Genomic DNA, 72,089 nt, shown 5'->3' with positions numbered 1-72,089 from the left:
GACGTCTGAGCGCTGTCCGTGAGCTCATACATTGTACTGATGGCGTCTGTGCGCTGTCCGTGAACTCATACATTGTACTGATGGCGTCCGTGCGCTGTCCGTGAGCTCATACATTGTACTGATGGCGTCCGTGCGCTGTCCGTGAGCTCATACATTGTACTGATGGCATCTGTGCGCTGTTCGTGAGCTCATACATTGTACTGATGGCATCTGTGCGCTGTCCGTGAGCTCATACATTGTACTGACGGCGTCCGTGCGCTGTCCGTGAGCTCATACATTGTACTGATGGCGTCCGTGCGCTGTCCGTGAGCTCATACATTGTACTGATGGCATCTGTGCGCTGTCCGTGAGCTCATACATTGTACTGATGGCGTCCGTGCGCTGTCCGTGAGCTCATACATTGTACTGATGGCGTCTGTGCGCTGTCCGTGAGCTCATACATTGTACTGATGGCGTCTGTGCGCTGTCCGTGAACTCATACATTGTACTGATGGCGTCCGTGCGCTGTCTCTGAGCTCATACATTGTACTGATGGCGTCCGTGCGCTGTCCGTGAGCTCATATATTGTACTGATGGCGTCTGTGCGCTGTCCGGGAGCTCATACATTGTACTGATGACGTCTGAGCGCTGTCCGTGAGCTCATACATTGTACTGATGGCGTCTGTGCGCTGTCCGTGAACTCATACATTGTACTGATGGCGTCCGTGCGCTGTCCGTGAACTCATACATTGTACTGATGGCGTCTGTGCGCTGTCCGTGAGCTCATACATTGTACTGATGGCGTCTGTGCGCTGTCCGTGAACTCATACATTGTACTGATGGCGTCTGTGCGCTGTCCGTGAACTCATACATTGTACTGATGGCGTCTGTGCGCTGTCCGTGAGCTCATACATTGTACTGATGGCGTCTGTGCGCTGTCCGGGAGCTCATACATTGTACTGATGGCGTCCGTGCGCTGTCCGTGAGCTCATACATTGTACTGATGGCGTCCGTGCGCTGTCCGGGAGCTCATACATTGTACTGATGGCGTCCGTGCGCTGTCCGGGAGCTCATACATTGTACTGATGGCGTCTGTGCGCTGTCCGGGAGCTCATACATTGTACTGATGGCGTCTGTGCGCTGTCCGGGAGCTCATACATTGTACTGATGGCGTCCGTGCACTGTCCGTGAGCTCATACATTGTACTGATGGCGTCCGTGCGCTGTCCGTGAGCTCATACATTGTACTGATGGCATCTGTGCTCTGTCCGTGAGCTCATACATTGTACTGATGGCGTCTGTGCGCTGTCCGTGAACTCATACATTGTACTGATGGCGTCCGTGCGCTGTCCGTGAACTCATACATTGTACTGATGGCGTCCGTGCGCTGTCCGTGAGCTCATACATTGTACTGATGGCGTCCGTGCGCTGTCTGTGAGCTCATACATTGTACTGATGGCGTCCGTGCGCTGTCCGTGAGCTCATATATTGTACTGATGGTGTCCGTGCGCTGTCCGTGAACTCATACATTGTACTGATGGCGTCCGTGCGCTGTCCGTGAGCTCATACATTGTACTGATGGCGTCCGTGCGCTGTCTGTGAGCTCATACATTGTACTGATGGCGTCCGTGCGCTGTCCGTGAGCTCATACATTGTACTGATGGCGTCCGTGCGCTGTCCGGGAGCTCATACATTGTACTGATGGCATCTGTGCGCTGTTCGTGAGCTCATACATTGTACTGACGGCGTCCGTGCGCTGTCCGTGAGCTCATACATTGTACTGACGGCGTCCGTGCGCTGTCCGTGAGCTCATACATTGTACTGACGGCGTCCGTGCGCTGTCCGTGAGCTCATACATTGTACTGACGGCGTCCGTGCGCTGTCCGTGAGCTCATACATTGTACTGACGACGTCCGTGCGCTGTCCGTGAGCTCATACATTGTACTGATGGCGTCCGTGCGCTGTCCGTGAGCTCATACATTGTACTGATGGCGTCCGTGCGCTGTCCGTGAGCTCATACATTGTACTGATGGCGTCCGTGCGCTGTCTGTGAGCTCATACATTGTACTGATGGCGTCCGTGCGCTGTCCGTGAGCTCATACATTGTACTGATGGCGTCCGTGCGCTGTCCGGGAGCTCATACATTGTACTGATGGCGTCCGTGCGCTGTCCGTGAGCTCATACATTGTACTGACGGCGTCCGTGCGCTGTCCGTGAGCTCATACATTGTACTGATGGCGTCCGTGCGCTGTCCGTGAGCTCATACATTGTACTGACGGCGTCCGTGCTCTGTCCGTGAGCTCATACATTGTACTGACGGCGTCCGTGCGCTGTCCGTGATTCTTCGGGTCCTATAGACTTTTATGGCAGATTTTCAGCTGTGGCGGAGATCCAGAATGGACACGTGTCTGTGATTTTGTTGTGGACCCCGGTATGCCGTAGGCTTTCGTGGGCACAAGTAATATGATGTATGAAAGCCACAGATTGGTCCCGTAGGTGAGAATCGCACGTCTGGATGACTCCTCGAGACCCCCAATCGCCGGCCACTATATCCCCATACAGCGCTTCAGCCCATGGTAGCCCCTTTCACTTTCTTTGCCCCAAGAGACCCCCAGCGTGCCGGAATGGGGCTCAATGTTTGTTCCTTGATCAGTGGCGTCCTAATGAGCTGCACCTCAGGATGCTGGTGAACCACATATTCCAGCATGCCCCCCCCCCCAGACCGCCCTGTCTTATATACGGTATATTTAGCGCTCTCTGGTCGCATCTGTCTCGGGCAGCAGCTGCTGATCAGCAGGAGGTCGGTCCGCCGGAGCGGCGCGTCTGTCATAGCTGTCAGCTGCCGTCACCTGCAGACAGCGCCGGCTCCTAACAATGGCTGTCACCGGGACAATGGGCTCGCTGTGATGACAGGCGCCATCTGAAGGTTATATTCTTCCATCAGAGGAAAAATGTCCCCCAGTAGCGATAAGTCCATGTCTGCTCCTCCATTAGGGAAGAAACAGTAATCGCCTCGCCGTCTCAGGCGCAGTTCACACAGGCGCATAAAGCATCGTTCAGTTTCTCCTCACTTGTCGCCCACGTAGTATCCGTTTTTTTACCGCAGCAGCTATTAATCATTTACAGTTTCCGGTGTTACAGAATTCCGATGTATCAGTGACCCTCTGACGCTGTAAGCGGCTCCCATAGACTACAATGGACGACGAGTTTGAGCCGGCCACAAGACACCGCTGCAGTCTGCCATATATATATATATGCAAATTCAATCCATCAGTAATATCTGTCATCTGCTCCGCCCCATTGTATAATACTGGTCCTAATGATGGGCAAGCAAAACCATGGTGGTGTGAACCTGCCCCGATCATCCAGTCACTCCCAAAGCTGCATCTTCTGTTCTGGGTGATGGATGTGTATATGCAGCTCTGAGTGTGACTGGAGAACAAGCAGGGAGATGATCCTGAGATATCAATCTCAGCTTCAATCTTACTAATGCAGCAGTCACCTCCAGAGCTGCATTCACCATCCTATTGCCAACTGGGAGCTGCTTCATTTGCCAGTGTAACCTAACAGGAAATCAGTGAAGATGTAAATGCAGCTTCGGATGTGACTGGAGTATAAAGGAAGGCGATAATCTGGCAATCTGTGACAGTCTTCGCTTGTATTCATGAATCATGAGGCTCAGGCTGAACAGATAGGGGCATTGCAGCACCAGTAATGACAAATATGTCCTATGATGATGCTGTGTCTGTGGCTGGAATATCAGTGGGGTCCGGGGAACATTTTGGGGACCCTTGGAGTTGAGATTTATCCTGTACCTGCTTGTAGATATCACCCGTCATTAGAACATGTGGTCTGTCCAGATGGGATGAGGCCCCCTGCTGAGCTGACTTCACCCTACAGAGGGGGCTCCACCTGCAGAGATGAAGGCTTCTCTTATGACCTCGTTCACATTGTCGGCAGCTGACAAACCTCATTAAACATTTCTGTGAAATTCTCACTAATGTCTCATTAGTAGATCAGTCTCATTACTACAGACGAGGAAATTCTCTGCCGCTCTGGGCGACAATCCAGTTCTCCCCTCAGTCCTGCTCTCCCCTCAGTCCAGCTCTCCCCTCAGTTTGGCTCTCCCCTCAGTCCGGCTCTCCGCTCAATCCGGCTCTCTCCTCAGTCCAGTTCTCCCCTCAGTCCGGCTCTCCCCTCAGTCCCGCTCTCCCCTCAGTCCGGCTCTCCCCTCAGTCCGGCTCTCCCCTCAGTCCGGCTCTCCGCTCAATCCGGCTCTCTCCTCAGTCCAGTTCTCCCCTCAGTCCTGCTCTCCCCTCAGTCCCGCTCTCCCCTCAGTCCGGCTCTCTCCTCAGTCCTGCTCTCCGCTAAATCCGGCTCTCCGCTCAATCCGGCTCACTGCTTCATCTGGCTCTCAGCTCAGTCTGGCTCTCAGCTCAATTTGGCTCTCCCCTCTGTCTGGTCTCCCCTCTGTCCGGCTCTCCCCTCAGTCCAGCTCTCATCTCAGTCCAGTTCTCATCTCAGTCCCGCTCTCCCCTCAGTCCCGCTCTCCCCTCAGTCCCGCTCTCCCCTCAGTCCCGCTCTCCCCTCAGTCCGGCTCTCCCCTCAGTCCGGCTCTCCCCTCAGTCCGCCTCTCCCCTCAGTTTGACTCTCTCCTCAGTCCGGCTCTCAGCTCAGTTCGGCTCTCCCCTGAGTCCTGCTCTCTGCTAATTTCGACTCTCCTCTCTGTCTGGCTCTTCGCTCAGTCCGGCTCTCCTCTCTGTCCGGCTTTCCTCTCTGCCTGGCTCTCAGCTCAGTCCGGCTCTCAGCTCAGTCCGACTCTCAGCTCAGTCCGGCTCTCAGCTCAGTCCAGCTCTTCTCTCTGTCCTGCTCGTCGCTCAGTCCGGCTCTCCTCTTTGTTGGGCTCTCCTCTCAGTCTGGCTCTTCGCTCAGTCCAGCTCTCCCCTCTGTCCGGCTCTGCCCTCAGTCCGGCTCTCCGCTCAATCCGACTCTCCGCCTCATCTGGCTCTCAGCTCAGTCTGGCTCTCAGCTCTGTCCGGCTCTCAGCTCAATTCGGCTCTCCCCTTTGTCTGGTCTCCCCTCTGTCTGGCTCTCCCCTCAGTCCAGCTCTCAGCTCAGTCCGGCTCTCCCCTCAGTCCGCCTCTCCCCTCAGTCCGGCTCTCCCCTCAGTCCGCCTCTCCCCTCAGTCCGCCTCTCCCCTCAGTTTGACTCTCCCCTCAGTCTGGCTCTCAGCTCTGTTCGGCTCTCCCGTGAGTCCTGCTCTCTGCTAAGTTTGACTCTCCTCTCTGTTTGGCTCTCCGCTCAGTCTGGCTCTCCTCTCTGTCCGGCTTTTCTCTCTGCCTGGCTCTCAGCTCAGTCCGACTCTCAGCTCAGTCCGGCTGTCAGCTCAGTCCGGCTGTCAGCTCAGTCCGGCTCTCCTCTCTGTCCTGCTCGTCGCTCAGTCCGGCTCTCCTCTCAGTCAGGCTCTCCTCTCAGTCCGGCTCTCAGCTCCATCTGGCTCTCAGCTCCATCCAGCTCTCCCCTCAGTCCGGCTCTCAGCTCAGTCCGGCTTTCCTCTTTGTCTGGCTCTCAGCTCAGTCCGGCTCTCTGCTCAGTCCGGCTCTCTGCTCAGTCCGGCTCTCTACTCAGTCCGGCTCTCTGCTCAGTCCGGCTCTCTGCTCAGTCCGGCTCTCTGCTCAGTCAGGCTCTCTGCTCAGTCTGGCTCTCCTCTCTGTCCAGCTCGTCACTCAGTCCGGCTCTCCTCTCAGTCCGGCTCTCCTCTCAGTCCGGCTCTCTGCTCAGTCCAGCTCTCTGCTCAGTCCAGCTCTCTGCTCAGTCCGGCTCTCTACTCAGTTCGGCTCTCCTCTCTGCCCAGCTCGTCACTCAGTCCGGCTCTCCTCTCAGTCCGCCTCTCCTCTCAGTCCAGCTCTCTGCTCAGTCCGGCTCTCTGCTCAGGCCGGTTCTCTGCTCAGTCCGGCTCTCCTCTCTGTCCAGCTCGTCACTCAGTCCGGCTCTCCGCTCAGTCCGGCTGTCCGCTCAGTCCGACTCTCAGTTCAGTCTGGCTCTCAGCTCAGTCCGGCTATCAGCTCAGTCTGGCTCTCAGCTCAGTCCGGCTATCAGCTCAGTCTGGCTCTCCCCTTTGGCCGGCTCTCAACCTCTGTTCGGCTCTCAGCACAGTCTGGCTCTCCTCTCTGTCTGGCTCTCCTTTCTGTTTGGCCCTCCGCTCAGTCCGGCTCTCCCGTCTTGTCGGCTCTCCTCTCTGTTCGGCTCTCAGCACAGTCTGGCTCTCCTCTCTGTCTGGCTCTCCGCTCATTCCGGCTCTCCTCTCTGTCTGGGTCTCCTCTCTGTCCGGCTCTCCTCTCTGTCCGGCTCTCCTCTCTGTCCGGCTCTCCTCTCTGTCCGGCTCTCCTTTCTGTCTGGCTCTCCTCTCTGTCCGGCTCTCCTCTCTGTCTGGGTCTCCTCTCTGTCCGGCTCTCCTCTCTGTCCGGCTCTCCTCTCTGTCCGGCTCTCCTCTCTGTCCGGCTCTCCTTTCTGTCTGGCTCTCCTCTCTGTCCGGCTCTCCTCTCTGTCCGGCTCTCCTCTCAGTCCGGCTCTCCTCTCAGTCCGTCTCTCTGCTCAGTCCATCTCTCTCCGCTCAATCCGGCTCTCCCCTCTTTCCAGATGTCCGCTCAGTCTGGCTCTCCTGAAAAAATAACATTTTGGTTTACTTAAGTTATTTATTTTTTAAAATCCTTTTTAAATTTGGCATGATATACAAGTCATTATACAGGAAAGAATGTTTCTTAACTTTTTTTTTTCCAGTAAACTCAATTTCTTGTCAGTTTTCAATGTTTTATTGTCAGTCCTTAAAGTGGAGTAAAAGTGTGACACTATTGTTCTTAGAAGCAATCTGGGCATCAGAGATGCTTCCAGGGGTCTTCCCCATGCTGTTCTCCTTCAATTCAGCACTTTTCCCATCCATTTGAACATTTTCACTGCCCCCCAGACCTCCTTGTAGGGTCGGATTTCTCATTGTCTCCCATTATACTCGTTACTCGAAAACGGGCATCTGAGCATAGGAATTGCTCGAGCAACGATCATCCGATCATCTCCAATCTAATCTCTTCTTACATGAAGGGTAATCTTTTCTTCTCGCTGCAGGTGTTTTTTTTCTGTTTTCGTTGCAGATTTTCTGTTTTCTTTTAATTGGTGTTTTGATATTTTTGGTGCTTTTGTCCTGCCGAGTTCCCATTCATTATAATTCCGTGTAGATCATTATATGGTCAATTTGCATTTCTATTTTTGTGAAAATATTTTTAACACAGCTGAAGATATCTATAGATGTATCCGTCATCGTGAGATTTGTAAATTGTCAAGAATAATTAAAATCTCAAAAAACAAGATTCCTGAGTCTGGATAGTGGAGAAGGAGTCATGTATAAAAGACACTTTTCTGTAGTTCTATACAGCAGATTTGGCTTTACATATTGGATACATTATTAAATAGATCTCTTAGACCTAATCACACTGATGTACTTACTATGAAAATCCATGTCAGATTATTAAGATGAGTTGAGTTTTATTAATAGCTGCAGCTTCAGATCAAATGCAAAAACTATTCCCATAAAGAGCTACAACGGACACAGGGTAGATCCGACCATTGATGGCAATGATGACATATACACAGCAGCAGGGTATGCTGGGTAATGGGGTGCAATGGTGACGTCAAAGTGTGTAATCTTCCCATCCCCTAAGTAAAGAAGACTCATGCTGCCGAGAACCATGGCAATGATCTATAGATAACTCACTGCGCATCATTTACTTTCTTCAGGCTGTATAAACAGGAATTGAAACGGATGCAGTCGCATCCTGACAGGCGGTCGCATCCTGACAGGCGGTCGTATTCAGACAGGCGGTCGCATCCTGACAGGCGGTAATATTCAGACAGGCGGTCGCATCCTGACAGGCGGTCGCATCCTGACAGGCGGTCGTATTCTGACAGGCGGTCGTATTCTGACAGGCGGTCGCATCCTGACAGGCGGTCATATTCAGACAGGCGGTCGCATCCTGACAGGCGGTCGTATCCAGATAGGCGGTCGTATTCAGACAGACGGTCGCATTCTGACAGGCGGTCGCATTCTGACAGGCGGTCGTATTCTGGCAGGCGGTCATATCATGCTGTCGACAGGTACAAACAAATGGACTTTAAGTCTCTGAAACCACAGGAGGGTCTTGAAAGTAAAAAAAATACAGAAGCATTCAAACAGAAAAAAATATTATATATTATGTCATCACAGGAACAGGAAAAGAACTACAATAAAATACTAATCCAGGTCTTCATCCATTGACTTCACAAGTTTGGCTGATCGCTGACGCATTTCGATTATTTCATACTATTACTGTAATGGAGCCTGAATACTGTTATTTTGCTCTATGGATTTTTTCAGCCATCGCTTTGAGAGCTAGTCGGTTCTGTGACAAAGTCACTGGTAAAGTGGTGGAGGGAAGATAGATTTTCCCTTACGTTATGGGCATAAGTGAATTGAAACTCTTAAGTTTCCTCCAGCATGTTATGCGCAAAGAGGGGTTAAGTCTCCATTTCCAAAGGACGTGTTTTTATGAGAACAACCATAGAGTGGGTGGGAGGCTGTTCTCCATATCTTCTCCCCAGGGTGTGGTCTGGGGGGGGGATGTTTAAATACTTGGCCAGCTGAGGCATTCAGCGTTCAGTAGGTCTGGAGTGAGGAGCTCCAGATCTGTTTATGTGGAGCTAACTTGAACCACACAGAGTATCTGCACTCTGACCAGGCGGATCCCTGCCTCCATAAAGACTGTGCTTTTGTGTTGCCATCTTTTTCCGTTTTTCCTGTTTGCCCAGCGGGCTGTGTTTTCTTTTATGGACTCAGTGTGGTTTATGCTGCATTTTTTAATAAACCAACCAGAAGTTTTAAAGAGACAGCGTACCTGTGTCTACCTCTGTGTGCAGCTGAATGAGCGATCTACCACAGGTGGTGGAGAATGCGGGCAAGATCCCCAGGAGGCACGTGTAAAGGCTGAGGACAAACCGCATGTCCTGGGTAAAGGCGGCCATAAGCCAGGAAACGAAGACCGACAGTATGGAGAACCTGGTTAAGCATCTTGTGCTAGCTCAGCAGGAGACAAACAAGCTACTATTGCAGCAGATCCACCAACAGCAGCAGCATCAACAGGACCAGCTCAGACAACAGCAGCAGCAGATGGAATTGCTCGCTGAGGCGATTCAGGAAAGGCCGACAGCCCCTCCCCCAACTTCAGGTGATGACTCGAGCATCCGGAAAGCAGTAAGGCGAGCCATGCAAAAAATAACCCCCGGCGATGATGTGGCCTTGCAGGATGCCCAGGAGTAAACTTAAAACGGAGATACTGGCACGTGCTGGAGTGACTATGTCAGTCAGAGCCCAAAGGGTCCACCACTGGGCATATTGTGGTGATAAACCCCCTCGTTCGCAAATGTTCGATCTCCTCCATCTTGTGCAGAAATGGTTGCAGCCAGAGTCCTCCACCCCAGCCCAGATGGTAGAACGGGTCATGATGAACAGATTTGTTCACTCCCTCCCTAGGCCCGTGCAGACCTGGGTGGCCCAGGGAGACCCCCGAAGTGCAGATGACTTGGTCGGCCTCGTAGAAAGATACCAGGTCATCGAGAGGTCCCTAAGGAAGCCGGGTGATGCTGCATCCCCATACTGGGAAAACTCAGAGGGAGCCCGAGTCCCAAAAGAGGGGTGTTAGAGCCACTGGGAGGAGTCCGAGGTCCCAAGGGGTCACTGAGGGTCTACAGAAAGCCACTGGGAAAGACTTGAACTGCTGGAGGTGCCGCGGGCCTAGACACGTAGCCGCCCATTGTCCTATGACCTCTGAGCAGATGGATTGCAGTGTTGGGAGGCGCTGTTCCTACTACGCATACCCTGCCTGCAGTGTGGACTATCAGCCCGGTGCGGGGCCACAGTCATGCCCAGTGACCATAAATGGGGTACTGGTGTCGGGACTTTTGGACTCGGGGAGTTTGGTGAATCTGGTAAGGGCCACACTTCCCCACCAGTTGATCCCTGGTAAACACGTGGGCGTCCGCTGTATCCACGGAGACGCCAAGGACTACCGCGTTGCCCAAGTGACTATAAAAACAAGCCGTGGTACTGAGTCCCATGAGGTCGGGGTAGTCAGACACTTGTTACACCCAGTTATAGTCGGGCGGGACTTCCGGCTGTTCTGGGACTTGTGGGGAAAGGCGGGGGGTACCCACTTGCTCAGATCAGAGTCGGTTCGTCCACGAAGAATCCCCATTACAGCCAGAGGAGGAGGAGTTCCCCCTGTGTGTACTTGGTGGTGACGAGGACGAGACAGGGACCCATGAGGATGAGATTCCTGAACTGGGGGTTTCTGGGGGGAATTTTGGTACTGCACAAATGCAGGATCTTACTTTGAAAGTGGCATGGGACAATGTGACGGTGATTAATGGGGTTGCCCAGGAGCCGGCGCCTGACACCAGGTTTCCTTACTTTTCAGTCAATGAGGATTTGCTTTATTGCGTCACTAAACAGAGAGGGGAAGTGTTAGAGCAGCTGTTGGTACCAGGACCCTATAGGATGCCCCCCCTAGGTCATTCTCATGTCTTGGGGGGGCATCTGGGCATAGACAAAACCCAAGAGCGGGTCCATCAAAGGTTTTACTGGCCTGGGTGTCACCGGGAGGTCAATTATTGTCGGTCCTGTCTTATGTGCCAGCTAACTGCTCCCGTTTCCCACTTCCGGAGTCCCCTGGTCCCATTGCCCATTATAGAGGTTCAGTTTGACCGCATTGGTATGGACCTGGTAGGCCCCTTAGTTAAGTCCGCCAGGGGTCACCAATACATCCTAGTGGTGTTGGACTACGCAACACGTTATGCCGAGGCAGTACCATTGATAAACTCCTCAGCCAGGAGTATAGCCCGAGAGCTGGTACATATCTTCTCCCGGCCGGCCTGCTAAAGGAGATCCTGACAGACCAAGGAACTCCTTTCATGTCGAACGTGATGAGAGAGTTTTGTAAGGCTCTCCAGATTACACAACTCAGGACAACAGATGGACGGCCTGGTGGAGAGGTTCAATAAGACCCTGAAGGCCATGCTTAAAAAGGTCGTGGAGAAGGATGGTTGAGACTGGGATTGTTTACTCCCCTACCTGCTATTCTCGGTTAGGGAAGTTCCCCAGGCCTCTATGGGGTTCTCACCCTTCGAGCTGCTTTATGGACTGCACCCTCGAGGACTTCTGGATGTTGCGAAGGAGACCTGGGAAGCCGAGGTAACACCCCACTGGAGTGTCATCGAATATGTGGCCCAGATGCAAGACCGGATCGCGAGGGTAATGCCGATTGTAAGAGAGAGCCTCCTTCAAGCCTGTGAGGCCCAGGCAAGGGTCTACAATCGGTCAGCAAGACTAAGGCAGTTTAGTCCTGGAGACCGGGTATTGGTGTTGATCCCTACAGTAGAAAGTAAATTCCTGGCTAAGTGGCAAGGGCCATATGAGGTGGTCGAAAAGTTGAGTGACGTCAACTACAAGGTCCACCAACCAGGAAGAAGGAAGCCGTATCAGGTGTACCACGTTAACCTGTTCAAACCTTGGCGAGACAGGGAGCCGGTGGTAGCTATGTGTATGGGGGCACAACCTGAAGCCCATATAGAGGATGTCACCGTGGCCAAGACACTGTCACCGGCCCAGAAGCAACAGTGCCGAGAGCTGCTCCAGCGGAACCGGGACCTGTTTTCAGAGCTGCCAGGTTGTAGGCGGGTGGTCGAACTCGAAATATTGACAGAGCCGCATGTGAGGGTGAATCAAAGGCCGTATCGGATTCTGGAAGCCCACCATGAGGTGATCTCCAAAGAGGTGAAGAGAATGTTGAGTCTGGGCGTCATCGAGGAGTCAAAAAGCGGCTGGTCCAGCCCCATTGTCCTGATGCCGAAGCCGGATGGAGAGTGGCGGTTTTGTAATGGCTACTGGAAGCTGAATGAGATGTCAAAATTTGACGCGTATCCAAATGCCCCTCATCGATGAGCTTATTGAGAGGCTAGGGTCAGCCAGATATATCACCACCCTGGACCTAATGAAAGGGTACTGGCAGATTCTTTTGTCCCCAAGTGCCAAGGCGAAGATGGCCTTCTCTACTCCTGACGGGTGCTTCCAGTACACCAGGATGCCGTTCGGTCTGCAGGGAGCACCAGCTACCTTCCAGAGGGCCATGGACCGGATCCTAGTCTCTCATAAGAAGTATGCCACAGCCTGGATGACATTGTAATCTTCAGCCCGGATTGGGGAAGTCACTAGATGGGGATGAACATTCAGTCCCCTTCCTGAGTAGGAAACTCTCCTCCTGTGAAAAGAACTATGCCATTGTAGAGAAGGAGTGGCTGGCCATCAAATGGGCCATTGAAACCCTAAGATACTACCTGTTCGGCCAAAAGTTCAGGCTAGTGTCAGACCTTGCACCCCTGAGATGGATGAGGGAAAGGAAAGGGAACAATGTCCGGGTAACTAGGTGGTTCCTAGCACTCCAAGATTTTAATTTTCATGGAAACGCAAATGCCCTGTCCAGACTTCCCTTTTTAGCGAGTGAAGGTGCCAAAAGCCCCCGGCTTTGGGCAGGGGAGGGGGATATGTGACAAAGTCACTGGTAAAGTGGTGGAGGAGAGATATGTTTCCCTTAGGCTATGGGCGTAAGTGAATTGAAACTGTTAAGTTTCCTCCAGCATGTTATGTGCAAGGAGGGGATAAGTCTCCATTTCCAAAGGGCGTGTTGTTATGAGAACAACCATAGAGTGGGTGGGAGGTTGTTCTCCATATCTCCTCTCCAGGGTGTGGTCTGGGGAGGTTTAAATACTTGGCCAGCTGAGGCATTCAGGTTCAGTAGGTCTGGAGTGAGGAGCTCCAGATCTGTTTATGTGGAGTTAACCTGAACCACACAGAGTATCTGCACTCTGACCAGGCGGATCCCTGCCTCCACAAAGACTGTGCTTTTGTGTTGCCATTTTGTTCTGTTTTTCCTGTTTGCCCAGCGGGCTGTGCTTTCTTTTATAGACTCAGTGTTGGTTTATGCTACATTTTTTAATAAACCAACCAGAAGTTTTAAAGAGACAGCGTACCTGTGTCTACCTCCGTGTGCAGCTGAGTGAGTGATCTACCACAGTTTCTTCTGGACTATGATTGTTCAATCCTCAAAAATTATGTTGCAAAATCATGGAAATAAGGAAATCACAGGATGGACAAACATGTTACTGATCCACAAGTGAGGAAAAATGAACACTAAATTTGTGCAGTAGCCGGACCCCTCTGGTCTTCATTCCTGATCTCTAACAGCTCGGTGTTACATTGATTTGGTGGTGGAACCAGTGGTCCGGCTGTTTCTCCAACGTGTGCCAAGAGCTGTTTTTCCACATGACACTACCAGGCCACATGTTCCTCACAATACGGCGAGCGCATGTGTGGCTTAAACCTGCTCCTGTGGCTGCAGCATCTCTGGACTTGTCTCCATTGAGCACATTGGGGACGTCATTGGTCGATGATTACACAGGAGCTGCCGGCAGCGTCTCCGGACTTGTCTCCATCGAGCATATCAGGGACGTCATTGGTCGGTGATTACAGAGGAGCTTCCAGCAACGTCTCCAGACTAGTCTCCATCGAGCACATTGGGGATGACACTGGTCAGTGATTACACAGGAGCTGCAGGCAGCGTCTCCGGACTTGTCTCCATCGAGAACATCGGGGACGACACTGATCAGTGATTACACAGGAGCTGCCGGCAGCGTCTCCGGACTTGTCTCCATCGAGAACATCGGGGACGACACTGGTCAGTGATTACACAGGAGCTGCCGGCAGCGTCTCCGGACTTGTCTTCATCGAGCACATCGGGGACGACACTGGTCAGTGATTACACAGGAGCTGCCGGCAGCGTCTCCGGACTTGTCTCCATCGAGAACATCGGGGACAACATTGGTCAGTGATTACACAGAGCTGCCGGCAGCGTCTCCAGACTTGTCTCCATCGAGCACATTGGGGACGTCATTGGTCGGTGATTACACAGGAGCGGCAGAAGCTTCCTCAGACGACCATTAATGACCTCAGTGACGGCAGCCGAGGCCGGAGGGTGCTGGGATTTCTGCACGAGGCTCAGACTCCGGACTGAAGAATCCAGATATAAGGAAACTGTTGTTTCTATTATTTCATAATTTGCAGATCAGAGACATCTCCGTACTGGCACTGCCAGAATTCCAAGACTTTTCCTTTTTGCTGCTTTAATGTAAGTGTTGAGCAGTGTACATATATATGTATATACGGTATATACAGTATATATATATATATATATATATATATATATATAATTTTCACAATATAAACCTTATATATGAGCGACAACCTCTTGATGAAGAGACAACGGTCTGATCCTCCTCACAGCAGCCTCTGATCTCAGGGGTCATGTGCTGATTGTCCAGTAATGTCGTGTCAATTAATGGAGTCCATCACTTCAGTCATATGAGCCCTGCAAATAGAAGGTGTTAGTGGTGTGGATGATAGGATCTGTCCAAACTCCACACATGGGACTCGCTAATGAACAATCCCCGGCCAGCGACACATTCCAGGAACGCTGCCTCACGCCTCTCTGGAAAGCCGCTAATCTGGGGGGATTGGCGCTGCCCGCCTGGATGCAATCAATAGGCGCAGGCCTTCCACCTTTACTGCACATTCTTTCCTCCACCTTAAATTCAACCCTAAATGTCTATGCACAAATGTATCACATCATGTTCTGATACAAGTAGGATGTAGAAACTGTCTCCCAGACCAAAGCCATTGGTTACACGGGATGTCTATTGATTTCAGAGAAAGATCAATTCTGCCTCCTGAAAACGGAATATTTCCATTTTGCCCGTTACCAGTAGAGATGAGCAGAAGACTTGAAATTCAAATTCACCAAATTTTCCCCAAAAATTTGATTCTCCACTAATAAATTTGCGCAAATCTCAAATATTGGAAATCTTGTAATTGCTTGGAAAATACATGTGGGGGAGATAAGAGAGAGAAATAGGACCCCGCTGACCATAAGAGCTTACACTCTACAGGAGAGAGAGAGGACCCCACTGACCATAAGAGCTTACACTCTACAGGAGAGAGAGAGGACCACACTCATCATAAGAGCTTACACTCTACAGGAGAGAGAGGACACCACTGACCATAAGAGCTTACACTCTACAGGAGAGAGAGAGGACCCCACTGACCATAAGAGCTTACACTCTACAGGAGGGAGAAGACTCCACTGACCATAAGAGCTTACACTCTACAGGAGAGAGAGGACCCTGCTGACCATAAGAGCTTACACTCTACAGAAGAGAGAGGAAACCGCTGACCATTAGAGCTTATACTCTACAGGAGAAAGAGAGGACCCCACTGACCATAAGAGCTTACACTCTACAGGATAGAGAGAGGACCCCACTGACCATAAGAGCTTACACTCTACAGGAGAGAGAGAAGACTCCACTGACCATAAGAGCTTACACTCTACAGGAGAGAGAGGACCCCACTGACCATAAGAGCTTACACTCTACAGGAGAGGACCCCACTGACCATAAGAGCTTACACTCTACAGGAGAGAGAGAGGACCCCGCTGACCATAAGAGCTTACACTCTACAGGAGAGAGAGAGGACCCCACTGACCATAAGAGCTTACACTCTACAGGAGAGAGAGAGGACCCCACTGACCATAAGAGCTTACACTCTACAGGAGAGAGAGAGGACCCCACTGACTATAAGAGCTTACAATCTACATGAGAGGACCCCACTGACCATAGGAGCTTACACTCTACAGGAGGGAGAGGACCCCACTGACCATAAGAGCTTACACTCTACAGGAGAGAGAGGACCTCACTGACCATAAGAGCTTACACTCTACAGGAGGGAGAGGACCCCACTGACCATAAGAGCTTACACTCTACAGGAGGGAGAGGACCCCACTGACCATAAGAGCTTACACTCTACAGGAGAGAGAGAAGACCCCACTGACCATAAGAGCTTACACTCTATAGGAGAGAGAAAGAGGACCCCACTTACCATAAGAGCTTAAACTCTACAGGAGAGAGAGAGAGGACCCCACTGACCATAAGAGCTTACACTCTGCAGGAGAGGACCCCGCTGACCATAAGAGCTTACACTCTACAGGAGAGGACCCCACCGACCATAAGAGCTTACACTCTGCAGGAGAGGACCCCGCTGACCATAAGAGCTTACAATCTACAGGAGAGAGAGAGGACCCCGCTGACCATAAGAGCTTACACTCTACAGGAGAGAGAGAGGACCCCACTGACCATAAGAGCTTACACTCTACAGGAGAGAGAGGACTCCACTGACCATAAGAGCTTTCACTCTACAGGAGAGGGAGAGGACCACGCTGACCATAAGAGCTTACACTCTACAGGAGAGAGAGAGAGAGGACCCCGCTGACCATAAGAGCTTACACTCTACAGGAGAGAGAGAGGACCCCACTGACCATAAGAGCTTACACTCTACAGGAGAGAGAGAGGACCCCACTGACCATAAAAGCTTACACTCTACAGGAGAGAGAGAGAGAGAGGACCCCGCTGACCATAAGAGCTTACACTCTACAGGAGAGAGAGGACCCCACTGACCATAAGAGCTGACACTCTCCAGGAGAGAGAGAGGACCCCACTGACCATAAGAGCTCACACTCTACAGGATAGAGAGAGGACCCCACTGACCATAAGAGCTTACACAATACAGGAGAGAGAGGACCCCACTGACCATAAGAGCCTACACTCTACAGAAGAGAGAGAGGACCCCACTGACCATAAGAGCTTACACTCTACAGAAGGGAGAGAGAGGACCCCACTGACCATAAGAGCTTACACTCTACAGGAGAGAGAGAGGATCCCACTGACCATAAAAGCTTACAATCTACAGGAGGGAGAGGACCCCACTGCCCATAAGAGCTTACACTCTACAGGAGAGAGAGAGGACCCCACTGACCATAAGAGCTTACACTCTACAGGAGAGAGAGAGGACCCCACTGACCATAAAAGCTTACAATCTACAGGAGGGAGAGGACCCCACTGCCCATAAGAGCTTGCACTCTACAGGATAGAGAGAGGACCCCACTGACCATAAGAGCTTACACTCTACAGGAGAGAGAGAGGACCCCACTGACCATAAGAGCTTACACTCTACAGGAGAGAGAGAGGACCCCACTGACCATAAAAGCTTACAATCTACAGGAGGGAGAGGACCCCACTGCCCATAAGAGCTTGCACTCTACAGGATAGAGAGAGGACCCCACTGACCATAAGAGCTTACACTCTACAGAAGAGAGAGAGAGAGAGGACCCCACTGACCATAAGAGCTTACACTCAACAGGAGAGAGAGGACCCCACTGACCATAAGAGCTTACACTCTACAGGAGGGAGAGGACCCCACTGACCATAAGAGCTTACACTCTACAAGAGAGATAGGACCCCGCTGACCATAAGAGCTTACACTCTACAGGAGAGAGAGGACCCCACTGACCATAAGAGCTTACACTCTACAGAAGAGAGAGAGGACCCCACTGACCATAAGAGCTTACACTGTACAGGAGAGAGAGGACCCCACTGACCATAAGAGCTTACACTCTACAGGAGAGAGAGAGGACCTCACTGACCATAAAAGCTTACACTCTACAGGAGGGAGAGGACCCCACTGACCATAAGAGCTTACACTCTACAGGAGAGATATACAGGACCCGACTGCCCATAAGAGCTTACACTCTACAGGATAGAGAGAGGACCCCACTGACCATAAGAGCTTACACTCTACAGAAGAGAGAGAGAGAGAGAGGGCCCCACTGACCATAAGAGCTTGCACTCTACAGGAGGGGAGAGAGGACCCCACTGACCGTAAGAGGTTACACTCTACAGGAGAGAGAGGACCCCGCTGACCATAAGAGCTTACACTCTACAGAAGAGAGAGAGAGAGAGGGCCCCACTGACCATAAGAGCTTGCACTCTGCAGGAGGGGAGAGAGGACCCCACTGACCGTAAGAGGTTACACTCTACAGGAGAGAGAGGACCCCGCTGACCATAAGAGCTTTCACTCTACAGGAGGAAGAGGACCCCACTGACCATAAGAGCTTACACTCTACAGGAGAGAGAGGACCCCACTGATCATAAGAGCTTACACTCTACAAGAGAGATAGGACCCCGCTGACCGTAAGAGCTTGCACTCTACAGGAGAGAGAGAGGACCCCGCAGACCATAAGAGCTTACACTCCACATGAGAGAGAGGACCCCACTGACCATAAGAGCTTACACTCTACAGGAGAGAGACAGGACTCCGCTGAATATAAGAACTTACACTCTACAGGAGAGAGAGGACCCCACTGACCATAAGAGCTTACACTCTACAGGAGAGAGAGAGGACCCCACTGACCATAGGAGCTTACACTCTACAGGTGAGAGAGAGGACCACACTGATCATAAGAGCTTACACTCTACAGGAGAGAGAGAGGACCCCACTGATCATAGGAGCTTACACTCTACAGGAAAGAAAGGACCCCGCTGACCATAAGAGCTTACACTCTACAGGAGAGAGAGGATCCCACTGATCATAAGAGCTTACACTCTACAGGAGAGAGAGAGAGGACCCCACTGATCATAAGAGCTTACACTCTACAGGAGAGAGAGAGGACCCCACTGACTATAAGAGCTTACACTCTACAGGAGAGAGAGAGAGAGAGAGAGAGGACCTCACTGACCATAGGAGCTTACACTCCACCGGAAAGAAAGGACCCCGCTGACCATAAGAGCTTACACTCTACAGGAGAGGACCCCACTGACCATTAGAGCTTACACTCTACAGGAGAGAGAGAATCCCACCGACCATAAGAGCTTATTCTCTACAGGAGAGGACCCCGCTGACCATAAGAGCTTACACTCTACAGGAGAGAGAGGACTCCACTGATCATAAGAGCTTACACTCTACAGGAGAGAGAGAGGACCCCGCTGACCATAAGAGCTTACACTCTACAGGAGAGAGAGGACTCCACTGACCATAAGAGCTTACACTCTACAGGAGAGAGAGGACTCCACTGACCATAAGAGCTTACACTCTACAGGAGAGAGAGAGGACCCCACTGACCATAAGAGCTTACACTCTACAGGAGAGAGAGGACTCCACTGACCATAAGAGCTTACACTCTACAGGAGAGAGAGGACTCCACTGACCATAAGAGCTTTCACTCTACAGGAGAGAGAGAGGACCCCGCTGACCATAAGAGCTTACACTCTACAGGAGAGAGAGAGAGAGGACCCCGCTGACCATAAGAGCTTACACTCTACAGGAGAGAGAGAGGACCCCACTGACCATAAGAACTTACACTCTACAGGAGAGAGAGAGGACCCCACTGACCATAGAAGCTTACACTCTACAGGAGAGAGAGAGTGAGGACCCCGCTGACCATAAGAGCTTACACTCTACAGGAGAGAGAGGACCCCACTGACCATAAGAGCTGACAATCTACAGGAGAGAGAGAGGACCCCACTGACCATAAGAGCTCACACTCTACAGGATAGAGAGAGGACCCCACTGACCATAAGAGCTAACACTCTACAGGAGAGAGAGGACCCCACTGACCATAAGAGCCTACACTCTACAGAAGAGAGAGAGGACCCCACTGACCATAAGAGCTTACACTCTACAGGAGAGAGAGAGGACCCCACTGACCAGAGGAGATTACACTGTACAGGAGAGAGAGAGGACCCCACTGACCATAAGAGATTACACTCTACAGGAGAGAGAGATGACCCCACTGACCATAAGAGCTTACACTCTACAGAAGAGAGAGAGAGAGAGGGCCCCACTGACCATAAGAGCTTGCACTCTACAGGAGGGGAGAGAGGACCCCACTGACCGTAAGAGGTTACACTCTACAGGAGAGAGAGGACCCCGCTGACCATAAGAGCTTACACTCTACAGGAGGGAGAGGACCCCACTGACCATAAGAGATTACACTCTACAGGAGAGATAGACCCCACTGATCATAAGAGCTTACACTCTACAAGAGAGATAGGACCCCGCTGACCATAAGAGCTTGCACTCTACAGGAGAGAGAGAGGACCCCGCTGACCATAAGAGCTTACAATCCACAGGAGAGAGAGGACCCCACTGACCATAAGAGCTTACACTGTACAGGAGAGAGAGAGGACCCCACTGACCATAAGAGCTTACACTCTACAGGAGAGAGAGAGGACCCCACTGACCATAAAAGCTTACAATCTACAGGAGGGAGAGGACCCCACTGCCCATAAGAGCTTACACTCTACAGGATAGAGAGAGGACCCCACTGACCATAAGAGCTTACACTCTACAGAAGAGAGAGAGAGGACCCCACTGACCATAAGAGCTTGCACTCTACAGGAGGGGAGAGAGGACCCCACTGACCGTAAGAGGTTACACTCTACAGGAGAGAGAGGACCCCACTGACCATAAGAGCTTACACTCTACAGGAGGGAGAGGACCCCACTGACCATAAGAGCTTACACTCTACAAGAGAGATAGGACCCCACTGACCATAAGAGCTTACACTCTACAAGAGAGATAGGACCCCGCTGACCATAAGAGCTTACACTCAACAGGAGAGAGAGGACCCCACTGACCATAAGAGCTTACACTCTACAGAAGAGAGAGAGGACCCCACTGACCATAAGAGCTTACACTGTACAGGAGAGAGAGGACCCCACTGACCATAAGAGCTTACACTCTACAGGAGAGAGAGAGGACCCCACTGACCATAAAAGCTTACACTCTACAGGAGGGAGAGGACCCCACTGACCATAAGAGCTTACACTCTACAGGAGAGATATACAGGACCCCACTGCCCTTAAGAGCTTACACTCTACAGGATAGAGAGAGGACCCCACTGACCATAAGAGCTTACACTCTACAGAAGAGAGAGAGAGAGAGGGCCCCACTGACCATAAGAGCTTGCACTCTACAGGAGGGGAGAGAGGACCCCACTGACCGTAAGAGGTTACACTCTACAGGAGAGAGAGGACCCCGCTGACCATAAGAGCTTACACTCTACAGGAGGGAGAGGACCCCACTGACCATAAGAGCTTACACTCTACAGGAGAGATAGGACCCCACTGATCATAAGAGCTTACACTCTACAAGAGAGATAGGACCCCGCTGACCATAAGAGCTTGCACTCTACAGGAGAGAGAGAGGACCCCGCTGACCATAAGAGCTTACACTCCACAGGAGAGAGAGGACCCCACTGACCATAAGAGCTTACACTCTACAGGAGAGAGAGAGAGGACCCCACTGACCATAAGAGCTAACACTCTACAGGAGAGAGAGATGACCCCGCTGAATATAAGAACTTACACTCAACAGGAGAGAGAGGACCCCACTGACCATAAGAGCTTACACTCTACAGGAGAGAGAGAGGACACCACTGACCATAAGAGCTTACACTCTACAGGAGAGAGAGAGGACCACACTGATCATAAGAGCTTACACTCTACAGGAGAGAGAGAGGACCCCACTGATCATAGGAGCTTACACTCTACAGGAAAGAAAGGACCCCGCTGACCATAAGAGCTTACACTCTACAGGAGAGAGAGGATCCCACTGATCATAAGAGCTTACACTCTACAGGAGAGAGAGAGAGGACCCCACTGATCATAAGAGCTTACACTCTACAGGAGAGAGAGAGGACCCCACTGACCATAAGAGCTTACACTCTACAGGAGAGAGAGAGAGAGAGAGAGGACCCCACTGACCATAGGAGCTTACACTCTACAGGAAAGAGAGAGAGGACCCCACTGACCATAGGAGCTTACACTCCACCGGAAAGAAAGGACCCCGCTGACCATAAGAGCTTACACTCTACAGGAGAGAGAGGACCCCACTGATCATAAGAACTTACACTCTACAGGAGAGAGAGATGACCCCGCTGACCATAAGAGCTTACACTCTATAGGAGACAGGACACCACTGACCATAACAGCTTTCACTCTACAGAAGAGAGAGAGGACCCCACTGACCATAAGAGCTTACACTCTACAGGAGGGAGAGGACCCCACTGACCATAAGAGCTTACACTCTACAAGAGAGATCGGACCCCGCTGACCATAAGAGCTTACACTCTACAAGAGAGATAGGACCCCGCTGACCATAAGAGCTTACACTCTACAGGAGAGAGAGGACCCCACTGACCATAAGAGCTTACACTCTACAGAAGAGAGAGAGAACCCCACTGACCATAAGAGCTTACACTGTACAGGAGAGAGAGGACCCCACTGACCATAAGAGCTTACACTCTACAGGAGAGAGATAGGACCCCACTGACCATAAAAGCTTACACTCTACAGGAGGGAGAGGACCCCACTGACCATAAGAGCTTACACTCTACAGGAGAGATATACAGGACCCCACTGCCCATAAGAGCTTACACTCTACAGGATAGAGAGAGGACTCCACTGACCATAAGAGCTTACACTCTACAGAAGAGAGAGAGAGAGAGGGCCCCACTGACCATAAGAGCTTACACTCTACAGAAGAGAGAGAGAGAGAGGGCCCCACTGACCGTAAGAGGTTACACTCTACAGGAGAGAGAGGACCCCGCTGACCATAAGAGCTTACACTCTACAGGAGGGAGAGGACCCCACTGACCATAAGAGCTTACACTCTACAGAAGAGAGAGAGAGAGAGGGCCCCACTGACCATAAGAGCTTGCATTCTGCAGGAGGGGAGAGAGGACCCCACTGACCGTAAGAGGTTACACTCTACAGGAGAGATAGGACCCCGCTGACCATAAGAGCTTGCACTCTACAGGAGAGAGAGAGGACCCCGCTGACCATAAGAGCTTACACTCCACAGGAGAGGGAGGACCCCACTGACCATAAGAGCTTACACTCTACAGGAGAGAGACAGGACTCCGCTGAATATAAGAACTTACACTCTACAGGAGAGAGAGGACCCCACTGATCATAAGAACTTACACTCTACAGGAGAGAGAGGACCCCACTGATCATAATAACTTACACTCTACAGGAGAGAGAGATGACCCCGCTGACCATAAGAGCTTACACTCTATAGGAGACAGAGGACACCACTGACCATAACAGCTTACACTCTACAGAAGAGAGAGAGGACCCCACTAACCATAGGAGCTTACAATCTACAGGAGAGAGAGAGGACCCTACTGACCATAAAAGCTTACACTCTACAGGAGAGAGAGGACCCCACTGATCAAAAGAGCTTACACTCTACAGGAGAGAGAGAACCCCACTGACCATAAGAGCTTACACTCTACAGGAGAGAGAGGACCCCACTGACCATAAGAGCTTACATTCTACTGGAGAGAGAGGACCCCGCTGACCATAAGAGCTTACACTCTACAGGAGAGAGAGAGGACTCTGCTGAATATAAGAACTTACACTCTACAGGAGAGAGAGGACCCCACTGACCATAAGAGCTTACACTCTACAGGAGAGAGAGAGGACCCCACTGACCATAGGAGCTTACACTCTACAGGAGAGAGAGAGGGCCCCATTGATCATAAGAGCTTACACGCTACAGGAGAGAGAGAGATGACCCCGCTGACCATAAGAGCTTACACTGTACACGAGAGAGAGAGGACCCCGCTGACCAAAAGAGCTTACACTCTACAGGAGAGAGAGGACCCCGCTGACCATAAGAGCTTACGCTCTACAGGAGAGAGAGGACCACATTGACCATAGGAGCTTACACTCTACAGGAAAGAAAGGACCCCGCTGACCATAAGAGCTTACACTCTACAGGAGAGAACCCCACTGACCATAAGAGCTTACACTCTACAGGAGAGAGAGGACCCCACTGATCATAAGAGCTTACACTCTACAGGAGAGCACCCCACTGACCATAAGAGCTTACACTCTACAGGAGAGAGAAGACCCTGCTGACCATAAGAGCTTACACGCTACAGGAGAGAGAGAGGACCCCACTGACCATAGGAGCTTACACTCTACAGGAGAGAGAGACGACCCCACTGACCATAGGAGCTTACACTCTACAGGAGAGAGAGAGGACCCCACTGACCATAGGAGCTTACACTCTACAGGAGAGAGAGAGGACCCCACTGATCATAAGAGCTTACACTCTACAGGAGAGAGAGAGGATCCCGCTGACCATAAGAGCTTACACTCTACAGGAGAGAGAGGACCCCACTGACCATAAGAGCTTGCACTCTGCAGGAGAGAGAGAGGACCCCACTGACCATAGAAGCTTACACTCTACAGGAAAGAAAGGACCTCGCTGACCATAAGAGCTTACACTCTACAGGAGAGAGAGGACCCCACTGACCATAAGAGCTAACACTCTACAGGAGAGAGAGAGAGGACCCCACTGACCATAAGAGCTTACACTCTACAGGAGAGAGAGGACCCCACTGATCATAAGAGCTTACACTCTACAGGAGAGAGAGGACCCCACTGATCATAAGAGCTTACACTCTACAGGAGAGAAAGATGACCCCGCTGACCATAAGAGCTTACACTCTATAGGAGACAGAGGACCCCACTGACCATAAGAGCTTACACTCTACAGAAGAGAGAGATGACCCCACTGACCATAGGAGCTTACACTCTACAGGAGAGAGAGAGGACCCTACTGACCATAAGAGCTTACACTCTACAGGAGAGAGAGGACCCCAATGATCAAAAGAGCTTACACTCTACAGGAGAGAGAGAACCCCACTGACCATAAGAGCTTACACTCTGCAGGAGAGACAGATAGAGGAACCCGCTGACCATAAGAGCTTACACTCTACAGGAGAGAGAGGACCCCACTGACCATAAGAGCTTACATTCTACAGGAGAGAGAGGAACCCGCTGACCATAAGAGCTTACACTCTACAGGAGAGAGAGAGGACTCCGCTGAATATAAGAACTTACACTCTACAGGAGAGAGAGGATCCCACTGACCATAAGAGCTTACCTTCTACAGGAGAGAGAGAGGACCCCACTGACCATAGGAGCTTACACTCCACAGGAGAGAGAGAGGACCCCACTGATCTGATCATAAGAACTTACACTCTACAGGAGAGAGAGATGACCCCGCTGACCATAAGAGCTTACACTCTACAGGAGAGAGAGAGGAGCCCGCTGACCATAAGAGCATACACTCTACAGGAGAGAGAGAGGACCCCACTGACCATATGAGCTTACACTCTACAGGAGAGAGAGAGAGAGGACCCCATTGACCATAGAAGCTTACACTCTACAGGAAAGAAAGGACCCCGCTGACCATAAGAGCTTACACTCTACAGGAGAGAGAGGAACCCACTGATCATAAGAGCTTACACTCTACAGGAGAGAGAGATGACCCCGCTGACCATAAGAGCTTACACTCTATAGGAGACAGAGGACCCCACTGACCATAAGAGCTTACAATCTACAGAAGAGATAGAGGACCCCACTGACCATAGGAGCTTACACTCTACAGGAGAGAGAGAGGACCCCACTGATCAAAAGAGCTTACACTCTACAGGAGAGAGAGAACCCCACTGACCAAAAGAGCTTACACTCTGCAGGAGAGACAAATAGAGGAACCCGCTGACCATAAGAGCTTACACTCTACAGGAGAGAGAGGACCCCACTGACCATAAGAGATTACACTCTACAGAAGAGAGAGAGGACCCCACTGACCATAAGAGCTTAGACTCTACAGGAGAGAGAGCGAACCCCACTGACCATAAGAGCTTACACTCTACAGGAGAGAGAGGACAACACTGATCATAAGAGCTTACACTCTACAGGAGAGAGAGAGGACCCCGCTGACCATAATTGCTTACACTCTACAGGAGAGAGAGAACCCCACTGACCATAAGAGCTTACACTCTACAGGAGAGAGAGGACCCCACTGACCATAAGAACTTATACTCTACAGGAGAGAGAGGACCCCGCTGACCATAAGAGCTTACACTCTACAGGAGAGAGAGAGGACCCCACTGACCATAAGAGCTTACACTCTACAGGAGAGAGAGAGGACCCCACTGACCATAAAAGCTTACAATCTACAGGAGGGAGAGGACCCCACTGCCCATAAGAGCTTACACTCTACAGGATAGAGAGAGGACCCCACTGACCATAAGAGCTTACACTCTACAGAAGAGAGAGAGAGGACCCCACTGACCATAAGAGCTTGCACTCTACAGGAGGGGAGAGAGGACCCCACTGACCGTAAGAGGTTACACTCTACAGGAGAGAGAGGACCCCACTGACCATAAGAGCTTACACTCTACAGGAGGGAGAGGACCCCACTGACCATAAGAGCTTACACTCTACAAGAGAGATAGGACCCCACTGACCATAAGAGCTTACACTCTACAAGAGAGATAGGACCCCGCTGACCATAAGAGCTTACACTCAACAGGAGAGAGAGGACCCCACTGACCATAAGAGCTTACACTCTACAGAAGAGAGAGAGGACCCCACTGACCATAAGAGCTTACACTGTACAGGAGAGAGAGGACCCCACTGACCATAAGAGCTTACACTCTACAGGAGAGAGAGAGGACCCCACTGACCATAAAAGCTTACACTCTACAGGAGGGGGAGGACCCCACTGACCATAAGAGCTTACACTCTACAGGAGAGATATACAGGACCCCACTGCCCTTAAGAGCTTACACTCTACAGGATAGAGAGAGGACCCCACTGACCATAAGAGCTTACACTCTACAGAAGAGAGAGAGAGAGAGGGCCCCACTGACCATAAGAGCTTGCATTCTACAGGAGGGGAGAGAGGACCCCACTGACCGTAAGAGGTTACACTCTACAGGAGAGAGAGGACCCCGCTGACCATAAGAGCTTACACTCTACAGGAGGGAGAGGACCCCACTGACCATAAGAGCTTACACTCTACAGGAGAGATAGGACCCCACTGATCATAAGAGCTTACACTCTACAAGAGAGATAGGACCCCGCTGACCATAAGAGCTTGCACTCTACAGGAGAGAGAGAGGACCCCGCTGACCATAAGAGCTTACACTCCACAGGAGAGAGAGGACCCCACTGACCATAAGAGCTTACACTCTACAGGAGAGAGAGAGAGGACCCCACTGACCATAAGAGCTAACACTCTACAGGAGAGAGAGATGACCCCGCTGAATATAAGAACTTACACTCAACAGGAGAGAGAGGACCCCACTGACCATAAGAGCTTACACTCTACAGGAGAGAGAGAGGACCCCACTGACCATAAGAGCTTACACTCTACAGGAGAGAGAGAGGACCACACTGATCATAAGAGCTTACACTCTACAGGAGAGAGAGAGGACCCCACTGATCATAGGAGCTTACACTCTACAGGAAAGAAAGGACCCCGCTGACCATAAGAGCTTACACTCTACAGGAGAGAGAGGATCCCACTGATCATAAGAGCTTACACTCTACAGGAGAGAGAGAGAGGACCCCACTGATCATAAGAGCTTACACTCTACAGGAGAGAGAGAGGACCCCACTGACCATAAGAGCTTACACTCTACAGGAGAGAGAGAGAGAGAGAGAGGACCCCACTGACCATAGGAGCTTACACTCTACAGGAAAGAGAGAGAGGACCCCACTGACCATAGGAGCTTACACTCCACCGGAAAGAAAGGACCCCGCTGACCATAAGAGCTTACACTCTACAGGAGAGAGAGGACCCCACTGATCATAAGAACTTACACTCTACAGGAGAGAGAGATGACCCCGCTGACCATAAGAGCTTACACTCTATAGGAGAGAGGACACCACTGACCATAACAGCTTACACTCTACAGAAGAGAGAGAGGACCCCACTGACCATAAGAGCTTACACTCTACAGGAGGGAGAGGACCCCACTGACCATAAGAGCTTACACTCTACAAGAGAGATCGGACCCCGCTGACCATAAGAGCTTACACTCTACAAGAGAGATAGGACCCCGCTGACCATAAGAGCTTACACTCTACAGGAGAGAGAGGACCCCACTGACCATAAGAGCTTACACTCTACAGAAGACAGAGAGAACCCCACTGACCATAAGAGCTTACACTGTACAGGAGAGAGAGGACCCCACTGACCATAAGAGCTTACACTCTACAGGAGAGAGATAGGACCCCACTGACCATAAAAGCTTACACTCTACAGGAGGGAGAGGACCCCACTGACCATAAGAGCTTACACTCTACAGGAGAGATATACAGGACCCCACTGCCCATAAGAGCTTACACTCTACAGGATAGAGAGAGGACCCCACTGACCATAAGAGCTTACACTCTACAGAAGAGAGAGAGAGAGAGGGCCCCACTGACCATAAGAGCTTACACTCTACAGAAGAGAGAGAGAGAGAGGGCCCCACTGACCGTAAGAGGTTACACTCTACAGGAGAGAGAGGACCCCGCTGACCATAAGAGCTTACACTCTACAGGAGGGAGAGGACCCCACTGACCATAAGAGCTTACACTCTACAGAAGAGAGAGAGAGAGAGGGCCCCACTGACCATAAGAGCTTGCATTCTGCAGGAGGGGAGAGAGGACCCCACTGACCGTAAGAGGTTACACTCTACAGGAGAGATAGGACCCCGCTGACCATAAGAGCTTGCACTCTACAGGAGAGAGAGAGGACCCCGCTGACCATAAGAGCTTACACTCCACAGGAGAGGGAGGACCCCACTGACCATAAGAGCTTACACTCTACAGGAGAGAGACAGGACTCCGCTGAATATAAGAACTTACACTCTACAGGAGAGAGAGGACCCCACTGATCATAAGAACTTACACTCTACAGGAGAGAGAGGACCCCACTGATCATAATAACTTACACTCTACAGGAGAGAGAGATGACCCCGCTGACCATAAGAGCTTACACTCTATAGGAGACAGAGGACACCACTGACCATAACAGCTTACACTCTACAGAAGAGAGAGAGGACCCCACTAACCATAGGAGCTTACAATCTACAGGAGAGAGAGAGGACCCTACTGACCATAAAAGCTTACACTCTACAGGAGAGAGAGGACCCCACTGATCAAAAGAGCTTACACTCTACAGGAGAGAGAGAACCCCACTGACCATAAGAGCTTACACTCTACAGGAGAGAGAGGACCCCACTGACCATAAGAGCTTACATTCTACTGGAGAGAGAGGACCCCGCTGACCATAAGAGCTTACACTCTACAGGAGAGAGAGAGGACTCTGCTGAATATAAGAACTTACACTCTACAGGAGAGAGAGGACCCCACTGACCATAAGAGCTTACACTCTACAGGAGAGAGAGAGGACCCCACTGACCATAGGAGCTTACACTCTACAGGAGAGAGAGAGGGCCCCATTGATCATAAGAGCTTACACGCTACAGGAGAGAGAGAGATGACCCCACTGACCATAAGAGCTTACACTCTACACGAGAGAGAGAGGACCCCGCTGACCAAAAGAGCTTACACTCTACAGGAGAGAGAGGACCCCGCTGACCATAAGAGCTTACGCTCTACAGGAGAGAGAGGACCACATTGACCATAGGAGCTTACACTCTACAGGAAAGAAAGGACCCCGCTGACCATAAGAGCTTACACTCTACAGGAGAGAACCCCACTGACCATAAGAGCTTACACTCTACAGGAGAGAGAGGACCCCACTGATCATAAGAGCTTACACTCTACAGGAGAGCACCCCACTGACCATAAGAGCTTACACTCTACAGGAGAGAGAAGACCCTGCTGACCATAAGAGCTTACACGCTACAGGAGAGAGAGAGGACCCCACTGACCATAGGAGCTTACACTCTACAGGAGAGAGAGACGACCCCACTGACCATAGGAGCTTACACTCTACAGGAGAGAGAGAGGACCCCACTGACCATAGGAGCTTACACTCTACAGGAGAGAGAGAGGACCCTACTGATCATAAGAGCTTACACTCTACAGGAGAGAGAGAGGATCCCGCTGACCATAAGAGCTTACACTCTACAGGAGAGAGAGGACCCCACTGACCATAAGAGCTTGCACTCTGCAGGAGAGAGAGAGGACCCCACTGACCATAGAAGCTTACACTCTACAGGAAAGAAAGGACCTCGCTGACCATAAGAGCTTACACTCTACAGGAGAGAGAGGACCCCACTGACCATAAGAGCTAACACTCTACAGGAGAGAGAGAGAGGACCCCACTGACCATAAGAGCTTACACTCTACAGGAGAGAGAGGACCCCACTGATCATAAGAGCTTACACTCTACAGGAGAGAGAGGACCCCACTGATCATAAGAGCTTACACTCTACAGGAGAGAAAGATGACCCCGCTGACCATAAGAGCTTACACTCTATAGGAGACAGAGGACCCCACTGACCATAAGAGCTTACACTCTACAGAAGAGAGAGATGACCCCACTGACCATAGGAGCTTACACTCTACAGGAGAGAGAGAGGACCCTACTGACCATAAGAGCTTACACTCTACAGGAGAGAGAGGACCCCAATGATCAAAAGAGCTTACACTCTACAGGAGAGAGAGAACCCCACTGACCATAAGAGCTTACACTCTGCAGGAGAGACAGATAGAGGAACCCGCTGACCATAAGAGCTTACACTCTACAGGAGAGAGAGGACCCCACTGACCATAAGAGCTTACATTCTACAGGAGAGAGAGGAACCCGCTGACCATAAGAGCTTACACTCTACAGGAGAGAGAGAGGACTCCGCTGAATATAAGAACTTACACTCTACAGGAGAGAGAGGATCCCACTGACCATAAGAGCTTACCTTCTACAGGAGAGAGAGAGGACCCCACTGACCATAGGAGCTTACACTCCACAGGAGAGAGAGAGGACCCCACTGATCTGATCATAAGAACTTACACTCTACAGGAGAGAGAGATGACCCTGCTGACCATAAGAGCTTACACTCTACAGGAGAGAGAGAGGAGCCCGCTGACCATAAGAGCATACACTCTACAGGAGAGAGAGAGGACCCCACTGACCATATGAGCTTACACTCTACAGGAGAGAGAGAGAGAGGACCCCATTGACCATAGAAGCTTATACTCTACAGGAAAGAAAGGACCCCGCTGACCATAAGAGCTTACACTCTACAGGAGAGAGAGGACCCCACTGATCATAAGAGCTTACACTCTACAGGAGAGAGAGATGACCCCGCTGACCATAAGAGCTTACACTCTATAGGAGACAGAGGACCCCACTGACCATAAGAGCTTACAATCTACAGAAGAGATAGAGGACCCCACTGACCATAGGAGCTTACACTCTACAGGAGAGAGAGAGGACCCCACTGATCAAAAGAGCTTACACTCTACAGGAGAGAGAGAACCCCACTGACCAAAAGAGCTTACACTCTGCAGGAGAGACAAATAGAGGAACCCGCTGACCATAAGAGCTTACACTCTACAGGAGAGAGAGGACCCCACTGACCATAAGAGATTACACTCTACAGAAGAGAGAGAGGACCCCACTGACCATAAGAGCTTAGACTCTACAGGAGAGAGAGCGAACCCCACTGACCATAAGAGCTTACACTCTACAGGAGAGAGAGGACAACACTGATCATAAGAACTTACACTCTACAGGAGAGAGAGAGGACCCCGCTGACCATAATTGCTTACACTCTACAGGAGAGAGAGAACCCCACTGACCATAAGAGCTTACACTCTACAGGAGAGAGAGGACCCCACTGACCATAAGAACTTATACTCTACAGGAGAGAGAGGACCCCGCTGACCATAAGAGCTTACACTCTACAGGAGAGAGAGGACCCCACTGACCATAAGAGCTTACACTCTACAGGTGAGAGAGAGGACTCCGCTGAATATAAGAACTTACACTCTACAGGAGAGAGAGAGGACCCCACTGACCATAAGAGCTTACACTCTACAGGAGACAGAGAGGACCCCACTGATCATAGGAGCTTACACTCTACAGGAAAGAAAGGACCCCGCTGACCATAAGAGCTTACACTCTACAGGAGAGAGAGGACCCCACTGATCATAAGAGCTTACACTCTACCGGAGAGAGAGAGAGGACCCCACTGATCATAAGAACTTACACTCTACAGTAGAGAGAGAGGACCCCACTGACCATAAGAGCTTACACTCTACAGGAGAGAGAGAAAGAGGACCCCACTGACAATAGGAGCTTACACTCTACAGGAAAGAAAGGACCCCGCTGACCATAAGAGCTTTCACTCTACAGGAGAGAGAGGACCCCACTGATCATAAGAATTTACACTCTTCAGGAGAGAGAGATGACCCCGCTGACCATAAGAGCTTACACTCTATAGGAGACAGAGGACCCCACTGACCATAACAGCTTACACTCTACAGAAGAGAGAGAGGACCCCACTGACCATAGGAGCTTATACTCTACAGGAGAGAGAGGACCCCACTGATCAAGAGAGCTTACACTCTACAGGAGAGAGAGAACCCCACTGACAATAAGAGCTTACACTCTGCAGGAGAGACAGATAGAGGAACCCGCTGACCATAAGAGCTTACACTCTACAGGAGAAAGAGGACCCCACTGACCATAAGAGCTTACATTCTACAGGAGAGAGAGGACCCCGCTGACCATAAGAGCTTACACTCTACTGGAGAGAGAGAGGACTCCGGTGAATATAAGAACTTACACTCTACAGGAGAGAGAGGACCCCACTGACCATAAGAGCTTACACTATACAGGAGAGAGAGATGACCCCGCTGACCATAAAAGCTTACACTCTACAGGAGAGAGAGAGGACCCCTCTGACCATAAGAGCTTACACTCTACAGGAGAGAGAGGACCCCGCTGACCAGAAGAGCTTACGCTCTACAGGAGAGAGAGGACCCCACTGACCATAAGAGCTTACACTCTGCAGGAGAGACAGATAGAGGAACCCGCTGACCATAAGAGCTTACACTCTACAGGAGAGAGAGGACCCCACTGACAATAAGAGCTTACATTCTACAGGAGAGAGAGAGGACCCCGCTGACCATAAGAGCTTACACTCTACAGGAGAGAGAGAGGACCCCACTGACCATAGGAGCTTACACTCTACAGGAGAGAGAAAGGACCCCACTGACCATAGGAGCTTACACTCTACAGGAGAGAGAAAGGACCCTACTGATCATAGCAGCTTACACTCTACAGGAGAGAGAGAACCCCACTGACAATAAGAGCTTACACTCTGCAGGAGAGTCAGATAGAGGAACCCGCTGACCATAAGAGCTTACACTCTACAGGAGAGAGAGGACCCCACTGACCATAAGAGCTTACACTCTACAGACGAGAGAGAGGACCCCACTGACCATAAGAGCTTACACTCTACAGGAGAGAGAGAGGACCCCACTGACCATAAGAGCTTACACTCTACAGGAGAGAGAGAGAGAACCCTGCTGACCATAAGAGCTTACACTCTACAGGAGAGAGAGGACCCCACTGACCATAAGAGATTACACTCTACAGGAGAGAGAGGACCCCGCTGACCATAAGAGCTTACACTCTACAGTAGAGAGAGGACTCCACTGACCATAAGAGCTTACACTCTACAGGAGAGAGAGAGGACGCCACTGACCATAAGAGCTTACACTCTACACGAGAGAGGGAGAGGACCCCACTGACCGTAAGAGCTTGCATTCTACAGGAGAGAGAGAGGACCCCCCTGACCATAAGAGCTTACACTCTACAGGAGAGAGAGAACCCCACTGACCATAAGAGCTTACACTCTACAGACGAGAGAGAGGACCCCACTGACCATAGGAGCTTACACTCTACAGGAGAGAGAGAGGATCCCACTGACCATAAGAGCTTAAACTCTACAGGAGAGAGAGAGGACCCAGCTGACCATAAGAGCATACACTCTACATGAGAGAGAGGACCCTACTAACCATAAGAGCTCACACTCTACAGGAGAGAGAGGGAGGACCCCGCTGACCATAAGAGCTTACACTCTACAGGAGAGAGAGGGAGGACCCCGCTGACCATAAGAGGTTACAATCTACAGGAGAGAGAGGACCCCACTCACCATAAGAGCTTAAACTCTACAGGAGAGAGAGGACCCCACTAACCATAAGAGCTTACACTCTACTGGAGAGAGAGGACCCCACTAACCATAAGAGCTTACATTCTACAGGAGAGAGAGGGCCCCGCTGACCATAAGAGCTTACACTCTACAGGAGAGAGATAGGACCCCGCTGACTTTAAGAACTTACACTCTACAGTAGAGAGAGGACCCCACTGTTCATAAGAGCTTACACTCTACAGGAGAGAGAGGACCCCACTGATCATAAGAGCTTACACTCTACAGGAGAGAGAGAGGACCCCGCTGACCATAATAGCTTACACTCTACAGGAGAGAGAGAGGACGCCACTGACCATAAGAGCTTACACTCTACATGAGAGAGAGAGAGGACCCCACTGACCGCAAAAGCTTACATTCTACAGGAGAGAGAGAGGACCCCACTGACCATAAGAGCTTACACTCTACAGGAGAGAGAGAACCTCACTGACCATAAGAGCTTACACTCTACAGACTAGAGAGAGGACCCCACTGACCATAAGAGCTTACACTCTACAGGAGAGAGAGAGGACCCCACTGACCATAAGAGCTTACACTCTACAGAAGAGAGAGAGAGGACCCTGCTGACCATAAGAGCTTACACTCTACAGGAGAGAGAGGACCCCACTGACCATAAGAGCTTACACTCTACAGGAGAGAGAGGACCCCGCTGACCATAAGAGCTTACACTCTACAGGAGAGAGAGGACCCCACTGACCATAAGAGCTTACACTCTACAAGAGAGAGAGACAGGACCCCACTGATCATAAGAGCTTACACTCTACAGGAGAGAGAGAGGACACCACTGACCATAAGAGCTTACACTCTACACGAGAGAGAGAGAGGACCCCACTGACCCTAAGAGCTTACATTCTACAGGAGAGAGAGAGGACCCCACTGACCATAAGAGCTTACACTCTACAGGAGAGAGAGAACCCCACTGACCATAAGAGCTTACACTCTACAGACGAGAGAGAGGACCCCACTGACCATAAGAGCTTATACTCTACAGGAGAGAGAGAGGACCCCACTGACCATAAGAGCTTGCACTCTACAGGAGAGAGAGAGAGGACCCTGCTGACCATAAGAGCTTACACTCTACAGGAGAGAGAGGACCCCACTGACCATAAGAGCTTACATTCTACAGGAGAGAGAGGACCCCGCTGACCATGAGAGCTTACACTCTACAGGAGAGAGAGAGGACTCCGCTGAATATAAGAACTTACACTCTACAGGAGAGAGAGAGGACCCCACTGACCATAAGAGCTTACACTCTACAGGAGAGAGAGAGAGGACCCCACTGATCATAAGAGCTTACACTCTACAGGAGAGAGAGAGAGGACCCCACTGACCATAAGAGCTTACACTCTACAGGAGAGAGAGAGAGGACCCTGCTGATCATAAGAGCTTACACTCTACACGAGAGAGAGAGAGGACCCCACTGACCGTAAGAGCTTACATTCTACAGGAGAGAGAGAGGACCCCACTGACCATAAGAGCTTACACTCTACAGGAGAGAGAGAACCCTACTGACCATAAGAGCTTACACTCTACAGACTAGAGAGAGAACCCCACTGACCATAAGAGCTTACACTCTACAGGAGAGAGAGAGGACCCCACTGACCATAAGAGCTTACACTCTACAGGAGAGAGAGAGAGGACCCTGCTGACCGTAAGAGCTTACACTCTACAGGAGAGAGAGGGCCCCACTGACCATAAGAGCTTACACTCTACAGGAGAGAGAGGACCCCGCTGACCATAAGAGCTTACACTCTACAGGAGAGAGAGGACCCCACTGACCATAAGAGCTTACACTCTACAAGAGAGAGAGACAGGACCCCACTGATCATAAGAGCTTACACTCTACAGGAGAAAGAGAGGACCCCACTGACCATAAGAGCTTACACTCTACAGGAGAGAGAGGACCCCGCTGACCATAAGAGCTTACACTCTACAGGAGAGAGAGAGGACACCACTGACCATAAGAGCTTACACTCTACACGAGAGAGAGAGAGGACCCCACTGACCCAAAGAGCTTATATTCTACAGGAGAGAGAGAGGACCCCACTGACCATAAGAGCTTACACTCTACAGGAGAGAGAGAACCCCACTGACCATAAGAGCTTACACTCTACAGATGAGAGAGAGGACCCCACTGACCATAAGAGCTTACACTCTACAGGAGAGAGAGAGGACCCCACTGACCATAAGAGCTTGCACTCTACAGGAGAGAGAGAGAGGACCCTGCTGACCATAAGAGCTTACACTCTACAGGAGAGAGAGGACCCCACTGACCATAAGAGCTTACATTCTACAGGAGAGAGAGGACCCCGCTGACCATAAGAGCTTACACTCTACACGAGAGAGAGAGGACTCCGCTGAATATAAGAACTTACACTCTACCGGAGAGAGAGAGGACCCCACTGACCATAAGAGCTTACACTCTACAGGAGAGAGAGAGAGGACCCCACTGATCATAAGAGCTTACACTCTACAGGAGAGAGAGAGAGGACCCCACTGACCATAAGAGCTTACACTCTACAGGAGAGAGAGAGAGGACCCTGCTGATCATAAGAGCTTGCACTCTACAGGAGAGAGAGGACCCCACTGACCATAAGAGCTTACACTCTACAGGAGAGAGAGGACCCCACTAACCATAAGAGCTTACACTCTACAGGAGAGAGAGGACCCCACTGACCCTAAGAGCTTACAATCTACATGAGAGAGAGAGAAGACTCCAATGACCATAAGAGCTTACACTCTACAGGAGAGAGAGGACCCCACTGACCATAAGAGCTTACACTCTACAGGAGAGAGAGGACCCTACTGACCATAGGAGCTTACGATCTACAGGAGAGAGATTTACCCAGTGGCTCTTCCTTACAATCTGCTGGGAGCTGCTAATCTGTGATGACCCTGGTCCTGACCACCACTGTAGAAGGTGTGATAATGCTCTAGATGTCCACTATAAATTTATGTTAAAAACCTATAACTCTGCCCTTCAACTAGTCAAACAGTCCTACTGCACCTCCCTGATCTCCTCACTATCCAACAACTCAAAAAAACTCTTAGACACCTTTTACTCCTTCCTCAGTCCTAAAGCTCAGGCTCCTATCACGGACATTTGTGCCGAGGACTTGGCCTCCTACTTCACAGAGAAAATAGACACCATCCATCAGGAAATCAGCTTCCAGCCACCAAGTGCCGTGACTCCCATCACCCTCCTCATCTCATCTGGATCACTCTCCACATTTGACCAAGTGACAGAAGACGAAGTCTCCAGGGTCCTCTCTTCTTCTCATCCCACCACATGCACCACTGACCCCATCCCCTCACATCTACTCCAGTCTCTCTCTTCAGTCGTCACTACTCACCTAACTAAAATCTTCAACCTCTCCCTCTCTTCGGGTATCTTCCCCTCCTCCTTCAAACACTCCATCATCACTCCATTATTAAAAACGCCCTCTCTTGACCCTTCCTGCACAAACAACTACAGACCAGTCTCCAATCTTCCCTTCATGTCTAAACTCTTGGACACTCCCGCCTTACCCGTTACCTCTCCACTCACTCTCTTCTAGACCCATCACAGTCCGGCTTCCGCCCCCTACATTCTACAGAAACTGCACTCATCAAAGTAACCAATGACCTTCTGACAGCAAAACGTAATGGTGACCACTCTCTGCTCATTCTTCTTGACCTCTCTGCAGCTTTCGACACCGTTGACCACCACCTCCTACTCTCTGTGCTCCACTCAATCGGCATTAAGGACACTGCTATCTCCTGGTTCTCCTCCTACCTATCTGACCGCTCTTTCAGTGTATCGTTCGCTGGCTCCACTTCTTCCCCTCTTCCTCTCGCTATTGGGGTCCCTCAGTGGTCAGTCCTTGGCCCTCTTCTTTTCCTTTCACTATTGTGGTTCCTCAGGGTTCAGTCCTTGGCCCTCTTCTTTTCCTCTCACTATTGTGGTCCCTCAGTGGTCAGTCCTTGGCCCTCTTCTTTTCCTCTCACTATTGTGGTTCCTCAGGGTTCAGTCCTTGGCCCTCTTCTTTTCCTCTCACTATTGTGGTCCCTCAGGGGTCAGTCCTTGGCCCTCTTCTCTTCTCTCTCTATACAGCCCCAATTGGACAGACCATCAGCACATTTGGCTTTCAGTTCCATCTTTATGCTGATGACACACAACTATACACCTCATCCCCTGACCTTACCCCCGCTGTACTACAGAACACCAGTGACTGTCTGGCCGCTGTTTCTAACATCATGTCGGCTCTCAACCTGAAACTCAATCTTTCCTTTCCCGCCGTCTACTCACCTCTCTAAATCTGACATCTCTCTCTCCGTGTGTGGCACCACAATGATGCAGAGCCAGCAGGTGCGCTGTCTGGGCGTTGTGTTTGACACCAATCTCTCCTTCACCTTCCATATACAATCTCTTGCCCGCTCTTGTCGCTTGCACCTGAAGAACATCTCTAGAATCCGCCCCGTTCTCACCTTGGAAACAACAAAAACCCCTGACTGTAGCCCTGATCCACTCCCGCCTGGACTACTGTAACTCTCTATTAATTGGCCTCCCCCTCCCCTGACTTTCCCCCCTCCAGTCCATCCTTAATGCTACAGCCAGGGTCATCTATCTGGCTGATCGTTACTCGGACGCTTCCGCTCTGTGCCAGTCATTGCACTGGCTGCCCATGAATTATAGGATCCAATTTAATTGCTTATTCTGGCCCACAAAGCTCTCCACAGTGCGGCGCCCCCTACATCTCCTCCCTCATTTCTGTTTATCGGCCTACCCGTTCTCTACGCTCCACAGCGACTTTCGACTAACATCCGCACTAATCTGTACCTCCCACTCCCGGGTCCAAGACTTCTCCCGAGCTGCACCTATTCTCTGGAATGCTCTACCACAAGAAATTAGGATGAACCACAACTTACACAGTTTTAGGCGCTCCCTAAAAACACACCTGTTTAGGGCGGCCTATCACCTTCCCTAGTCGAAGTCCTTACATATATATATAGCCCATCTCTTATTTCTCCAATCATAAGTCTCCACCAAACTCCACCGCACCCAAAAGCACTACAGATACTGGCTGGTGATGAGCTCATGTAGCCTTTATCTATCCCTCATCCCCTCAAGATGGCTGGACCATCATTGTAAATAAGACCCTGTACTTTGTGTCACCCCCACCTCATTGTAGATTGTAAGCTCTTACGAGCAGGGTCGGCATTGTTGTTGCTTTAATACTTGTACTATGATAGTGTTGACCCCCTTAAAAATAGTCTGGGCAAAATGGTGGATGAGGATGAGGAAAAAGCCAATATGCTAAATGATTTTTTTTCAACAGTATTTACACAAGAAAATCGCATGACAGAAAATATGATCAGTGATGACAAAAATTCTCCATTAAATGTCACTTACTTCACCCAGCAGGAAGTACAGGGGGGTCTAAAAATCACTAAAGTGGACAAATCCCCGGGGACCGTTCCTGTCAAACTAATCTGATCAGTTTTTATGAGGAGGCAAGTTCCGGACTGGACCAAGGAAATGCAGTGGATGTTGTGTATATGGACTTTTCAAAAGCTTTTGATACGGTTCCACACAAAAGGTTGATACATAAAATGAGAACAATGGGGATAGGGGAAAATATATGTATGTGGGTTAAGAATTGGCTCAGTGATAGGAAACAAAGGATGGTTATTAATGGCAAACACTCAGACTGGGTCTCAGTTAACAGTGGGGTACCACAGGGATCAGTATTGGGCCCCCTTCTTTTTAACATATTCATTAATTACCTTGTAAGGGGCATACAGAGTAGTATTTCAGATGACACTAAACTCTGCAGGGTAATCAGTACAGAGGAGGACAATTTTATATTACAGGGGGATCTATGTAAACTAGAAGCTTGGGCTGATAAATGGCAAATGAGCTTTAATGGGGATAAATGTAAGGTAATGCACTTGGGCTGAGGAAATGAAATGTATAATTATATGCTTAATTGTAAAACACTGGGCAAAACTGTCACTGAAAAAGACCTGGGTGTATTGGTGGACGACAAGCTCACGTTTAGTGGCCAGTGTCAGGCAGCTGCTGCAAAGGCAAATAAAATAATGGGATGCATTAAAAGAGGCATAGATGCTGATGAGGAGAAGATAATTTTACCTCTATACAAGTCACTAGTGCGACCACACTTAGAATACTGTGTACAGCTCTGGTCTCCGGTGTATAAGAAAGACATAGCTGAACTAGAGCGGGTGCAGAGAAGAGCGACCAAGGTTATTAGAGGACTGGGGGGTCTGCAATACCAAGACAGGTTATTAGAGGACTGGGGGGTCTGCAATACCAAGACAGGTTATTAGAGGACTGGGGGGTCTGCAATACCAAGACAGGTTATTAGAGGACTGGGGGGTCTGCAATACCAAGACAGGTTATTAGAGGACTGGGGGGGTCTGCAATACCAAGACAGGTTATTAGAGGACTGGGGGTCTGCAATACCAAGACAGGTTATTAGAGGACTGGGGGTCTGCAATACCAAGACAGGTTATTAGTGGACTGGGGGGTCTGCAATACCAAGACAGGTTATTAGAGGACTGGGGGGTCTGCAATACCAAGACAGGTTATTAGAGGACTGGGGGGTCTCCAATACCAAGACAGGTTATTAGAGGACTGGGGGGTCTGCAATACCAAGACAGGTTATTAGAGGACTGGGGGGTCTGCAATACCAAGACAGGTTATTAGAGGACTGGGGGGTCTCCAATACCAAGACAGGTTATTAGAGGACTGGGGGGTTTGCAATACCAAGACAGGTTATTAGAGGACTGGGGGGTCTGCAATACCAAGACAGGTTATTAGAGGACTGGGGGGTCTGCAATACCAAGACAGGTTATTAGAGGACTGGGGGGTCTGCAATACCAAGACAGGTTATTAGAGGACTGGGGGGTCTGCAATACCAAGACAGGTTATTAGAGGACTGGGGGGTCTGCAATACCAAGACAGGTTATTAGAGGACTGGGGGTCTGCAATACCAAGACAGGTTATTAGAGGACTGGGGGGTCTGTAATACCAAGACAGGTTATTAGAGGACTGGGGGGTCCGCAATACCAAGACAGGTTATTAGAGGACTGGGGGGTCCGCAATACCAAGACAGGTTATTAGAGGACTGGGGGGTCCGCAATACCAAGACAGGTTATTAGAGGACTGGGGGGTCTGCAATACCAAGACAGGTTATTAGAGGACTGGGGGGTCTGCAATACCAAGACAGGTTATTAGAGGACTGGGGGGTCTGCAATACCAAGACAGGTTATTAGAGGACTGGGGGGTCCGCAATACCAAGACAGGTTATTAGAGGACTGGGGGGTCTGCAATACCAAGACAGGTTATTAGAGGACTGGGGGGTCCGCAATACCAAGACAAGTTATTAGAGGACTGGGGGTCTGCATTACCAAGACAGGTTATTAGAAGACTGGGGGGTCTGCAATACCAAGACAGGTTATTAGAGGACTGGGGGGGGTCTGCAATACCAAGACAGGTTACTAGAGGACTGGGGGGTCTGCAATACCAAGACAGGTTATTAGAGGACTGGGGGGTCTGCAATTCCAAGACAGGTTATTAGAGGACTGGGGGGTCTGCAATACCAAGACAGGTTATTAGAGGACTGGGGGGTCTGCAATACCAAGACAGGTTATTAGAGGACTGAGGGGTCTGCAATACCAAGACAGGTTATTAGAGGACTGGGGGGTCTGCAATACCAATACAGGTTATTAGAGGACTGGGGGGTCTGCAATACCAAGACAGGTTATTAGAGGACTGGGGGGTCTGCAATACCAAGACAGGTTATTAGAGGACTGGGGGGTCTGCAATACCAAGACAGGTTATTAGAGGACTGGGGGTCTGCAATACCAAGACAGGTTATTAGAGGACTGGGGGGTCTGTAATACCAAGACAGGTTATTAGAGGACTGGGGGTCTGCAATACCAAGACAGGTTATTAGAGGACTGGGGGGTCTGTAATACCAAGACAGGTTATTAGAGGACTGGGGGGTCCGCAATACCAAGACAGGTTATTAGAGGACTGGGGGGTCCGCAATACCAAGACAGGTTATTAGAGGACTGGGGGGTCCGCAATACCAAGACAGGTTATTAGAGGACTGGGGGGTCTGCAATACCAAGACAGGTTATTAGAGGACTGGGGGGTCTGCAATACCAAGACAGGTTATTAGAGGACTGGGGGGTCTGCAATACCAAGACAGGTTATTAGAGGACTGGGGGTCTGCAATACCAAGACAGGTTATTAGAGGACTGGGGGGTCTGCAATACCAAGACAGGTTATTAGAGGACTGGGGGTCTGCAATACCAAGACAGGTTATTAGAGGACTGGGGGGTCTGTAATACCAAGACAGGATATTAGAGGACTGGGGGGTCCGCAATACCAAGACAGGTTATTAGAGGACTGGGGGGTCCGCAATACCAAGACAGGTTATTAGAGGACTGGGGGGTCCGCAATACCAAGACAGGTTATTAGAGGACTGGGGGGTCTGCAATACCAAGACAGGTTATTAGAGGACTGGGGGTCCGCAATACCAAGACAGGTTATTAGAGGACTGGGGGGTCTGCAATACCAAGACAGGTTATTAGAGGACTGGGGGGTCTGCAATACCAAGACAGGTTATTAGAGGACTGGGGGGTCTGCAATACCAAGACAGGTTATTAGAGGACTGGGGGGTCTGCAATACCAAGACAGGTTATTAGAGGACTGGGGGGTCTCCAATACCAAGACAAGTTATTAGAGGACTGGGGGGTCTGCAATACCAAGACAGGTTATTAGAGGACTGGGGGGTCTGCAATACCAAGACAGGTTATTAGAGGACTGGGGGGTCTGCAATACCAAGACAGGTTATTAGAGGACTGGGGGGGTCTGCAATACCAAGACAGGTTATTAGAGGACTGGGGGGTCTGCAATACCAAGACAGGTTATTAGAGGACTGGGGGGTCTGCAATACCAAGACAGGTTATTAGAGGACTGGGGGTCTGCAATACCAAGACAGGTTATTAGAGGACTGGGGGGTCTGTAATACCAAGACAGGTTATTAGAGGACTGGGGGGTCCGCAATACCAAGACAGGTTATTAGAGGACTGGGGGGTCCGCAATACCAAGACAGGTTATTAGAGGACTGGGGGGTCCGCAATACCAAGACAGGTTATTAGAGGACTGGGGGGTCTGCAATACCAAGACAGGTTATTAGAGGACTGGGGGGTCTGCAATACCAAGACAGGTTATTAGAGGACTGGGGGGTCTGCAATACCAAGACAGGTTATTAGAGGACTGGGGGGTCCGCAATACCAAGACAGGTTATTAGAGGACTGGGGGGTCTGCAATACCAAGACAGGTTATTAGAGGACTGGGGGGTCCGCAATACCAAGACAAGTTATTAGAGGACTGGGGGTCTGCATTACCAAGACAGGTTATTAGAAGACTGGGGGGTCTGCAATACCAAGACAGGTTATTAGAGGACTGGGGGGGGGGTCTGCAATACCAAGACAGGTTATTAGAGGACTGGGGGGTCTGCAATACCAAGACAGGTTATTAGAGGACTGGGGGGTCTGCAATACCAAGACAGGTTATTAGAGGACTGGGGGGTCTGCAATACCAAGACAGGTTATTAGAGGACTGGGGGGTCTGCAATACCAAGACAGGTTATTAGAGGACTGGGGGGTCTGCAATACCAAGACAGGTTATTAGAGGACTGGGGGGTCTGCAATACCAAGACAGGTTATTAGAGGACTGGGGGTCTGCAATACCAAGACAGGTTATTAGAGGACTGGGGGGTCTGTAATACCAAGACAGGTTATTAGAGGACTGGGGGTTCCGCAATACCAAGACAGGTTATTAGAGGACTGGGGGGTCCGCAATACCAAGACAGGTTATTAGAGGACTGGGGGGTCTGCAATACCAAGACAGGTTATTAGAGGACTGGGGGGTCTGCAATACCAAGACAGGTTATTAGAGGACTGGGGGGTCCGCAATACCAAGACAGGTTATTAGAGGACTGGGGGGTCTGCAATACCAAGACAGGTTATTAGAGGACTGGGGGGTCCGCAATACCAAGACAAGTTATTAGAGGACTGGGGGTCTGCATTACCAAGACAGGTTATTAGAAGACTGGGGGGTCTGCAATACCAAGACAGGTTATTAGAGGACTGGGGGGGGGTCTGCAATACCAAGACAGGTTATTAGAGGACTGGGGGGTCTGCAATACCAAGACAGGTTATTAGAGGACTGGGGGGTCTGCAATACCAAGACAGGTTATTAGAGGACTGGGGGGTCTGCAATACCAAGACAGGTTATTAGAGGACTGGGGGGTCTGCAATACCAAGACAGGTTATTAGAGGACTGAGGGGTCTGCAATACCAAGACAGGTTATTAGAGGACTGGGGGGTCTGCAATACCAAGACAGGTTATTAGAGGACTGGGGGGTCTGCAATACCAAGACAGGTTATTAGAGGACTGGGGGGTCTGCAATACCAAGACAGGTTATTAGAGGACTGGGGGGTCTGCAATACCAAGACAGGTTATTAGAGGACTGGGGGTCTGCAATACCAAGACAGGTTATTAGAGGACTGGGGGGTCTGTAATACCAAGACAGGTTATTAGAGGACTGGGGGGTCCGCAATACCAAGACAGGTTATTAGAGGACTGGGGGGTCCGCAATACCAAGACAGGTTATTAGAGGACTGGGGGGTCCGCAATACCAAGACAGGTTATTAGAGGACTGGGGGGTCTGCAATACCAAGACAGGTTATTAGAGGACTGGGGGATCCGCAATACCAAGACAGGTTATTAGAGGACTGGGGGGTCCGCAATACCAAGACAGGTTATTAGAGGACTGGGGGGTCTGCAATACCAAGACAGGTTATTAGAGGACTGGGGGATCCGCAATACCAAGACAGGTTATTAGAGGACTGGGGGGTCTGCAATACCAAGACAGGTTATTAGAGGACTGGGGGGTCTGCAATACCAAGACAGGTTATTAGAGGACTGGGGGGTCTGCAATACCAAGACAGGTTATTAGAGGACTGAGGGGTCTGCAATACCAAGACAGGTTATTAGAGGACTGGGGGGTCTGCAATACCAAGACAGGTTATTAGAGGACTGGGGGGTCTGCAATACCAAGACAGGTTATTAGAGGACTGGGGGGTCCGCAATACCAAGACAAGTTATTAGAGGACTGGGGGGTCTGCAGTACCAAGACAGGTTATTAGAGGACTGAGGGGTCTGCAATACCAAGACAGGTTATTAGAGGACTGGGGGGTCTGCAATACCAAGACAGGTTATTAGAGGACTGGGGGGTCTGCAATACCAAGACAGGTTATTAGAGGACTGGGGGGTCTGCAATACCAAGACAGGTTATTAGAGGACTGGGGGGTCTGCAATACCAAGACAGGTTATTAGAGGACTGGGGGGTCTGCAATACCAAGACAGGTTATTAGAGGACTGGGGGGTCTGCAATACCAAGACAGGTTATTAGAGGACTGGGGGGTCTGCAATACCAAGACAGGTTATTAGAGGACTGGGGGGTCTGCAATACCAAGACAGGTTATTAGAGGACTGGGGGGTCTGCAATACCAAGACAGGTTATTAGAGGACTGGGGGGTCTGCAATACCAAGACAGGTTATTAGAGGACTGGGGGGTCTGCAATACCAAGACAGGTTAGTACACTTAGGGTTATTTACTGTGGAAAAAAGAATGCTTCGGGGTGATCTTATTACTATGTACCAGTATATGAGGGGACAGTACAAAGACCTGTCTACTGATCTTTTTACTCTGAGGCCTGAGACGGGGACAAGGAGGCATCTTCTACGTCTGGAGGAAAGAAGGTTTAATCATAATCACAGACGCAGATTCTTTACTGTAAGAGCAGTGAGACTATGGAGCTCTCTGCCGCATGATGTGTAATGAGGGATTCACTACTAACATTTAAGAAGGGCCTGGATGTATAATATTACAGGTTATATATACTAGATTCCTTGATAGGGCGTTGATCCAGGGAACTAGTCTGATTGTCGTATGGAGTCGGGAAGGAGTTTTTCTCCCCAATGTGGAGCTTAGTGTTTGCCACATGGGTTTTTTTCCCTTCCTCTGGACCTACATGTTATGCTATGAGGTGATCTAGATGGACTTAGTCTTCCTTCAACCTTAAAAACTATGTTACTATGAATCTGCTTGAAGCCACAAAATTCGATTTGAGCTCGATTCTCTCATCTCTAATTATTGGGTTTTTGTAAAGTATTTAGTTACTCGGCCGGATGATCTTCCCCCACCTGTGTGATGACTTGTTTAGCTTCTAATGACCCATTTAACATCAGAATGCGACCAGGATTATGTAGGGCCCCCCTTTATCACACAGCTCAGCGGAGACAGAGCACCCCTTTAGGAGGGCAGGTGACAAGGTTTGCAGCCTTGGCTTTGGTTGGGCAGGATCTTGTCACTTATCATATAGAATAGAAATGTGATAAATATTCTATGGAGGTGAGCAGAGCAGCGTCAGAGATAAGAGCAGCGTCAGCAGAAGTGACAGCAGGTGGATACAAAGTAACAAGCAATCTGCAAGATAAGTGCAGCCTCATCCATGGTTCAAACTGAGGAGAAGTGTCCATCACCTCATCAGATATTTATATGCAGGGAGATTGCTGCTGTCTCCTGGAAAAAAGAAGTGATGGAGGCCGCAGTGATGGAGGCCGCGGTGATGGAGGCCGCAGTGATGGAGGCCGCGGTGATGGACGCCACAGTGATGGATGCCACAGTGATGGAGGCTGCAGTGATAGACGCCGCAGTGATGGAGGCCGCGGTGATGGAGGCTGCAGTGATGGACGCCGCAGTGATGGAGGCCGCGGTGATGGAGGCTGCAGTGATAGACGCCGCAGTGATGGAGGCCGCGGTGATGGAGGCTGCAGTGATGGAGGCTGCAGTGATAGACGCCGCAGTGATGGAGGCCGCGGTGATGGACGCCACAGTGATGGATGCCACAGTGATGGAGGCTGCAGTGATAGACGCCGCAGTGATGGAGGCCGCGGTGATGGAGGCTGCAGTGATGGACGCCGCAGTGATGGAGGCCGCAGTGATGGAGGCCGCGGTGATGGAGGCCGCAGTGATGGACGCCGCGGTGATGGAGGCCGCGGTGATGGAGGCCGCAGTGATGGAGGCCGCGGTGATGGAGGCCGCAGTGATGGACGCCGCAGTGATGGAGGCCGCAGTGATGGACGCCGCAGTGATGGAGGCCGCGGTGATGGACGCCACAGTGATGGATGCCACAGTGATGGAGGCTGCAGTGATAGACGCCGCAGTGATGGAGGCCGCGGTGATGGAGGCCGCGGTGATGGAGGCTGCAGTGATGGAGGCCGCAGTGATGGAGGCTGCAGTGATGGACACCGCAGTGATGGAGGCTGCAGTGATGGAGGCCGCAGTGATGGAGGCTGCAGTGATGGACACCGCAGTGATGGAGGCCGCAGTGATGGAGGCCGCAGTGATGGAGGCCGCAGTGATGGACGCCGCGGTGATGAAGGCCGCGGTGATGGAGGCCGCGGTGATGGAGGCCGCAGTGATTGAGGCCGCAGTGATGGACGCCGCAGTGATGGACGCAACAGTAATGGATGCCACAGTGATGGAGGCTGCAGTGATAGACGCCGCAGTGATGGAGGCCACGGTGATGGAGGCTGAAGTGATGGACGAAGCAGTGATGGAGGCCGCGGTGATAGAGGCCGCAGTGATGGACGCCGCAGTGATGGAGGCCGCAGTGATGGACGCCGCGGTGATGGACGCCGCAGTGATGGAGGCCGCAGTGATGGAGGCCGCGGTGATGGACGCCGCAGTGATGGAGGCTGCAGTGATAGACGCCGCGGTGATGGATGCCGCAGTGATGGAGGCTGCAGTGATGGACGCCGCAGTAATGGAGGCTGCAGTGATGGACGCCACAGTGATGGAGGCCGCGGTGATGGACGCCGCAGTGATGGGGGCTGCGTTGATGGAGGCCGCAGTTGTGGACGCCGCAGTGATGGAGGCCGCGGTGATGGACGCCGCAGTGATGGAGGCCACGGTGATGGACGCCGCAGTGATGGAGGCTGCGTTGATGGAGGCCGCAGTGGTGGAAGCCGCGGTGATGGAGGCCGCGGTGATGGACGCCGCAGTGATGGAGGCCGCGGTGATGGACGCCGCAGTAATGGACGCCGCAGTGATGGAGGCCGCGGTGATGGACGCCGCAGTAATGGACGCCGCAGTGATGGAGGCCGCAGTGATGGAGGCCATAGTGATGGACGCCGCAGTGATGGAGGCCGCGGTGATGGAGGCCGCGGTGATGGAGGCCGCGGTGATGGAGCCTGCGGTGATGGAGGCCGCGGTGATGGAGCCTGCGGTGATGGACGCCGCGGTGATGGAGGCCGCGGTGATGAACGTCGCGGTGATGGAGGCCGCGGTGATGGAAGTCGCGGTGATGGAGGCCGCGGTGATGAACGTCGCGGTGATGGAGGCCGCAGTGATGGACGCCCCGGTGATGGAGGCCGCAGTGATGGAGGCCGCAGTGATGGACGCCCCGGTGATGGAGGCCGCAGTGATGGAGGCCGCAGTGATGGACGCCCCGGTGATGGAGGCCGCGGTGATGGAGGCCGTGGTCATGGAGGCTGCAGTGATGGAGGCCGCAGTGATGAACGTCGCGGTGATGGAGGCTGCGGTGATGGACGCCCCGGTGATGGAGGCCGCGGCGATTGAGGCCGCAGTGATGGACGCCCCGGTGATGGAGGCCGCGGTGATGGAGGCCGCAGTGATGGACGCCCCGGTGATGGAGGCCGCGGTGATGGAGGCTGCAGTGATGGACACCACAGTGATGGAGGCTGCAGTGATGGAGGCCGCGGCGATTGAGGCCGCAGTGATGGAAGCTGTGGTGCGGGACGATAGCGGATCTCAGCATTGTCCACAGAATGATAATCAGGGGAGCAGCGGGGTCCGGACGCACAATGTGTCAGTGCACTGTGCTCGTATACAGGGTGCAGACCAGGGACCGAGCTGGATAAGTGGGGGCCCCTGATGAAATTAAAAGTGGGCCCCACATGCTGACCTGCCGCCCCGTCACACAGAGGCGTTTATGGTTCATTTACATGCGCTGAGTTCAGGCCGTTAATCGAGTGCGAGCGGCCTCTGTGCACCGAACAATGGCTGGAGATCAGTCTGTCACCGCACAGCACCGTGTGATCAGCTGCGGATCCGCAGGCTACACCGCGATGTGCTGCAGAGAAGAAGGATTACATCCCACCATAGACCATCCAATCACACCATGACCAGCAGCGGATTACTGCTTTGTTGGGTGATTGCCGACATAATTACACCTAGAACTGCTGGTGTTATATATGTGGATGCTGCACACACTGTATGCTACACACTCCACACACTGCACACTACACACTACACACACTGCACACTACACACACTGTATGCTACACACTCCACACACTGCACGCTGCACACACTGCACACTACACACACTGTATGCTACACACTCCACACACTGCACACTACACACTACACACACTGCACACTACACACACTGTATGCTACACACTCCACACACTGCACACTACACACACTGCACACTACACACACTGTATGCTACACACTCCACACACTGCACGCTGCACACACTGTATGCTACACACTCCACACACTGCACACACTGTATGCTACACACTCCACACACTGCACACACTGTATGCTACACACTCCACACACTGCACACTACACACTACACACACTGCACACTACACACACTGCACACTACACACACTGTATGCTACACACTACACACACTGTATGCTACACACTCCACACACTGCACACACTGTATGCTACACACTCCACACACTGCACACACTGTATGCTACACACTCCACACACTGCACACAGTGTATGCTACACACTACACACACTGCACACTACACACACTGCACACTACACACACTGTATGCTACACACTACACACACTGTATGCTACACACACTGTATGCTACACACTCCACACACTGCACACACTGTATGCTACACACTCCACACGCTGCACACACTGTATGCTACACACTACACACACTCCACACACTGTATGCTACACACTCCACACTGCACACACTGTATGCTACACACTCCACACGCTGCACACACTGTATGCTACACACTCCACACACTCCACACACTGTATGCTACACACTCCACACACTGCACACACTGTATGCTACACACTCCACACGCTGCACACACTGTATGCTACACACTCCACACTACACACACTGTATGCTGCACACTCCACACTGCACACACTGTATGCTACACACTCCACACTACACACACTGTATGCTACACACTCCACACTACACACACTGTATGCTACACACACTACACACTGTATGCTGCACACTCCACACACTGCACGCTGCACACACTGTATGCTACACACTCCACACACTGCACACTACACACACTGTATGCTACACACACTGCACACTGCACACACTGTATGCTACACACTCCACACACTGCACACTACACACACTGTATGCTGCACACTCCACACACTGCACACTCCACACACTGCACGCTGCACACACTGTATGCTAAACACTCCACACTACACACACTGTATGCTACACACTCCACACTACACACACTGTATGCTACACACACTACACACTGTATGCTGCACACTCCACACACTGCACACTGCACACACTGTATGCTACACACTCCACACTACACACACTGTATGCTACACACACTACACACTGTATGCTACACACTCCACACACTGTATGCTACACACTCCACACTACACACACTGTATGCTACACACTCCACACACTCCACACACTGTATGCTACACACTCCACACTACACACACTGTATGCTACACACTGTACACACTGTATGCTACACACTCCACACTACACACACTGTATGCTACACACTACACGCTGCACACACTGTATGCTACACACTACACACACTCCACACACTGTATGCTACACACTCCACACTACACACACTGTATGCTACACACTACACACTACACACACTGTATGCTACACACTCCACACTACACACACTGTATGCTACACACTCCACACACTGCACGCTGCACACACTGTATGCTACACACTACACACACTGTATGCTACACACTCCACACACTGCACGCTGCACACACTGTATGCTACACACTACACACACTGTATGCTACACACTCTGTATGCTACACACTCCACACACTGCACGCTGCACACACTGTATGCTACACACTACACACACTGTATGCTACACACTACACACACTGTATGCTACACACACTGCACACTACACACACTGTATGCTACACACACTACACACTGTATGCTGCACACTCCACACACTGCACGCTGCACACACTGTATGCTACACACTCCACACTACACACACTGTATGCTACACACACTACACACTGTATGCTGCACACTCCACACACTGTATGCTACACACTCCACACTACACACACTGTATGCTACACACTCCACACACTGCACGCTGCACACACTGTATGCTACACACTCCACACTACACACACTGTATGCTACACACTCCACACTACACACACTGTATGCTACACACTCCACACTACACACACTGTATGCTACACACTCCACACTACACACACTGTATGCTACACACTCCACACACTGCACGCTGCACACACTGTATGCTACACACTACACACACTGTATGCTACACACTCCACACACTGCACGCTGCACACACTGTATGCTACACACTACACCCACTATGCTACACACACTGTATGCTACACACTCCACACACTGCACGCTGCACACACTGTATGCTACACACTACACACACTGTATGCTACACACTACACACACTGTATGCTACACACACTGCACACTACACACACTGTATGCTACACACACTACACACTGTATGCTGCACACTCCACACACTGCACGCTGCACACACTGTATGCTACACACTCCACACACTGCACGCTGCACACACTGTATGCTACACACTCCACACACTGCACGCTGCACACACTGTATGCTACACACACTGCACACTACACACACTGTATGCTACACACTCCACACACTGCACGCTACACACGCTGTATGCTACACACACTGCACACTACACACACTGTATGCTACACACACTACACACTGTATGCTGCACACTCCACACACTGCACGCTGCACACACTGTATGCTACACACTCCACACACTGCACGCTGCACACACTGTATGCTACACACTCCACACACTGCACGCTACACACACTGTATGCTACACACTCCACACACTGCACGCTGCACACACTGTATGCTACACACTCCACACACTGCACGCTGCACACACTGTATGCTACACACTACACACACTGTATGCTACACACTACATGCTGCACACTCCACACTACACGCTACACACTACACACACTGTATGCTACACACTACACACACTGTATGCTACACACTACATGCTGCACACTCCACACTACACGCTACACACTACACACACTGTATGCTACACACTACATGCTGCACACTCCACACTACACGCTACACACTACACACACTGTATGCTACACACTACACACACTGTATGCTACACACTACATGCTGCACACTCCACACTACACGCTACACACTACACACACTGTATGCTACACACTGCACACTGCACACACTGTATGCTACACACTACATACACTGCACGCTGCACACACTGTATGCTACACACTACACACACTGCACACACTCTATGCTACACACTCCACACACTGCACGCTGCACACACTGTATGCTACACACTCCACACACTGCACGCTGCACACACTGTATGCTACACACTCCACACACTGCACGCTGCACACACTGTATGCTACACACTACACACACTGTATGCTACACACTACACACACTGTATGCTACACACACTGTATGCTACACACTCCACACACTGCACGCTGCACACACTGTATGCTACACACTACACACACTGTATGCTACACACTACACACACTGCACGCTACACACACTGTATGCTACACACTCCACACACTGTATGCTACACACACTGTATGCTACACACTCCACACACTGCACGCTGCACACACTGTATGCTACACACTACACACACTGTATGCTACACACTACACACACTGCACGCTACACACACTGTATGCTACACACTCCACACACTCCACACTACACACACTGTATGCTACACACTCCACACACTGCACGCTGCACACACTGTATGCTACACACTACACACACTGTATGCTACACACTACACACACTGTATGCTACACACACTGTATGCTACACACTCCACACACTGCACGCTGCACACACTGTATGCTACACACTACACACACTGTATGCTACACACTACATGCTGCACACTCCACACTACACGCTACACACACTGTATGCTACACACTGCACGCTGCACACACTGTATGCTACACACTACATACACTGTATGTTACACACTACACACTACACACACTGTATGCTACACTTTGCACACTACACACACTGTATGCTACACTTTGCACACTACACACATTGCATGCTGCACACTATGCTAAATCTACACACACTGTATGCTACACACTACACACACTGTATGCTACACACTACACACTGTATGCTACACACACTGTACGCTGCACACACTATGCTATACACACTCCACACTTCACACACTGTATGCTATACACACTGTATGCTACACACTGCACACACTGTATGCTACACACTGCACACACTGTATGCTACACACTCCACACTACACACACTGCACGCTGCACACACTGTATGCTACACACACTGCACACACTCTATGCTACACACTCCACACACTGCACGCTGCACACACTGTATGCTACACACTACACACACTGTATGCTACACACGCTGCACACACTGTATGCTACACACTACACACACTGTATGCTACACACTACACACACTGTATGCTACACACTACATGCACACTCCACACTACACGCTACACACTACACACACTGTATGCTACACACTGCACGCTGCACACACTGTATGCTACACACTACATACACTGTATGCTACACACTACACACATTGCATGCTGCACACTATGCTAAATCTACACACACTGTATGCTACACACTACACACACTGTATGCTACACACACTGTACGCTGCACACACTATGCTATACACACTCCACACTGCACACACTGTATGCTATACACACTGTATGCTACACACTGCACACACTGTATGCTACACACTGCACACACTGTATGCTACACACTCCACACACTGCACGCTGCACACACTGTATGCTACACACTCCACACTACACACACTGTATGCTACACACTACACACACTGTACGCTGCACACACTATGCTATACACACTCCACACTGCACACACTGTATGCTACACACTACACACTGCACCCACTGTATGCTATACACACTGTATGCTACACACACTGCACACACTATATGCTACACACTCCACACTACACACACTCCACACCGCACACCCTGTATGCTACACACTCCACAATATACACACTTCACACACTGTATGGTACACACTCCATACTACACACACTGTATGCTACACACACTCCACACTGTATGCTACACACACTCCACACTGTATGCTACACACACTCCACACTGCACACACTGTATGCTACACACTGCACACACTGTATGCTACACACTCCACACACTGCACGCTGCACACACTGTATGCTACACACTCCACACTCCACACACTGTATGCTACACACTACACACACTGTACGCTGCACACACTATGCTATACACACTCCACACTGCACACACTGTATGCTACACACTACACACTGCACCCACTGTATGCTATACACACTGTATGCTACACACTGCACACACTGTATGCTACACACACTGCACACACTGTATGCTACACACTCCACACTACACACACTCCATACTGCACACACTGTATGCTACACACTCCACAATATACACACTTCACACACTGTATGCTACACACTCCATACTACACACACTGTATGCTACACACACTCCACACTGTATGCTACACACACTCCACACTGCACACACTGTATGCTACACACATTGTATGCTACACACACCGAATGCGACACACACTCCACACTACACACTGTATGCTACACACATTCCACACTGCACACACTGATGCTACACACACTCCACACTGCACACACTGTATGCTACACACACTGTATGCTACATACACTCCACACTGTACACACTGTATGCTACACACTCCACACTGTACACACTGTATGCTGCACACTACACACACTCCACACTACACACACTGTAAGCTACACACACTATATGCTACACACTCCACACACTGTATGCTACACACATTGTTTGCTACACACTCCACACACTGTATTCTACACACTCCACACACTGTATGCTACACACTCCACACACTGTATGCTACACACACTGTATGCTACATACACTACACACACTGCACACTACACACACTGTATGCTACACACTCCACACACTGTATGCTACACACTCCACACACTGTATTCTACACACTCCACACACTGTATTCTACACACTCCACACACTGTATGCTACACACACTGTATGCTACACACTCCACACACTGTATGCTACACACTACACACACTCCACACTGTACACACTGCATGCTACACACACTGTATGCTGCATACACTCCACACTGTACACACTGTATGCTACACACATTGTATGCTACACACACTGTATGCTACACACTACACACACTCCACACTGTACACACTGTATGCTACACACTCCACATTACACACAATGTATGCTACACACTGTCCACACTCCACACACTGTATGCTACACACACTGCACACTGTATGCTGCACACACTGTATGTGACATACTGTATATATCTATGCCACTCACTATGTTACAAACATTCAATACTGCACACACTGTATGCTACAGACACGCACACTATATGTTACACACTCTATACTACACGCTCTCCATACATATGAAATATCAACATTTTGTATATTTTGTAGCACACTGTCGCCCTGTAGATTTGTGTTGTGTCAGCGATTGCTGCAGCAGGGTAGCTGATGATGGGCACAGTGGTGCGCGGACCCCATCACTCTGTATCCCGCTGTATACGGCCGTGCATTAGCTGTACCTGTCTGCTGTGTGATTTGGGTCTCAGATCACAGATCACTAATGATCTTCAGAGCCTTTAACAGAAAAACAAATTATGATTGGCGTAAGTTACACTTTAACCATTGCATCACCGAGGGCAGTTCTGTTGCCTTTGGACTCTATCATTGCGCCAAAAGAAAACTGATACAAAATAACGAATTAGTTCACATTTGACATTTTTGTTGCAATTTTTTTTATAATGTTTTTGATATTTTTATTACATTTTAAAATAACTAAATAAATAATGTAATAAATGATGAAAACCATCACATAACAGTATTCAAGAGCAGCACATACGGTGTGTCTAGGGAAAAAGAGAAGGGGTACAGGATGGCACGGGCTAGAAATACCTGTATTAAATGGAATCTGTCAGCAGGTTTTAGCTATGTGATCTGAGAGCAGCACAGTGTAAAGACAGAGACCCTGATTCCAGTGATGTCACTTACTGGGCTACTTGCTGTAGTTCTGAAAAAAATCACAGTTTTATCAGCAGGAGATTATTGCTAGAGGACTAGTAACCTGCTGCCATGTAGTCCTCCATATTCACGACCCGTGTATAACCCCATCCCCACCACTGATTGGCAGCTTTCCGTGTATACTGTGCATAGGCAGAAAGCCGCCAATCAGTGGTGTGGGCGGGGTTATTCAGTAGCTCAGCACTCAGACAAGTGGTAGATCTGTAGCAGAGAAAACCGTGATTATATCAAAATGTCAGCAAGCAGCCCAGTAAGTGACACAATCACTGGCATCAGGGTCTCTGCCCCTACATCAGGCTGCTCTCAGATGGGATAGCAAAAACCTGCTGACAGATTCTGCTTCAAAGCTGAAATTTAATATGATTTTGTGCTGAAATGATCTTATAGAAAAGAAAAATAAAAATATTCATTGAAATTTCCCTTCAATAAAAAAAAACTAATAAAACTGTAATATTCTGAATATAATATTAAAAATATTTAATTATAAAAAATGTCTTCCCAAATATATATTGGCATTTTGCCTTTGTTGCTTTTTTGCATTTAGTGACTTCTATCATTTATTTATTTTTTTTTTAGATTTCTTTTGATTATAGCGGAAGATGACAATGTTCATCCTGCAGTTTCGCTCTTTCACAGGAGATATTTCCATGGTTGGGGAAGGTCCATGTTCCCTTTGGAGCAGATAAGGTGACTTTGGAGAACCACAATCCTTTGTAGGACCTGATGTTCATCCAGATCTTTCTGGTTCAGGATGAGCTGATTCCATTCTTCTCAATATCTGCAGTACACGCTGAGGGAGAAGGGGGTCATTGTCTTTTTCCAAGGTGGCCGCGGACTCTCAGCTGTAACAAAGGCCACTCCACCTGCTCCAAATAGCAGTGAGCGAGTTTTCTCCATATATAGCTGCCACCCTTCTCACCAGGAGGAGGGGGGAGCTCCATAAAGACCCCTGCGGCCACCACCGTCCTCACAGCCCATTGTCACCTCCATCCAGACCCAGGTCACCTCACAGCCATCATGCCGCCCAAGAAACCAGAGCCCAAGAAAGAGGAACCCAAGGCCGCTCCAATGCCACCGCCAGAACCTCCCAAGGAGCCCGAGCTGGACCTTTCATCCATCACAGTAAGTCCCTTCATCTTCCAGGACCCCCATACACACAGCATTTATTCTGCTTTATGACCATTTATAGTCTTTGTCCTCCCACAATTCCATGCTCTTCTAGGGATTTGTTCCTCTGTTCATCCTGAGCTTTCTGGTTCATGAATAGAATGCCAGATCACAGTGAATACTGACACCTACACTGAAGCTAAAGCATGGTGCATCCCTATTTAATGTCTCCCCAGGTTTTATGGGATTACAACTCCCAGAATATATTCAGGTCATGCTTGGAGTTGTAGTTCTGAAACTGTTGAAGAGCAATGGGTTAGCGATCAGTGGTGTATAAGAGGCAGCTTTTATACTAATCAAGGTCATAACATGTGGATAAAGTAATGGCACCCATCCATAAGAGATAATAGCACGGACGACTGTATGGATGAGGACCAGTGATGGGGCGCAGTGGTATTTCCGGGGGCAGCAGTGGACAACCTTGGGGTGAGAAACATTCTCATGCAGAAAGCCATTGACCTCTATGGAGAGGAGACAATGGTTTCTGAGCATCCATGTGTGTCCCGGAGGTCAGTGGTGCAGCCTCAGGTGGTCCGGCCCGATGGGTGTACGCCCAGACTGAAGACCGGATGGGGGTCCACAAAATGTGATAACACTAATCATTAGAACAGGTCTGACAAAAAAAAGGGGGATTACCCGGAAAATCTCCGGAGTGCCCCCATCTGTAAATCACACCGCCTCTCCCCATCCCTGCACTCCCCTCCATCCGGGTGTCAGAGCAGATAATGTTGTTAGGGCTCGGAGAGGAGACGACAGATGTGCCCTTCTTTATAGGGATTGCACCATATATGTAAGTAAAAAACACTATTAACCTGCAGATATGGGGTTAATCTGTACATTAGAATTGCTCTGAAGCCGTGCGGCCATCGCACTGAGGGCCGGGACTACCAGGAAGAAATGCACTATTCTCCTCCTGGCAGGCTCTCAGTTATAGAGATGCGGCCAGCACTTCTCAGTCATAGAGGTGCGGCTGACTTGGCTATCAGTCATAAAGGTGTGGCTGACGCGGCTATCAGTCAGAGAGGTGCGGCCGGCACAGCTTTCAGTCATAGAGGTGCGACTGATGCCGCTTTCAGTCATAGAGGTGCGGCCAGCACAGCTTACAGTCATAAAGGTGCTTCTGACGTGGCTATCAGTCATAGAGGTGTGGCCGGCACAGCTTTCAGTCATAGAGGTGCGGTTGGTGCGGCTTCAGTCATAGAGGTGCGGTTGGTGCGGCTTCAGTCATAGAGGTGCGGTTGGTGCGGCTTCAGTCATAGAGGTGCGGCCAGCACAGCTTTCAGTCATAGAGGTGCGGTTGGTGCGGCTTCAGTCACAGAGGTGCAGTTGGTGCGGCTTCAGTCATAGAGGTGCGGTTGGTGCGGCTTCAGTCATAGAGGTGCGGCTGGCACAGCTTTCAGTCATAGAGGTGCGACTGATGCCGCTTTCAGTCATAGAGGTGCGGCCAGCACAGCTTACAGTCATAAAGGTGCTTCTGACGTGGCTATCAGTCATAGAGGTGTGGCCGGCACAGCTTTCAGTCATAGAGGTGCGGTTGGTGCGGCTTCAGTCATAGAGGTGCGGTTGGTGCGGCTTCAGTCATAGAGGTGCGGTTGGTGCGGCTTCAGTCATAGAGGTGCGGCCAGCACAGCTTTCAGTCATAGAGGTGCGGTTGGTGCGGCTTCAGTCACAGAGGTGCAGTTGGTGCGGCTTCAGTCATAGAGGTGCGGTTGGTGCGGCTTCAGTCATAGAGGTGCGGCTGGCACAGCTTCAGTCATAGAGGTGCGGCTGGCACAGCTTCAGTCATAGAGGTGCGGCCGGTGCGGCTTCAGTCATAGAGGTGCGGCCGGCACAGCTTTCAGTCATAAAGGTGCGGCCGGTGCGGCTTCAGTCATAGAGGTGCGGCTGGCACAGCTTCAGTCATAGAGGTGCGGCCGGTGCGGCTTCAGTCATAGAGGTGCGGCCGGCACAGCTTTCAGTCATAAAGGTGCGGCTGACACGGCTATCAGACATAGAGGTGTGGCCGGTGCGGCTTCAGTCATAGAGGTGCGTTTGGTGCGGCTTCAGTCATAGAGGTGCGGCCAGCACAGCTTTCAGTCATAGAGGTGCGGTTGGTGCGGCTTCAGTCATAGAGGTGCGGCCGGTGCAGCTTCAGTCATAGAGGTGCGGCCGGCACAGCTTTCAGTCATAGAGGTGCAGCCGGCACAGCTTTCAGTCATAAAGGTGCGGCTGACGTGGCTATCAGTCATAGAGGTGTGGCTGGCACAGCTTTCAGTCATAGAGGTGCGGTTGGTGCGGCTTCAGTCATAGAGGTGTGGCCAGCACAGCTTTCAGTCATAGAGGTGCGGTTAGTGCGGCTTCAGTCACAGAGGTGCAGTTGGTGCGGCTTCAGTCATAGAGGTGCGGTTGGTGCGGCTTCAGTCATAGAGGTGCGGCTGGCACAGCTTCAGTCATAGAGGTGCGTTTGGTGCGGCTTCAGTCATAGAGGTGCGGTTGGTGCGGCTTCAGTCATAGAGGTGCGGCCGGTGCGGCTTCAGTCATAGAGGTGCGTTTGGTGCGGCTTCAGGCATAGAGGTGCGGCCGGTGCGGCTTCAGTCATAGAGGTGCGGCCGGTGCGGCTTCAGGCATAGAGGTGCGGCCGGTGCGGCTTCAGGCATAGAGGTGCGGCTTCAGTCATAGAGGTGCGGCTGGTGCGGCTTCAGTCATAGAGGTGCGGCCGGTGCGGCTTCAGGCATAGAGGTGCGGCCGGTGCGGCTTCAGTCATAGAGGTGCGGCCGGTGCGGCTTCACTCGTAGAGGTGCGGTTGGTGCGGCTTCAGTCATAGAGGTGCGGCCGGTGCGGCTTCAGTCATAAAGGTGCGGCTGACGCGCCTATCAGTCATAGAGGTGCGGCTGGCACAGCTTCAGTCATAGAGGTGCAGCCGGTGCGGCTTCAGTCAAAGAGGTGCGGCTGACGCGGCTATCAGTCATAGAGGTGCGGTTGGTGCGGCTTCAGTCATAGAGGTGTGGCCAGCACAGCTTTCAGTCATAGAGGTGCGGTTGGTGCGGCTTCAGTCACAGAGGTGCAGTTGGTGGGGCTTCAGTCATAGAGGTGCGGTTGGTGCGGCTTCAGTCATAGAGGTGCGGCTGGCACAGCTACAGTCATAGAGGTGCGTTTGGTGCGGCTTCAGTCATAGAGGTGCGGTTGGTGCGGCTTCAGTCATAGAGGTGCGGCCGGTGCGGCTTCAGTCATAGAGGTGCGTTTGGTGCGGCTTCAGGCATAGAGGTGCGGCCGGTGCGGCTTCAGTCATAGAGGTGCGGCCGGTGCGGCTTCAGGCATAGAGGTGCGGCCGGTGCGGCTTCAGGCATAGAGGTGCGGCTTCAGTCATAGAGGTGCGGCTGGTGCGGCTTCAGTCATAGAGGTGCGGCCGGTGCGGCTTCAGGCATAGAGGTGCGGCCGGTGCGGCTTCAGTCATAGAGGTGCGGCCGGTGCGGCTTCACTCGTAGAGGTGCGGTTGGTGCGGCTTCAGTCATAGAGGTGCGGCCGGTGCGGCTTCAGTCATAAAGGTGCGGCTGACGCGCCTATCAGTCATAGAGGTGCGGCTGGCACAGCTTCAGTCATAGAGGTGCAGCCGGTGCGGCTTCAGTCATAGAGGTGCGGCTGACGCGGCTATCAGTCATAGAGGTGCGGCCAGCACAGCTTTCAGTCATAGAGGTGCGGTTGGTGCGTCTTCAGTCATAAAGGTGCGGCCGGTGCAGCTTCAGTCATAGAGGTGCGGCTGACGTGGCTATCAGTCATAGAGGTGTGGCTGGCACAGCTTTCAGTCATAGAGGTGCGGTTGATGCGGCTTCAGTCATAGAGGTGTGGCCAGCACAGCTTTCAGTCATAGAGGTGCGGTTGGTGCGGCTTCAGTCACAGAGGTGCAGTTGGTGCGGCTTCAGTCATAGAGGTGCGGTTGGTGCGGCTTCAGTCATAGAGGTGCGGCTGGCACAGCTTCAGTCATAGAGGTGCGGCCGGCACAGCTTTCAGTCATAAAGGTGCGGCTGACGTGGCTATCAGTCATAGAGGTGTGGCTGGCACAGCTTTCAGTCATAGAGGTGCGGTTGATGCGGCTTCAGTCATAGAGGTGTGGCCAGCACAGCTTTCAGTCATAGAGGTGCGGTTGGTGCGGCTTCAGTCACAGAGGTGCAGTTGGTGCGGCTTCAGTCATAGAGGTGCGGTTGGTGCGGCTTCAGTCATAGAGGTGCGGCTGGCACAGCTTCAGTCATAGAGGTGCGGCCGGTGCGGCTTCAGTCATAGAGGTGCGGCCGGCACAGCTTTCAGTCATAAAGGTGCGGCTGACACGGCTATCAGACATAGAGGTGTGGCCGGTGCGGCTACAGTCATAGAGGTGCGGTTGGTGCGGCTTCAGTCTTAGAGGTGCGGCCAGGACAGCTTTCAGTCATAGAGGTGCGGTTGGTGCGGCTTCAGTCATAGAGGTGCGGCCGGTGCAGCTTCAGTCATAGAGGTGCGGCCGCCACAGCTTTCAGTCATAGAGGTGCAGCCGGCACAGCTTTCAGTCATAAAGGTGCGGCTGACGCGGCTATCAGTCATAGAGGTGCGGCTGGCACAGCTTCAGTCATAGAGGTGCGGTTGGTGCGGCTTCAGTCATAGAGGTGCGGCCGGTGCGGTTTCAGGCATAGAGGTGCGGTTGGTGCGGCTTCAGTCATAGAGGTGTGGTTGGTGCGGCTTCAGTCATAGAGGTGCGGCTGGCACAGCTTCAGTCATAGAGGTGCGGCCGGTGCGGCTTCAGTCATAGAGGTGCGGCCGGCACAGCTTTCAGTCATAAAGGTGCGGCTGACACGGCTATCAGACATAGAGGTGTGGCCGGTGCGGCTTCAGTCATAGAGGTGCGTTTGGTGCGGCTTCAGTCATAGAGGTGCGGCCAGCACAGCTTTCAGTCATAGAGGTGCGGTTGGTGCGGCTTCAGTCATAGAGGTGCGGCCGGTGCAGCTTCAGTCATAGAGGTGCGGCCGGCACAGCTTTCAGTCATAGAGGTGCAGCCGGCACAGCTTTCAGTCATAAAGGTGCGGCTGACGTGGCTATCAGTCATAGAGGTGTGGCTGGCACAGCTTTCAGTCATAGAGGTGCGGTTGGTGCGGCTTCAGTCATAGAGGTGTGGCCAGCACAGCTTTCAGTCATAGAGGTGCGGTTAGTGCGGCTTCAGTCACAGAGGTGCAGTTGGTGCGGCTTCAGTCATAGAGGTGCGGTTGGTGCGTCTTCAGTCATAGAGGTGCGGCTGGCACAGCTTCAGTCATAGAGGTGCGTTTGGTGCGGCTTCAGTCATAGAGGTGCGGTTGGTGCGGCTTCAGTCATAGAGGTGCGGCCGGTGCGGCTTCAGTCATAGAGGTGCGTTTGGTGCGGCTTCAGGCATAGAGGTGCGGCCGGTGCGGCTTCAGTCATAGAGGTGCGGCCGGTGCGGCTTCAGGCATAGAGGTGCGGCCGGTGCGGCTTCAGGCATAGAGGTGCGGCTTCAGTCATAGAGGTGCAGCTGGTGCGGCTTCAGTCATAGAGGTGCGGCCGGTGCGGCTTCAGGCATAGAGGTGCGGCCGGTGCGGCTTCAGTCATAGAGGTGCGGCCGGTGCGGCTTCACTCGTAGAGGTGCGGTTGGTGCGGCTTCAGTCATAGAGGTGCGGCCGGTGCGGCTTCAGTCATAAAGGTGCGGCTGACGCGCCTATCAGTCATAGAGGTGCGGCTGGCACAGCTTCAGTCATAGAGGTGCAGCCGGTGCAGCTTCAGTCATAGAGGTGCGGCTGACGCGGCTATCAGTCATAGTGGTGCGGTTGGTGCGGCTTCAGTCATAGAGGTGTGGCCAGCACAGCTTTCAGTCATAGAGGTGCGGTTGGTGCGGCTTCAGTCACAGAGGTGCAGTTGGTGCGGCTTCAGTCATAGAGGTGCGGTTGGTGCGGCTTCAGTCATAGAGGTGCGGCTGGCACAGCTACAGTCATAGAGGTGCGTTTGGTGCGGCTTCAGTCATAGAGGTGCGGTTGGTGCGGCTTCAGTCATAGAGGTGCGGCCGGTGCGGCTTCAGTCATAGAGGTGCGTTTGGTGCGGCTTCAGGCATAGAGGTGCGGCCGGTGCGGCTTCAGTCATAGAGGTGCGTTTGGTGCGGCTTCAGGCATAGAGGTGCGGCCGTTGCGGCTTCAGGCATAGAGGTGCGGCCTCAGTCATAGAGGTGCGGCTGGTGCGGCTTCAGTCATAGAGGTGCGGCCGGTGCGGCTTCAGGCATAGAGGTGCGGCCGGTGCGGCTTCAGTCATAGAGGTGCGGCCGGTGCGGCTTCACTCGTAGAGGTGCGGTTGGTGCGGCTTCAGTCATAGAGGTGCGGCCGGTGCGGCTTCAGTCATAAAGGTGCGGCTGACGCGCCTATCAGTCATAGAGGTGCGGCTGGCACAGCTTCAGTCATAGAGGTGCAGCCGGTGCGGCTTCAGTCATAGAGGTGCGGCTGACGCGGCTATCAGTCATAGAGGTGCGGCCAGCACAGCTTTCAGTCATAGAGGTGCGGTTGGTGCGTCTTCAGTCATAGAGGTGCGGCCGGTGCAGCTTCAGTCATAGAGGTGCGGCCGGCACAGCTTTCAGTCATAGAGGTGCAGCCGGCACAGCTTTCAGTCATAAAGGTGCGGCTGACGTGGCTATCAGTCATAGAGGTGTGGCTGGCACAGCTTTCAGTCATAGAGGTGCGGTTGATGCGGCTTCAGTCATAGAGGTGTGGCCAGCACAGCTTTAAGTCATAGAGGTGCGGTTGGTGCGGCTTCAGTCACAGAGGTGCAGTTGGTGCGGCTTCAGTCATAGAGGTGCGGTTGGTGCGGCTTCAGTCATAGAGGTGCAGCTGGCACAGCTTCAGTCATAGAGGTGCGGCCGGTGCGGCTTCAGTCATAGAGGTGCGGCCGGCACAGCTTTCAGTCATAAAGGTGCGGCTGACACGGCTATCAGACATAGAGGTGTGGCCGGTGCGGCTACAGTCATAGAGGTGCGGTTGGTGCGGCTTCAGTCTTAGAGGTGCGGCCAGGACAGCTTTCAGTCATAGAGGTGCGGTTGGTGCGGCTTCAGTCATAGAGGTGCGGCCGGTGCAGCTTCAGTCATAGAGGTGCGGCCGGCACAGCTTTCAGTCATAGAGGTGCAGCCGGCACAGCTTTCAGTCATAAAGGTGCGGCTGACGCGGCTATCAGTCATAGAGGTGCGGCTGGCACAGCTTCAGTCATAGAGGTGCGGTTGGTGCGGCTTCAGTCATAGAGGTGCGGCCGGTGCGGTTTCAGGCATAGAGGTGCGGTTGGTGCGGCTTCAGTCATAGAGGTGTGGTTGGTGCGGCTTCAGTCATAGAGGTGCGGCTGGCACAGCTTCAGTCATAGAGGTGCGGCCGGTGCGGCTTCAGTCATAGAGGTGCGGCCGGCACAGCTTTCAGTCATAAAGGTGCGGCTGACGCAGCTATCAGACATAGAGGTGCGGCCGGCACAGCTTCAGTCATAGAGGTGCGGTTGGTGCGGCTTCAGTCATAGAGGTGCGGTTGGTGTGGCTTCAGTCATAGAGGTGCGGTTGGTGCGACTTCAGTCATAGAGGTGCGGCCAGCACAGCTTTCAGTCATAGAGGTGCGGTTGGTGCGGCTTCAGTCATAGAGGTGCGGCCGGTGCGGCTTCAGTCATAGAGGTGCGGCCGGCACAGCTTTCAGTCATAGAGGTGCAGCCGGCACAGCTTTCAGTCATAAAGGTGCGGCTGACGCGGCTATCAGTCATAGAGGTGCGGCTGGCACAGCTTCAGTCATAGATGTGCAGCCGGTGCGGCTTCAGTCATAGAGGTGCGGCCGGTGCGGCTTCAGGCATAGAGGTGCGGTTGGTGCGGCTTCAGTCATAGAGGTGCAGCCGATGCGGCATCAGTCATAGAGGTGCGACCGGTGCGGCTTCAGTCATAGATGTGCAGCCGGTGCGGCTTCAGTCATAGAGGTGCGGTTGGTGCGGCTTCAGTCATAGAGGTGCGGCCGGTGCGGCTTCAGGCATAGAGGTGCGGCCGGTGCGGCTTCAGGCATAGAGGTGCGGCTGGCACAGCTTCAGTCATAGAGGTGCGGCCGGTGCGGCTTCAGTCATAGAGGTGCGGCCGGTGCGGCTTCAGTCATAGAGGTGCGGCCGGTGCGGCTTCAGTCATAGAGGTGCGGCCGGTGCAGCTTCAGGCACAGAGGTGCGGTTGGTGCGGCTTCAGGCATAGTGGTGCGGTTGGTGCGGCTTTAGTCATAGAGGTGCGGCCGGTGCGGCTTCAGTCATAGCTCAGCACAGACACAGTGACAGGTTCCCTTTAAGATCCATCTGAATTTAGTGGAGGGCGAGTATCTGGGATCGGTGGAGGCAGCCGGGCAAGCGCTGTGTGCAGCTTTCTCTGGGGCAGGTTGCTCCGTATAGTGTAGGATTTATAGGGTGGTCTCTATCTCATACAGTCAGGTGCGGGGTCCCGTCAATATAGTCGACTGGTCCCTGATTTCCGGCTGGAGATGAGTGAGTGGAGCAGCAGAAACCTCCAGGATCTCTACATCCACCACATCGTCATTTATTTCTCTTCCTTGTACAGCGCCAACATATTCTGAAGCAGTTTAGTCATTGCCATCTCTGTCCCCATCGGGGTTCACAATCTCCAGTTTGCCCCCACAATGACTTAAGATCGGAGGAGTAAACAGGAGATCCCAGAGAGAGTTCAGACAAACAACCTGCATGCAGATGTTATACCTGGTCTGATTTGAAGCCTAGACCCCAGCACTGCAGAGCAAAAGTGCTGACCACCGAGCCACCGTGGAAACCTGTAAGCCTCTGTCCTCACCACTGAGCCACAGGGCTAACAACCGAGACACCATGTTAGCCTCTAAGCCTCTCCATGACTGTGATAACTATTGTGCTAACCACTGAGCCACTGAATAAACTACTTAGCCACTGTACTAACTACTGTACTACTACTAGTAACTGTGCTAATCACTGAACCGCTGTACTAACCACTGAGCCAATGTGCTAAACACAGAGCCACTGTGCTAGCTTCTAAACCGCTGCACTAACTACTGAGCTACCATGCTAACCACTGAGTCACTGTACTAATTAATTAGCCACAGTGCTAACCACTGAGTGATGGTACTAACCACTGAGCCACCGTGATGACCACTGCCCAACTGTATTAATTAATTAGCCACTGTGCTAACCACTTAACCACTGTACTAACCAATGAGCCACTGTGACAACTAATAAGCCACTGTACTTACCACTGAGCCACTGTGCTAACCACTGAGCCATTGTGATAACCACTGAGCCACAGTGCTACCCAGTAGCTCCAGAGCTGAGCACCTTCTATGTGAGATCAGCCGCTCCTGTTATCGGGCCCCCGCTGTGAGGGTGACGGCCCATGACCCCATGTACGGGCACATTGTCGCCTCTGATAGGTGAAGTGATGAGTGATAATAATAATGTGTAATAAGTGGCTCAGAGAGCTAAATATAATCCTCCATGGTGGGAGGTGTCAGGAGTCGTCCTCAGGAGCCGGGGGTCCGGCAGCAGATATGGGATCAGGGGCTGCATGTCACCACTGCCGAGATCGGGGGAAATGATCGGGGCGAGATGTCCACTATGAGGGGCGTATATATATATATATATATTTCTCTAATGAGGAGCTTTCACCGCGCTCCAGCATTTGCTTATGTTTTATCCAGTGGATTGTAGGAAATCTCCGTTCCCCCGCAGTGCCCCTACAATCCAAGCAGACCTGCATGTTATACCTGGGAGGTTCCTTTAAGAATACCCCAAAATCTGGTTAGTTGGGCTCAGTCTGCTTGTACCCAACACCAGGGCCGCAGATAGGGTAATATTAGTAAGAGACCCCCAATAAGATTTACTACAAGACCAATATTTCTAATAGATCCAATAATAATAATAATAATAATAATAATACAATATTAATATAGTAATATAACAGACAAACCATAACCAAGTATTAGAAGCATATACAGTATTGATAATAGCACCATTCCACCCTACAGACCCCTATATAGTATAATTGTCCACCCACAGCCCCTATATAGTATGATGGTCCACCTCACAGCCCCCTATATAGTATGATGATCCACCCCACAGCCCCTATATAGCATGATGGTCCACCCCACAGCCCCTATATAGTATGATGGTCCACCCCACAGCTCCTATATAGTATAATGGTCCACCCCACAGCCCGTATATAGCATGATGGTCCATCCCACAGCTCCTATATAGTATGATGGTCCACCCCACAGCCCCTATATAGTATAATGGTCCACCCCACAGCCCCTATATAGTATAATGGTCCACCCCACAGCCCGTATATAGCATGATGGTCCATCCCACAGCTCCTATATAGTATAATTGTCCACCCCACAGCCCATATATAGTATGATGGTCCACCCCACAGCCCCCTATATAGTATGATGGTTCACCCCTCAGCCCCCTATATAGTATGATGGTCCACCCCACAGCCCCCTATATAGTATAATGGTCCACACCACAGCCCCCTATATAGTATGATGGTCCACCCCACAGCCCTTATATAGCATGATGGTCCACCTCACAGCCCCCTATATAGTATAATTGTCCACCCCACAGCCCCTATATAGTATGATGGTCCACCCCACAGCCCCTATATAGTATAATGGTCCACCCCACAGCCCCTATATAGTATGATGGTTCACCCCTCAGCCCCCTATATAGTATGATGGTCCACCTCACAGCTCCATATATGGTATGATGGTCCACCCCACAGCCCCTATATAGTATAATTGTCCACCCACAGCCCCTATATAGTATGATGGTCCACCCCACAGCCCCCTATATAGTATAATGGTCCACACCACAGCCCCCTATATAGTATGATGGTCCACCCACAGCCCCTATATAGTATGATGGTCCACCCCACAGCCCCCTATATAGTATAATGGTCCCCCTACAGCCCCCTATATAGTATAATGGTCCACCCTACAGCCCCCTATATAGTATAATGGTCCCCCTACAGCCCCCTATATAGTATAATGGTCCACCCCACAGCCCCTATATAGTATGATGGTCCACCCCACAGACCCTATATAGTATAATGGTCCACCCCACAGACCCTATATAGTATAATGGTCCACCCTGCAGCCCCCTATATAGTATAATGGTCCCGCTACAGCCCCCTATATAGTATAATGGTCCACCCTACAGCCCCCTATATAGTATAATGGCCCCCCTACAGCCCCCTATATAGTATAATGGTCCACCCCACAGCCCGTATATAGTATGATGGTCCACCCCACAGCCCCTATATAGTATAATGGTCCACCCCACAGCCCCTATATAGTATAATGGTCCACCCCACAGCCCGTATATAGTATGATGGTCCACCCCACAGCCCCCTATATAGTATAATGGTCCACCCTACAGCCGTTATATAGTATGATGGTCCACCCCACAGCCCTCTATATAGTATGATGGTCCACCCTACAGCCCGTATATAGTATGATGGTCTACCTACAGCCCTCTATATAGTATGATGGTCCCCCTACAGCCCCCTATATAGTATGATGGTCCCCCTACAGCCCCCTATATAGTATAATGGTCCACACCACAGCCCCCTATATAGTATGATGGTCCACCCCACAGCCCCTATATAGTATGATGGTCCACCCCACAGCCCCCTATATAGTATAATGGTCCCCCTACAGCCCCCTATATAGTATAATGGTCCACCCTACAGCCCCCTATATAGTATAATGGTCCCCCTACAGCCCCCTATATAGTATAATGGTCCACCCCACAGCCCCCTATATAGTATGATGGTCCACCCTACAGCCCGTATATAGTATGATGGTCTACCTACAGCCCTCTATATAGTATGATGGTCCCCCTACAGCCCCCTATATAGTATGATGGTCCCCCTACAGCCCCCTATATAGTATAATGGTCCACACCACAGCCCCCTATATAGTATGATGGTCCACCCCACAGCCCCTATATAGTATGATGGTCCACCCCACAGCCCCCTATATAGTATAATGGTCCCCCTACAGCCCCCTATATAGTATAATGGTCCACCCTACAGCCCCCTATATAGTATAATGGTCCCCCTACAGCCCCCTATATAGTATAATGGTCCACCCCACAGCCCCCTATATAGTATGATGGTCCACCCCACAGCCCCTATATAGTATAATGGTCCACCCTACAGCCCCCTATATAGTATAATGGTCCCCCTACAGCCCCCTATATAGTATAATGGTCCACCCTACAGCCCCTATATAGTATAATGGTCCCCCTACAGCCCCCTATATAGTATAATGGTCCACCCCACAGCCCCTATATAGTATGATGGTCCACCCCACAGCCCCCTATATAGTATAATGGTCCACCCTACAGCCGTTATATAGTATAATGGTCCACCCTACAGCCCGTATATAGTATGATGGTCCCCCTACAGCCCCCTATATAGTATGATGGTCCCCCTACAGCCCCCTATATAGTATGATGGTCCCCCTACAGCCCCCTATATAGTATAATGGTCCACACCACAGCCCCCTATATAGTATGATGGTCCACCCCACAGCCCTCTATATAGTATGATGGTCCCCCTACAGCCCCCTGTATAGTATGATGGTCCCCCTACAGCCCCCTATCTAGTATGATGGTCCCCCTACAGCCCCCTATATAGAATGATGGTCCCCCTACAGCCCCCTATATAGTATAATGGTCCACCCTACAGCCCGTATATAGTATGATGGTCCACCCTACAGCCCCCTATATAGTATGATGTTCCACCCCACAGCCCCCTATATAGTATAATGGTCCACCCTACAGCCCTCTATATAGTATGATGGTCCCCCTACAGCCCCCTATATAGTATGATGGTCCACCCTACAGCCCGTATATAGTATGATGGTCTACCTACAGCCCTCTATATAGTATGATGGTCCACCCCACAGCCCCCTATATAGTATAATGGTCCACCCTACAGCCCCCTATATAGTATGATGGTCCACCCTACAGCCCGTATATAGTATGATGGTCCACCCTACAGCCCGTATATAGTATGATGGTCTACCTACAGCCCTCTATATAGTATGATGGTCCCCCTACAGCCCCCTATCTAGTATGATGGTCCACCCTACAGCCCGTATATAGTATGATGGTCTACCTACAGCCCCCTATATGGTATGATGGTCCCCCTACAGCCCCCTATATAGTATGATGGTCCACCCCACAGCCCCCTATATAGTATAATGGTCCACCCTACAGCCCTCTATATAGTATGATGGTCCCTCTACAGCCCCCTATATAGTATGATGGTCCACCCTACAGCCCGTATATAGTATGATGGTCCACCCTACAGCCCGTATATAGTATGATGGTCTACCTACAGCCCTCTATATAGTATGATGGTCCCCCTACAGCCCCCTATCTAGTATGATGGTCCACCCTACAGCCCGTATATAGTATGATGGTCTACCTACAGCCCCCTATATAGTATGATGGTCCCCCTACAGCCCCCTATATAGAATGATGGTCCTCCTCACAGCCCGTATATAGTATGATGGTCCACCCCACAGCCCTCTATATAGTATGATGGTCCCCCTACAGCCCCCTGTATAGTATGATGGTCCCCCTACAGCCCCCTATCTAGTATGATGGTCCCCCTACAGCCCCCTATATAGAATGATGGTCCCCCTACAGCCCCCTATATAGTATGATGGTCCCCCTACAGCCCCCTATATAGTATGATGGTCCCCCTACAGCCCCCTATATAGTATAATGGTCCACCCCACAGCCCCCTATATAGTATGATGGTCCAACCCACAGCCCCCTATATAGTATGATGGTCCACCCTCCAGCCCCCTATCTAGTATGATGGTCCCCCTACAGCCCCCTATATAGTATGATGGTCCCCCTACAGCCCCCTATATAGTATGATGGTCCCCCTACAGCCCCCTATATAGTATGATGGTCCACCCTACAGCCCCCTATATAGTATGATGGTCCAACCCACAGCCCCCTATATAGTATGATGGTCCACCCTACAGCCCCCTATATAGTATGATGGTCCAACCCACAGCCCCCTATATAGTATGATGGTCTACCTACAGCCCTCTATATAGTATGATG

The sequence above is a fragment of the Phyllobates terribilis genome, unplaced genomic scaffold (genome assembly GCF_046119375.1).
Source record: "Phyllobates terribilis strain yellow unplaced genomic scaffold, ASM4611937v1 Scaffold_4__5_contigs__length_816908805, whole genome shotgun sequence".
In the NCBI taxonomy this organism is placed as follows: domain Eukaryota; kingdom Metazoa; phylum Chordata; class Amphibia; order Anura; family Dendrobatidae; genus Phyllobates; species Phyllobates terribilis.
The sequence above is the reverse complement of the archived record's forward strand: the minus strand, read 5'-3'. Positions refer to the sequence as shown.